The sequence below is a fragment of the Sitodiplosis mosellana genome, unplaced genomic scaffold (assembly GCF_009176505.1).
Source record: "Sitodiplosis mosellana isolate CC-2019 unplaced genomic scaffold, AAFC_SMos_1.0 Smas_scaffold_1, whole genome shotgun sequence".
Taxonomy (NCBI): domain Eukaryota; kingdom Metazoa; phylum Arthropoda; class Insecta; order Diptera; family Cecidomyiidae; genus Sitodiplosis; species Sitodiplosis mosellana.
The window spans coordinates 3,252,094-3,324,182 of NW_022595244.1; the positions used below are offsets into that span (position 1 = coordinate 3,252,094).

General features: G+C 36.6%; 1 protein-coding gene across 5 annotated transcripts; it reads right to left on the minus strand.

Annotated features, from left to right (window-relative positions):
* Positions 1-9,481: 9,481 nt before the first annotated feature.
* Positions 9,482-25,502, minus strand: LOC129566166 (uncharacterized). Of its 5 annotated transcripts, none has more exons than XM_055441867.1 (13): positions 24,510-25,502; positions 20,397-21,972; positions 19,803-19,960; positions 18,223-18,437; positions 17,595-18,124; positions 13,250-13,329; positions 12,539-12,637; positions 12,103-12,188; positions 11,818-11,988; positions 11,488-11,682; positions 11,102-11,271; positions 10,470-10,649; positions 9,482-10,074 (listed from the first exon to the last, which is right to left on the minus strand). In XM_055441867.1, exons 2-13 carry the CDS (start codon positions 21,841-21,843, stop codon positions 9,767-9,769), a joined length of 3,639 nt encoding a protein of 1,212 aa, XP_055297842.1. In that variant the 5' UTR covers positions 21,844-21,972; positions 24,510-25,502; the 3' UTR covers positions 9,482-9,766. The 5 variants fall into 5 exon arrangements, with proteins under 5 accessions (XP_055297842.1, XP_055297831.1, XP_055297820.1 ...); XM_055441856.1 differs by having other exon boundaries at positions 20,397-22,298; positions 24,510-25,409; XM_055441845.1 differs by having other exon boundaries at positions 20,397-22,480; positions 24,502-25,375.
* Positions 25,503-72,089: the final 46,587 nt, after the last annotated feature.

Consider the following 72,089-nt stretch of genomic DNA (forward strand, 5'->3'; position numbering starts at 1 on the left):
CGTGAACGAACATGAACAAGACTATAATAATATTTCTGAACATGAACCGTTCATGAACGTTCAACTGGCAGCTCTAATCTGAACGATGAGTATAGACTATTTCAATTTGCCGTTGTCAACGACAACTCGTCGTTTTCGAAAACACTTTTAGTAACGAGTGGAATTAAAGTGTTTTGAAAACAAACATACGAAAAAAGCAACTTGATTCAATGGAATACGAGTATGTGCTGTAAGGGTTTTAGCAAAGGCAATTTGGATGAATTACAATCTCAACGCCTTTGCATGGCTCTTCTACGATTTATGCATATCATCAATGGAAATTCGAAGCAAATGAAACTTTGATAGCTTGTGTTTCGTCAGCACCAAAATAACATGAGTGAATTTCATCTTGATTACACTTGTATTTGCGTCAGCATACTGGATGGGTGTTAGTTCATCCGGGATTACTAAGGAGCGCTCTCATTCAGGCACTCTACCGTATTATTTTTAGATCCTATTCATACACGTAGCAATCGCTTTTTTCTGCATGCGTTGTATGAATTTCATGTTTCTGATAATTAAATTGGAGTAAATTCATAATCTGATAAACAATGGAGTTGCAAAGCAGACATTTTCGGCTACGTTGCGATCACAATAGTGCAATCACCCAAATCCAATTTTGTTACAAGTTTTTTTTTCTCCGTCATTTTTGACTTGTGTCATCCTTTCTTCTCGAATTCAGGCGAACACAAAAGTACATCATGGTTGAATGAAAAACAATGACCTGGCGAATGGGTACGCGAACGAACAAAATGATGAGTTGAAGAATTAAAAATAAGAACTTTTGAAAGCCATCCAATGTGACAATCCTCCGTTTTTCCCGTAGATTGAATGGGACAATTACCATGCTCCGTTGCCATGCGAAACAAAAACATAAATGCAAGCCAAAGTGAATGCACCCCAAGCCAACTTTATTGTTTGTCTCGCGACCCAGCTTATTTTTTATTTGTGTATTTGTTTTCCGAACCGCCGGTAAAGTCTCCGGTATAGTGTACAAAATACAAAGTATTTTGCGACCAGGCAAACAATATCGATTTTTAATCTGTCTCCAGCACAAAACGCGAGAGAAAGCGAGAGAAAAATGGTAAATCGGGACAAAGTTTTTGTAAAGATGTTGGCTTTCCGTTGGTTTTTGATATTGTTTTCGTTTTCAATTGATTTTGTGTGTGTACGATGTGCCTCCATCAAATGCGAAGTGAATAGGATCCATTGCTTTGTTATTTATTTTTTGGTCCTGGGATTAGTTCATTACTTGCTTTCTGCGGAATTATTTTGTGAATACACAACCAAAGTCACGCACCATAAAGATTGGGATGAAACGAATCGAATCGAAAATTGTAACATCATGGACTGAATCAACAGCACATTCCCACACAGAGGGAAAAGACCAGCAAACACAAAAACTTCTCTCGTTCATTTCAGCTCATGAGTTCATAAAATGTAACAAAACCAATTCTAAACAAGTTATCTTGAAATACGATTTGTAAGTAATAAACAAGAAGGTTACCGCAAAACCCTTTTTTTGAAAGTGAGATACGAAGAAAACTTTGAACCGGGCAAATCCATGAATGAGAAAATTGAGTGCCGGATGTACGATTCTGAACAGAGCCAATATGGAACCCGCAAAAACATGTTTGAAAAGTAAATATTTTCTAAATAAATCATATCGTAATTGCATCGGTGATGCAATACATCGTTTTTATTGGGAATAGAATGCACAAGAGAATTGACTCTCCTGAAAGAAATCGAAATTTCGTCGTGGGAATTCGAAACATTTGTTTGATCAATATACCGTAAGAGGTGAACAGTACTTACTTTGGAATAGTTTTAATCTAGCATTGAATCAAACTCGATCATCTCGACAATGCTTGCGTTTTAATGTCAATTTTCGAACGAATTAAATATGATTGATGACGATGGTTGCAATTTTTATGACATGATCATCTTTTTTGATATAGTCATATCATTTGTAATGAAATTAATTTAATTTTATTCTTTTATCGTGCGTTGTCAAGATTGTGCGATTAACCAAATGCTTCCTTATTCCTCGAGTGGCGGAATTTCAACTTTGAAAAATGGAAAAAGTGAGAAAATACGGTGTCGTTTCGCTTATTTTTGCATATTCCATTTCATACCATGTGATTATGAAGATATGAGCCAAATTGTATGTAAATTGAGAAATGTCAACTGTTTCACACACATGCACACGTTCCGTTTACGACGACGACGACGACGACGACGACGACGACGACGAGAAAAAATCACAAAATTATGCCAACCATTAATCATGCTAAGAAATGTCCACGTATCAGCAGAAATCTATCCAGCGGCAGTATGTTGTAATTCCAAAATGTTCATCAATCAACATGCGACTGTATGGAAATAGCGTTTGATTCCATCGCGCTCTCTGTTTCACTCGATTTCTTTTCACAAAACACAAAGCATACGTGTTTCGTCCTAAATTGGTTTGTGTTTCTATCAGCTGGGATATTTTCATTGAAATAATTGAGCTGTCTGCATTTTCCAAACATTTTTCCCAGCGAATGGAAAACCATGTACGAAACGGGTTTACCACACGTCAGAACGTGAGCTCTTTTCCCTTTTTAAGTGGAAGAAAACAAAACACAAACGGCACATTCAATTTTCAAAATGTTTTGTTCGAAGCAACAGCAACAGCAATACGCAATTATGGATTTGGTGGGATATTGTTTTGCTGAATCGCTTTGAATTGTTTGCAACCGAATGTTGTTCTTTTCGGTTCAAATGTGTAATATTTATTTGATTTTATTTGGTCATGTGTAAAATTTCCACTCGATACAAATCCAATTTCTTTTCAAACTTACAAGCATCATTGCAACTTGTGTTTGTTTGATGTTTCTTCTCCTTTTTCTGCTTCTCACGAAACAACATTTGCTTTGCCATTGAATGTAAATGATATCGTCGGCACTATTTCCATTATGAAACAATAGTATTGCATTTCACGTGTACTCCATTGTGTTTTTCTGTTCCTTGTTTTCGAGTGGCTTCACACTTACAAAGTGTGTTGTGTGGGTATGAGAGAAAGAAAGTTGAGTTGTGTTTGTTTCATTCTCTATCGTGAATTATACTAGAAACAAAAGCATGAATAGCAGGTGCACAAAGACGTTCACATAATTTCTCATCCTTTGCACAAGACCAAAGCGTGCTACACTACAGTTGGCAAAGTTTTGTTCTTGTTGTAGATAACATGCTTTCTTTTAACATTGCTGATTTTCATTGTGCTTCGTTCGAATGGATTTGCTGTTGCGTCAATGAAATAATATGATGGAAAAAGAAAGCACTCAAGCACGGCCTGAAAATTGCTTTTACATTGCTTTGCTGTGCGAGTGTGTAATGATTTCGGCAGCACACTCAAGCGAATTACAGACTCAAATTTAGACACAAAGTCGGCTGAATGTCGACCAAGATTTTCTGCATCGTATAATCGGGACTGGGTTCTTTTTCCCTTTGCCTTCTCTCATGCTTTTTCTCAACAGATTTTCGGGGAATTTATTATAAATATAGTTTAAAAACACACATTTTACAAAGGTTAAAACATTAACTACACGTATCGTTCAGCCATTTGGAAGAAGTGACATTTCTTATTCAACTCGATGGCTCAATATTGGAAGAAATGGAACGCATTCCGTTGCTTTTTCTCTCTATTCAAAACATATCTTAGGGTGACCTTTGCGAACAGGGAAAAAAATAACACGAATGGCAAATAAAACAATTTTTCGTATACCTGAAACATTAATTTTTTATATGATCTGACATTGACATGAAAAACGACGAGTCAGGAAATGGTAGCCGCACGTTAGCTCGTATATAAAGTCGTGAATGGCCTGTAGGCCATTGCGTGAATTGCCCCTTTTATTTCTGTTATTGCTGCTGCTGCTTCCATCGTAATTCGGCATATTTTTATTCTTGCACGTTCGCAGCTGAAGTGTCATTGGCCGTTGTAGCATGATGCCGTAAAAAAGAATAAAAATATGCACGTGTAGGTACGTATATTTTGGTTATGTTCTATTTTGGATATCATTTTTCATCGCAATAACACTAAGAAGTTTTTATGGTAGATTCTTTTTCTCTCTTGCTCTGTCTCTCTGTCATGTGCCTAGGAACGCTTATGATATTATTGCCACAGACACATTTACAGATTATATGGTGTGTTCACATTGTGCTGGCCATGCTGTGATGATTAGATTTTATGCGTTAGACCGGTCGGTGTATATGCTCTGTGTCAACGGTAAACTGAATAAAAGAGCAAGCAAAGCAAAATAAAATTAAAACGAATCGGCGTCACTAGTTTCCACTGTACAATGGATTTTTACTTCCGAACGCTCCCAAAGTGTGTACTTCTTACAAGCTTGGCAGAAGGATTTTGAAGATTCTTCTCCGAGAAAAAAAAACAACAACAACAACCCATTCTTTCAATTAAGACACATACATTTTTCCCCATTATTTTTTACACACTACCTTAATTTCTATCTCATTTTCACTCGTTTCCCCACTTTTGTCCTGCCGTTCATTTATTTTTCTTGGTACATTAAATGTGCACATTTCGTCCAATTATTGTTGTTGATGTCAGAAATTCAACTTCGTACTCCCTTCAGAAACTAAAGAGTTTCCTAACCATCAATTCCATGCTTGGCTCCGGTTATTCAGAGAAATATTTCTCTATTTATCTCGGTTAAAGTCACTACAAGAAAATGCACCCGAAGCATAATTCAAATTGATTTTCGGCGAATGTGTTAAATCTATGAGTGAGATTGAGAGTGGAGTATGTTTTTTCTTCGATTTATATTTTTGAAAAGGCGAGTATGTTTTCTGATGATTCTGTTGGCGTTAAAGTAGAGTATGTTGTAGTACCGTCTAGCCTCCGCGGTCTTCATGGTTTTCGCGCAACTGATAAAAGATAACAACATTGTGTCTTCGGCAAAGTTGTAGTACTTGAGGTCTTCTATAACTAAGCTGAAGACAATTATCTCTTATCTCTTATCAGTTGCGCGCAAATCGCGCACATAAAAAAGCAAATTTTATATAGAACTTTTTTTTTCTTATCAATTTCGCGCTTTTCGCGGAACTAATAAGAGATAAGAGATAACTGTCTTCAGTGATGTTATAGAAGACCTCGAGTGCTACAACTTTGCCGAAGACGTCAAGTTGTTATCTCTTATCAGTTCCGCGGAAACGTGAAAAACCGCAAGGACCCGATAAAAACGAACATACTCGCTTTTAACCATTTTTAAGTCGACAGAAACTTGCTCTTCTCTTCCGTAACAAAGTCAATCAAACATACACTACTCTCAATCTCACCCATAGAAATATAAGTTAGTTTTCCAGAAATTGACTTACCCTTTATCTATTTATTTATACGCCCAATGAGATTTCGGTTTCAATTTAATCTTTCTTTCTCCGAAAATTTACGCCACAAATAAATGGACCAAAATGGTACGATTTCCATTTATTGATCAAGTCCACTCAATTAAAGGATATGTATTCGTGCAATTTGAGTTCGTTGAAAGTAGTGATAAATCGATACAAGCGGCCGGATTCAGCCGGTGTATCGCAAATAGATTCATGAAATGGTGTGGAGAAAAGCAGCTCTACCGCATGGAATTTATGAAAATTTATTGCGATAAACACACACGGGCACACACGCAGACACATTGTGAAACACGAAAATCGCTCATATTCATGCGTATGATTCAAGATGAACGAGCTTGTGGTTTTATTCCAACAACTGCGGGCAAATATGATAGCGTGGTCGCATGCATTCATTCAACACAAAGTCTAAATAGGCATTTTTAATGGGAAATCCGCATTTCTGTATCTAGACAGAAACTTCCGGCGTACAGAAGCTGAGGTGGTATTTCAACAACAGCGCCACTAGGCGTTTGAATAGAAAATTGTCAATTTCATACAAAATAGATTGATAAAATGGAACTAAGGCGGCGCTACTGATTCGAATAACACTTCGCCACCACACAAAATTTGAAAAACATGTTCACTATTTGCTTTGATTCAAAAGACCTGAATACCAACATATCCTAATAACATTGTATCTATTCGCATATATTTCAACCTAATTAAATTGAATGCTTCGGATGATTGATTTTCAAAGTATCCACAGCCACAGCCACTTTGTTGAATGTAATCAAAATCGAGATTCGAATTGTTGCTAATTTATTTGTCAAAACCAATGGAAAAAAAAACCATTTCCGATCCTACTTCAAAAACTCATTTTCCATTTGGAATCAAAATGTAGTACATGACCCAAGTACACACGTTACGAATAGTCGAAAATCGGCCATTGCCATCGGCAAAACACCATCGTTTTCGGCAGCAAGAACATCATCCAAACGAAGTGTATCCATATGTGAACCATCGATGGATGCGCTGCAATGGCGCCAAATAAATTCAACCCATAAACTTTAAACGAAGCTCTTGTGTGTACCCAAAAAAACAGTATATTTTTAGATGTAATCACAGATCTGGCTCGACTGTTAAATTTCAACGCAAATATATTACACATAAAACTTGGATTATTTCAGTGGGTCATATCATTTATATGTTTCGTATTTAGTTTCTTATTTAATTTTCTAGGGACGATGATATGTTAAGGGTGAAATTCTAAATAACTCGTTCCATTGTATATGATAAATGGCTTTGAAAGTTAGCTCGAATAATTTTTACTCGAATGCATTTCGTTCACATTTTCTGGTCGTGAAGATGCCATCAAAAAGTCGAGAGTGCGTTTGCTTGTGTTTGTGTGTAGTATGATTTTCATCAAAGAAAATTCAGATGGAGTTGGAAAAAAACAACCAACAACACCGAAAATTAATCATGTGTGTCTTCGTCGAGAGATTCTATCGAGCGAATTGAAAACATGAATTTGGATCAAAAAGTTAAAAGTGCCTATTGCCCATGTATACTGTCGTTTCGTGCGATGAGAATGTGCTTTGTTATCTTCGCTTTGCAGCAGCATAAAGTCTAGCACTAAATCATTTCGACAGCCAAAAAAGTGAAGGGAAAAAAACGTGTGAGCCTTGCTTGTTGTGTCAACAAATCACGAGTGTATGTGAAGTAAAAGGAACTTTCAAACGTCAGATTTGATATTAATTCAATGTCAAGAGGATGACACTCTCTCTCTCTCTCTCTATTTCTCACTCTTTTTATTTCTCTGGCACTCAACATCACATTTTTGTAAATTTCAACTGAATCTTTGATACGTTATTCATGCTTCGAAAAATTCAATATAAAACCTTGAATACTACAGCCACCGTGCTATTTTTTCACTCTCTTTCTCTCTCTCTCTGCCTGTGCACTGGGGTGTTGAAATCCCGCACGTGCAACTGTAAAGTGTACTTCATTCAACGTTGTAAACATTATGTTTCATGCGATAAAAAGAAAAATGTGCAAATATATTTCATTAACATTGTTCATATGCGTCATAATTCCTTTGTGCGCCATTGTGAAGCCTTTTCGACAAACAGCGTACCGGCACACGCACACAGAACTTGGCAGAGGTTCAGAAAATGCACTCGAGCGAATACGATTATAATGAAAGTTTCGCTTGGATGTGCCTTCGAATTTGGGTTTTTGTTGATTCGGCAATTGTGATGACGGCGGCAGTGAGCTGAGACCACCAAAAACGCAATCATTCATTCAGAACGTTTGAACGTATGTAAATTTCCAATCCTTCGGAGTGTTTCAATTAGTACCATACCGAACACGTATTAATCATGCACTTACACGGATGAGAGCACAAATTATTTTCGTTAACCTTCCTGGAACAACCGGTTTTTTTTTCATGCGTGCCTGAGTTTTTGTTGTTGCTGGCCACATACCATTGTGTTAGAGCTTTATTGCTATTTACTTGCCTTTGATTGATCTCCCACAAATAAATTACATCAAGCTATCCACAATGGCAACATGTATTGATGCATCGATAATCGAAAACATGAGAAAATCGCATGAAGAAGACTCGTATTCGATGACCATCGAAAATGTCACCAATTAATTTTATCGTCTCCGTTTCCCGACCAGCAACAACGATATAAAAACGCTATGTTCGCTTGTAGCCATCGCTTTGTAAATGGGTCTACATTAAAATTTGTTACCACAGTATTTATACGCATATTTAACTCTCGATCTGTTCTCTCAATTCGAACGTAATGCAAACCAACAATTACACCGTTTCTGGAGGAATTTCATGATACATTTTGCTTTAGAAAACAAAACCGATTAGCAAATAATTCTTTCTTAATAGAGAAATTGGAGCAAGTAAAAATCAGCCACCCAAGGAATGGTTGCGACGATGAAAATTGCGCGGAAGAAATTATCATGTACTAAATATAAAGCAGCAGTTGATGTTAACTTACTCTTATCCGGTTCATTTGTTTTCGATTGAATGGTTTTGGTAACGTCTGAAATTAAGAAGAGAATTAGGATTTTTCTCAAGCAACATCTGAATCCCGTAGGAAAAGCGTCAGCATTCAAATGGAAAACGTGCGCTCTCGTTCCCATTTGCAGTGCACACACACACACACACAAAATATCCAGGGCTAACAGCAATGACGTCGTCGATGCGATGTGATGCGAAACCGCGTAACACTCCCCCCGTTAGCTCGAACAAAGATTAACGTCGAAAATGGAAAACATTTATCACACGTTGGGTCGAAACATCCAAGCTTGTTGAGTTTGTTGCTTGTTGAAGCCAACTTTGGTATTAAAGCTCAGGCTTCTCTGTAGATACGCTATTTGTCTTTGGCATTGCTGGCAATGAGTTAAGCGGTACTCGTTTTTCTGGTAATAAGCGCAAAACTCAGAGTTTCAGTAAGTTTTGCAAACATGAGTGAACATTTTGACACAGAGAAAAAAATACTTTGTCCCGATTCGAATTTTGGGAAACGCAGATGTGTTTCATGGTGTGTCTGCCGCGTATTTCCTTGCTTCACACTACGCGATAGTAGTTGGAGAAGCATTCAAGTAGAGGAACTGCGTGAAATAGACTCTTTGGTTGAAAATGGTGCTGCACCAAAGCGCTCATAATTAATCGTATACCCACACATAAAACGTTGGCTGCTTTTACGCGATGAGCTTTTTATGCTGCAATAATCAGCGATCAAGTGATAGAGGAACCAAGCAATTCAATAAAACCAATCTGGAAAATGTGCTGTAATCCGCTGCCTTGATGGTTGTACATTTATTTGACATGTTAGCAACCTTCAAATGTACGTACTCTCATGCACGCAATCGGTATTTTGTGGATGAAAAGCAGAAAATGATGATCATGGTTGTCATGCGTTAACTGGGTTGAATTTGGATTTAATTGAGTAAGTTGCTGTGAACAGATGCTTGCTCTCACACATTCGATAACAAACACACACTCACATAGAGAGAAAACCAGCTCTTATAATTATGATTTTAATCAGAAAAGGACCTTTTTTTATTTCTTCATCAAACAACAATGTTGCCGGGTGACTTATGTACATTTGCGTCATATTACAAAATGAAATGCCATTAAAACCTATACAGATGTCATTTTTTTTGTCTTTCTTTTATAGACGCATTCTTCCTTCTTCTTTTCTCCTTAATAACTATGACACGGATTTGCAATTTCTAGTCGAACAAAAACAAAATGTGATTGAACTTAAAAATTATAAACTACAAAATCTATTATATAGAGTAGAGCTAAAACGGTTCACTTCGAGAAGAGTATTTTCAGAAGCCGTACGATTGGCGCTTCAAACACTAATGACAAGATTAATGCGACGGTATAAGCCATGACCACGTTGCCCAGGAATACGGTGAACACAAGACTGTGCTGGATATGAATTGTTCCTTTCAGGTCTAATGACATCACAATTTGAGTGATCGGATGAATCAGGTAAGCACAATAGGTGAGCCGACTTAATGGCAACATTCCTCGAAATGATAATAATCTATCAATTGGCTTGGCTAGTCCCCATTTACACGATAATACGATCCAAACAAGCGCTAATCCCCAAGCTGACACAGTTGCAACACACATTTTTCATTCCGGTTTTGAATATGGATCAATCGAATGCAGAAAAAGAGAATATTGAAAAATCGGATTAATTAAATCGGATTATATATTTCGAATGGTGTACGAAAAGGAAATTGAAATTCAAACAAAACAAAACAAAACAAATTAAATTTTAAATTTCCCCTGAATTAGCAATTCTGATGACGCAAAATATGAACGGAAAATATGTTCTATTTGAATTAATGCTTGAATTTATTCATATAATCTGTTATGGAAATCAAATTAAACTCCTTCAAATCCGAGTGAACATACAGCTGTATCATTTTTTTTCTCCTGTTCGCCCGAATAAATCAACTTGTTTTTGCGGTTTGAAAAAATAATGTTCGGTCTATCTCACCTGAATGGCCTAAGCTAACATAAAGAGCGGTCCATAGAAGATTTAGTGTACCGTTCCAAACGCCAAACACAAGCAATAACATCACGCCCAATGACATCATCCACAGCACAACATTGATGAATGGAGTTATGGCCGGCGGTGCAGATTTGTAGCGATTAAGTACATATCCAGCCATCATACCTGTGTCAAACGGGTGAGCATGAGATAGAAAGAGAGCCAGATTGAGTCGATTCATCGGCAAAATTAAACAAACAAAACACTAAAGCAATTCCATGACGATGCACATGAGGACACACATTAATTTTCATGCAGCATCTCGCACGTTTAAAATCAGTTTAATGTGTGTGTGCGAGCGAGCAAGCGCACGCATGCAGTGGTGATGTATCTGTGTTTCTCCGGGTGTATCATTAATAAAATGTGAACGCATTTCATACGAAGAAAAGTCACTTTATCATCAAGCAACCCACACACACACACAAACCATGCGATCAAGCATTGATAGTTGACAAGGTTTTTCACTGTGTTTGCATAGCAAACAAAACGGTGTGAACGGAAAATGGGAGAGAAAGGATGAGAAAGGGAGTAGGAATTGAGAGAGGTAATAAAAGAACAATTTGAGAAATCAAACTAACCCATCACATATGGTCCCAATCGCGTCCATGGCTTCTCGTACAAGTACCCAAAGCTTTCCAAAGGTTCCGACGTTCTATGCTCGTAATTGAAATTTAATGAGACCAGCGCCGACACAACCCATGAGGTGAGCAGAAATGTTACGATTATGGCAACAGCTGTTCGTCCATGGCTGCATATTTGTCAATGTGGAATGACGCAGAAAGAGTACACATACGTATTTGAAGCATTTGTATGTAAATTAAACATTTTGTTAAAGCATTTGGTATTAATTTTGTATATGCATGTACTAAAATAAAAATATAAGATGTATGGCCTTGCGCATCTTCATGAGGCGGGCATGTAAACAAATGAATTAATTATTGAGGGTATTCAAAGTGTCTCTCACCGCTTCGATAGAATGAGTATGATGATGGCCCAAATGTAGAATTGCATATCATCGGCTAAATACCATGACCATAGCATGCACAGTTGCGAGAACGGGAACCAGATTTGAATGTACAAAATGTTTCGCCACCAATAATTCGGACACGTGATATGATCGGGCAATCCGGGTGTGAACACTGATTTATTATACACATACCTGTCGAAAACATCATCAATGATTCACACAAAAATTAGATACAAACACTTTTGGCACCGGCCCTCACATCCAATGTGTGATATATTGATTACGTTTGGCACATGCTGCCCAAAAACCAAAATACATAAAACTTACTTTAGTGTAACCGCATTGATGATAATCACCATAAAATAAACCGGCGTTAACCGAATATATCGATAAATGACTAACAAAAAACTTTGCTTCGTTCCCGAAATGAAGCCGCCCGCATTCGAACTTTTCGTTGAGCTTTTGGTACGCAAGAACAGGAGTGTCACCAGAAAACCACTGTCAAAGTAAATAAACACAGTAACCAAGATGACAATGTGTGTATGTGTGCAAAGTAAAAAACAAAGTGTGAGTGTGATGAAAAGTTTTTGCCATATGGCAAAGACAACTTGCCTGATGAAGAAGAACGTATCAACGGTGTATGATGCATTCCCTAAAATCTGGTACCAAAACGTTTTCTCGGACAACTGTTTGCTATACTTTAGTCACAAATCATTTATGCATGGGGGAATTCCGATCGATGTGGTCACCGTCAACAAAATAATAAGGAAGGAAATACATTGACAATGACATTAAAATGATAGAGAAAAATCGTCAACCGCCAAAAACGTTTCCCACACACAAAAATATATGTCATTTGACAGCTGCCATTTCCTGCGAGTAGTATTACAAAATTTCAATTCGAATACAATGCATATGGATGGCATCCGTCAAATGTCCTACATTTTATACGCGAGTGACATACTATTTTCGCGAGATATTCATGCGGATAAATATTTTGCTGTTGTTGCAGCGCATTTGTGTGTATTGTAATTTTTTCTGTGCTCACCCGATTTTCTGTAACAGCGAAAAGCTGCAAATAAGTGTGCACCAATATGGTCCACATCATCGAAAATACCCGCAATCCATGGACACAACCGATCGACTCCTATAATGTGGTGAAAGACCAATAAAAATAAAACGGTTCGATAAAAATCGATGGATTTCAATAAAAATTGCTTTGGGCCAAATACGCCGTAGTAATCGGGAATCCGAAGGATTTTCACTTTTTTTATGACGTCATCATAATATTTGTGCTAGGCACAAAAAAAATTCCAACTGTGTATTGTTATATTCGCACAATTGCTGACGCTCACCCACTCTCTTTCCAAATATGAACGAACAAGGCTCAAAATCGAATTGTTCTGCAAGAATCCGAACTGGATAAGTTGTTCTACATTCAATAGTCATCGAAGAGGAAATCAATGGTCTCATGAAATGTGATCTATGTGTATTTGGAAATTGTAATATCTGAACATGATATTGATATCGCGTCGTGCACAATGGATGCGAACAAGGGAAAAAAGAAACCACATCCAATAGAAATATCTCCATTTTAAATATTCGATTTGCATGCTATGTGTAAACACACATGTGTTTGCATTCCAATTGTTTTCATTTTATTCCAATCTCGTACGAGCAAGTGCCTGCTTTTGTTTACTGTGTAGTAAATTTCCGCCCTCTTTCTTCCATCTTCAAATAATTGGTAGTTTAAAATTACCTGCGGGAGCTCTTTCGTTGACAGAATTGTCTTCGCATTTGTTGACAATCCGAAGCTCAACAGCAATCGTTGTGGTATACCTTCATATTGAGTAAACAGAGAAGAAAAGACCAAATTTAAACATAACATGCATATAAATGAGTATTAAAAAAAATTGTGCGTATGACATAGCAACTGAATATCGTACATATACACACTTCTTCTGTTTCGTATTGTGATTTTTATTTAACGTCGCCCGAAATTCTCTCTCGTTTTCGTTTACATTTCATTGTTTAAGAGGACAAATTCGTACGGTGCCGACGACGAAAATGAAAATATGCAAGACGACACTCAATAAAATATTCAACTTTTTTCGTTTCTGCCGAAATGGTCTTTACAACGCAGAAAATCGGTTGACAAAGCCAAAAGCATGATTTTTGCCGAAATATAGAATGCGCGCGACTTCGGATGAAAATTCGAAATTTTCAATAACCAAACAACAGCCGAACTGAATAAACTTGATGATACAATGTCTCCAATGGATTTGAAAACTTTGTTTGCACGTTTGAACTCGTCGCACAATTTCTGTTTTTCACACAAACGAAAAAAAAGCACACACACAAATGTTTGAGTATTTGTTTTCGCACGCTTCGTGCATAATAGAAAAGTGAGTACTTTTGCGAAAGTAAACTGTTAATCCCATTCGACGAAAAGAGCAATCGGGAAACATCAAAATCTTATACATCCAAGTCTGAATCAATAGTTTGTCGTATTTGTGGCTCGATTATTATGAGCAACGTCTCTTTCGAAAATACCAACTTTGGAATTGTTGCCCACCGTACTGTAATCGTTTACAAAATTTTGATGTGTATCTTTTTTTTCGTTCGCATTTCGCCGGGGAGTGTTTCATGTCATCACTTTTACGTGATGGAAAATATCGATTTTTATCTTCATTGATGTTGTTCGCATTGACATCGATTTGGAGCATCTCATCGGAACTCAACACATTTTGGTAGTTGCCATTGGCATACTACATTTTCTCTCGCTCTTTGTTTTTTCCCACCCTCTCCACCAGTTATTTTATGCGTAGCACACATTTATGTGTATACGCGAGTTGCTGGCAACAGACACAATTGAATAACAACACCAATTTTCTATATCATATTAACCCACTGTTAAATTGCATTTCGTCCCATATTTCCATCATGCTAATGCTATTGAATGCCATGAACAATGTGGAAATTTTTTCTCCTTCTTTCTACCCGAAATCTCATCATCGTTGAAGTCAACGCATGAAAATATAATGTTTGCTAAAGTTTAGCATGGGAAAGTACAAGGAATTAAAGTTTCGACGTGAAATATTTCAAAAATTTCGGGCTCTATTAGCAAAAGCGTTAAATAAAATAGTTAAACGTTTCATTTTGCATGTAAAACATTGGATTTTCGTATTTCGAAATTGCCGTAAGCGTTGAAGTGGAATATTCAATATCCTTAGCTTCAGATTTGCGCATATTTTTGAGCTTGATTGAATGCTTTTCAACGATTTTAATAGTTATGAATTTTGAAAGCATCATGGAAGCAGAATTTTATGAGTAATTCTCCTTCGGCGGCTAACAGCTCTTGTTCTAAAGACACATTAAATGGGTTTAACGAAGAGAATAATAAGAAAGAAGTTGTTGTCGAAAGAAGAGAAAAGTTGATGTTCAACGGTCAAAATGTCACTGAAAAATGTTGTTGTTCTTGTTGTTGTTGTTGTTTTCTGCACCAATAGCATTTCTTTGCCCAAGGTGGTTTATTCGAATGAAAAAAAATTAAAAACAAATAAATAAATCTATGGGTGAGATTGAGAGTGGAGTATGTTTTTTCTTCGATTTATATTTTTGAAAAGGCGAGTATGTTTTCTGATGATTCTGTTGGCGTTAAAGTAGAGTATGTTGTAGTACCCTCTAGCCTCCGCGGTCTTCATGGTTTTCACGCAACTGATAAAAGATAACAACATGGTGTCTTCAGCAAAGTTGTAGTACTTGAGGTCTTCTATAACTAAGCTGAAGACAGTTATCTCTTATCTCTTATCAGTTGCGCGCAAATCGCGCACATAAAAAAGCAAATTTTATATAGAACTTTTTTTTTCTTATCATTTTTCGCGCTTTTCGCGGAACTGATAAGAGATAAGAGATAACTGTCTTCAGCGATGTTATAGAAGACCTCGAGTGCTACAATTTTGCCGAAGACACCAAGTTGTTATCTCTTATCAGTTCCACGGAAACCGTGAAAAACCGCGAGGACCCGCTAAAAACGAACATACTCGCTTTTAACCATTTTTAAGTCGACAGAAACTTGCTCTTCTCTTTCGTAACAAAGTCAATCAAACATACACTACTCTCAATCTCACCCATAGAAATATATGATTACAAGTTTTAATCGGTTTGGATTTTAAAAAGTTCTCTGAGATTTTTTTTTTAAATTGTCTTTGGTTGTATTGAAATCAATTAAATCAAATTTTTCATTGTATTTGAAAATCGGTTTTCTCATTAAAACAAGAACCTTGAATCAATTCGCATGCTGGAACGTTGTTCGGCGCTATTAGAGAGAGTGCTAAAATCTCAGAATCTTTCATTAACCCTTTAATAAAGTAAAGCATCTGGTAAACCGTGATAAGCCCTCGCTTGCATGTATGTAATTGTTTAAACTTCGATGAAGATTGTGTGCTTTGGTTTGTTGGATCAGGTGGTACACCGGCTCTAATGGTCGGCACGATTAATAGTTAAATTGGATTAAAACTTATTCAAAATTAGTGTGGATAAATTGCCGACAAATATTTTGTGAATTAAATTGAAAATGAGCTTTTGTGTTGGATGGGTGGGTCATTGTGCGCCATGGGAAAATGGCGAATGTGTATGGAAAGTAATAGACAACGGGTTTGATTTCAACAAGAAGAATGGTTGGGGGATATGATTCTCTTATGGCACGGAATGTGGTAATTTTTCAAATCGCTTCCAACAAACCCATTAAATATCCATTGCGACTGGAATGAATCGATCCAAATTGGTTTTACGTACACTGGAGACTAATATTATGTATGTGTGTGTGTGTGTGTGTGTGCCATTGTCTACGTTCAAACATTTATTCGCCTATTGCTCTCCATGCATTTTCGATGAAGTGGATACTCGTGTGGCACTTTATCGCATGGCTACGACAACGAATCAATGCTTCGGCATTTTTGCCATTCGCATTCAGTAATCGTTCTCATGAATGCTTTTGCATGCATCGATGGCGATAGCACTTCTCGTATTGCGCTTATATACGTCATCGGATTAGAAAAAAGACGAAACGAACACATGCACACACAAAATAGTACACATACGAATATTCGTAGCAGCTCAATTTAGAAGTGACTGTATAAAACAGCAATTTATTTTGCGCGTGAACACTTTTATGGCATTTTTATCTTTTGCTCCCGAGGTTTGGTTCATATCCAATCCCAACGATTCAATTCTCATGTGCCGCTTTTTTCTGTTGTTATTTTCATCTAAAAATTGCTCTCTCTTTCTCTTCCGTACGCTCTTGCTAGCGGATAATTCCAGCCACTTTAGTTCTGGGTCTTTTCACAAAAATAATCATAATTTCATGGTGCGGCTGTTGACACTATATTTTCCTATATTTCGAATTGGCGCGCTGTGTAGTTCCGATTTGAAATGTTAAATTACATTGATGTGCCCTTCGAAATTGGAGGCGCTCGCATCGCCTTAAATGACTTTGACGTTCAACAGCCGCCGCACGCATAATTTGAATAACAAAATTTTATTGCATTGCTGTAATCAAAAGGCGAAAGGTTGCCAATAGGAAGAGGAACAAGGATAAAAAGGGAATAAATTTTATCGAATCGAGAGAGGGTGAGTGAGGGTGAGTGAGGGAGAGTGAGAGAGTAAAAAGGGATATGCCACTACTGACACAATTAATAAAACGTGGCGCTTCAAATAAAATTGAATTGTTATGTAGATTCCAACATATGACCTATAGTCCTATACCTTCTATTATCTGTGTTGACAAAGACAGTTCATATCGGTTGGTTGGTTGGTTGGTGGATCGGTTCATATTTGTGAATGCTTGAAAGACCAAAGTTTAAAACATTCCGTTCAAAACTATTGCAAACTTCATCAAATTACCACTCGAGTGTATGCGAGCCAAAAATGAAATTGGTTTGAAAATTCATTTTCGAGCTAGTTTCGTAAAGTTTTTCAGTTCGGCCGAATCGTATGCCAGATAAATGGAACATGTGTATGTACGTGTATGTGCTTTGTCTAATTTTATTTCATTTTATTTTTTCATTATTATTGGACCTATTATTCCCATAGAATTCGCTTACTCAAATGGTTGGATTCGTTTGTAGCCATCGCTTTTGTAGCATATGTCGATGATCCATTTCGGCTGTGCTGTACTCGCTTCAAATGGTTGTTATCGTTCGCATCATCGTTATTACCAGCATGATGGTTATTGTTGATGTTATTGGCATTGTTATTGTTCAATCGATAGAAGGCCGCCCGATTATTGTTTGCCAGATGGTTTCCATTGTTATGTTCAATCGAAATGGGATGCAATTCAAATGTGCATCCATTCATAATGTTTTTTGCGTGAATTTTGTCCATTTTTAATGCTGGTTTGGTGCTTTCCAAGTCGATCGTCGCATTTTCGTATGAATAAATGCGTTGACCATTCGATTTTGGTGGTTTTGTTGTTGCCGTTGTGTTGGTCGTCGTCATTGCCGTTTTGTGAATTGGATGAATGGCTTGTCGTGATGGTGAAACATTTTCGTCGTTTATTTCGTGTGTCTTTGCCAATGAATTTTCGTAAATTGTTGCCCAAATCGTTAGCCCGACGAATATTATGCAAATTCCACTAAAATGAAGAACCAATACAAAATTCATAGCATAAATTCACAATCACCCCATACTGTGTGTGTTCCCATTTCGAACAGTGTTCAAAAATCAACTTACGCCACCAAATAGAATTGTCGATCCTGCCATGTGTTGTAATCGCCGGGTACACGTCGCACGGACACCACATTGACTTCGGCCCAATCCCGTTTGTTCGTTGCGTTCATGGAATTTTCAGTGAATTTCCGTGCCGATGTATCCATATCGAGAATCAGTTTAACATCGTCGTTCGTACAAATCCGTGGTAAACATTGACCCACCCGCAAAATATGCTTCTGTAAATTAGAAAATCATTTGAAATTCCACAAATTGCCAATGAATTTCGAAACCATATATACATAGTTGTTCACAATGGGATGCAAATTCGGTGCGCAGGTCAACATTTAATTCCCATCAATTATAATTTCACATGCTTCACATTTTACAGGTGTTTTTCCAGGCCTGGCTTTTCGCCAAATTTATGTGCATCAATGTTGCAAGGTTTAACTCATTCAGGTAGCCATTGTATATTTGTAAGCGTTTCCAAAATGCTCAATTTTCACATTGCACCGAGTGAAATAAAGTGAAAAACATCCATGCATTGTTATGTTGCTCAACGATATTGACTCGATATCGAAAACAAATTACCATTAAAACGAATTTAATGTAGGGCCAAAAAAGTATAGATATTACGTATAACTTGCACTAGAACAACCGATACTCAGAGCTAATTGTGACAGCATATGGTAAAATTAAGTGGTAAAACTACCCGTGTGCAAATGAAGTGATTGACAGTCACTCAGTTGTATATAGCTGCAAATAAATAAAACTGGCTAAGTTGATTGAATTCAAAAATGTTGAATAGAAACAATCACTTTTAGTTATTCTTTCAGCCAGTCGTCTAATTTCGGACTTTTTGGCTACTAGATGACTATAACTGAAGTTGACTACAGTCGAATATTTTGTTCGAGATAATCACTTTTAGTCAGTAATAGTCAGCCAAAAAGTCCGAAATTAGGCGGCTGGCTAGTCAGTCACAAATTTTTCACACGGGTAAGTTGATGCGAATTGCGCTATGATTACGTTGTAAAGAGTGAATAGAAAAATAAAAAAACATCACTTGTTCGCGGCTCAAGCATTGAATCTGTTGTGCACGGTGTGTGTATTTCACGCACTCCATCCACGCATTCGTTATTACTTCATTCGTTGGCAAAAATCGAAATTTGCACACGATCAACGCTCGACGATGCAGAAAATATTTGCTTATTAAAATGATTGCGCATAAGTGCACTCAGTCGCTCGGTCAATCGGCCGGCCGACCGACAATTTGCATTGTGTTATTTTGGAACCGTGTTTACCAATTGCAACCGCACTGTATAGAATAAAATTGATTTTGTAAACTAGAGGAAACAGATTTGTGCAAGTCTTTTTTCCGTTCAACAACTATGTCATTAAGCGAATCGGACATGTTGTGATCGCCAAAAAACACGCAAATATTTCGATGGTAGTTCTATGTCAACGGTACATTAATAGAAAACCGGTTGCCGGTGTCAACGTTTTGCCATTCATTATGTTGATTAAATGTATGGTATTTCATGGTTTTTCGCACTGCATTCGAACATGAACTGGATCAAATTAAACGGCCGCACATGTATACATACCTCAATCATTGGTTCAGGGCTATGAATTAGCGTTGTTACAACGAAGAAGCTCAATTCCATTTCGTCAATTTGTTCGAATTCACATTCCAGTATCGAGCCCAGCCAATGATTATTGTCGAACAGAAATTGACCACGATACCGACCAGACGCATCACTTGCTACATCATCCAGATGAAAGAAGAGAGAGAGAGAGATAGAGAGAGAGAGAGAGAGAGAGAGAGAGAGAGAGAGAGAGAGATATGGGGAAAAAGAGAGTTTTTTTTATTTTGATTAACGACTGTAGTCATTAGTATACGAATAATGCGTTTTATCTCTTTAATTCGAGCTACTTGCAAATTAAATAGATCAGCTGAATTGTATTAAAAACATTTCGGATGATATTACTTCCTCGTGATTCATCATTCAAAGCGGAAAAAACAAAACGGATTCGGAAAAATTGGGGAAAGCCAAAGAACAATGAATAATTGCAGCAACATTAATTCCGAATTCCAATCCCAATCCATAGATTCATAGTAACGTTTGAACGTCGAACACGAACTCATTTATTGGCGCAAAAAAAAATGAAGAAAATGAATGAAATCAATGGATTTTTACCTCTTGTCGCCCATATTTTGCCCTTAGCCAACGCATCCAAATACACATACATATCGCTGCTGCACCTTGGGCTCAACACCTTTCGCAATTCGTCCGCATCCCATTCGTACTGATCGTATAAATTGCTAATATAACGGAAACTTTTCGAATTGATAAATTGCTTTTCGTTTCTGGGTGACACCGATGGCGATTTATTCAATCGAATTTCCAGCAATGGTTGCGGTTGTAGTGGTGGTGGTGCGGTGGCGGTGGCGACTAGACGCTTCATTGACTTTGATTTATTTGATTTGGAAATTTTCAAAATATTATGTGTGGCAACGGGAGACGAGGTGATTGATTCGATGGCCGGTGATTCTTTTGTCCAACTACGAGACTGTATTTTCGTCGGTGATTTGTGGTTATTATTGCCATCGAAGTCATCGTCGTCGTCGTCGTCCTCATCGTCGAGCGTTAGCTCTTCGAATTTGTTCGCATCACTTGGCCATTCCAGTTGATCATTGACATTCACATCGATTTGCTCGAAGCCCGGTTCATCTAAATTGAAGTCATCCAAATCAGTTTCCAAATATCGGCTTCGTTCATTGAATTTCAAGTGATGCGAATCCTCGAGCGAGAATGAATCAACATTGTCGGCATCATCATCGCTTCGATTCTTAATATCATCCGTCGTCAATTTGCCCGCGTAATCAGAGGCTAATGTTTTATTCACTTCTGTTACACCATCACTTTCGTCTTTGACACGGAAAACAGCATCGGATGTAGCATTGACATTAGCACGTACAATTTTCATGGGCACAGAAGTAATTTCATCACTTTTGCGTGAATCATCATTATTATCAGTATAAATAGCAGTGGTAACAGCGGCCGTAGCAGCCACCGTCGTGGTTTCCCCGCCGCTGATCCGCTCCACTGGTTGATTGTGTTTATTCGACTGAGCATTTCTCATTTCATCGCTGGTTATCGTTGCTGCAGTTACCGTTGCCGGCGATAATACCGTCGTCGTCGCACCAGCATTACTTTCGATCGCATTCCATGTCTTTTTATTTTCATTCATAAATTTATCATGGTAAGTAAGTGGTGTTGTTGAGTGCACATCGTTATGCTGTTGAATAACTTGTGCATGATTATGTCTTTTCTCGTTTGGATTTGGTTGCAGGTCGTGCATTGACAACATTGAGTGCATCGTTGATAACAGCTGCTTTGGATTCTCGGCATTTTGTTGCACCAGATATTCGCTCTGTCTTTGTTGCACGCTACTGCTTTGGCTCTGCGGTCGCTCCTCCACTTGTTTTTGCACTTCTTTCTGGTCGTTTGGTTTGCTCGTCGATTCTTCGTCTATCGTCGAACTTGTGTTGTGCAATGTGTGTTGCATAAATTCAGCTCCATCATGCAATGCACTTATTGATTTTGTTTCAACAACGCTTTGCACCGTTACCATCTTGGACATTGGATATGTATTGGCCAGCGTACTCGTGTGAAATTGTTGTGTAGAAGAAACCGCCACTGGATCGTCAGTATCTTCCAGTGCCGTGGCTAGTATCGCCGTCGTAGTCGTTGTTGTCGCATACTGGTTATTCTTGTTTGAATAAACAATTTTAACATTAGAAAGTATTAATATAATTGCGATTACATAGCCGAGGATATATATTTGCTTTGCCATCATGTAGCCGTGTTGAATTTTGCGTTTCGTTTGTTTTCGTCGTGCACACACATTAAAAAAAAAATTGTTCGATCTGAGTTGCGGTTGGTTTTGCTGCTGTTTTTCGCTTCTTTTTCTTAATTTTGGCTGTTGCTAAGTATGATTTCGACTTTTGTTCAGTCCATTAGCAGAAGAAAGTCACTTCGTTTTATGCAAACACTTTATTTTGACTATGACATTCTTAGATCTTTGCCGTTTTTATGCTGGGACAACCAGGTTTTGTGAATTTATTACTATTAGTTTCATTGTTCAAAAATTGAACACCAAAAGTGAATTAATATTTGTTTTTTTTTTCTCAATTATTTTGAACGGAATAATTTATGGCTCACAGCCGCTGCTTGGTCGGAATTGAAAACGACACACACACACACATACATCGAATGCGCTTTAATTGGGTGAGAATTTTGTTTGACTAGTTATCGCTATTGCATTAAATTCAACAAGAGCTGCACTCGACAGAAACTGTTTGAAGCTTTTGCGTTGGTTCGTTCCAAAATGAATTTGTTCGTTTCGTTTTGATACAACGAAATTGGATTCTGTTACAAATTGTTCGTGCTTCGTCCGGAAAACCACAAACAACACTCAATTCGGAATTTATAAATTGTGGCTCTTTTTAAACGTGTGAACTTGTGGCGCTGCTTTTCCATGCCATTCGTTTTTTCGTCACTGTTCGCCTCTTAATGATTTTATGGTTTCAGTTGTTAATTTATTTATTATGGCGCACACCAGACGAAAAATAAGTTATTTATGAAATTAAAGAGAGAGAAAAATACCACATACTGAATTTGTAGTTGGTGCAATAATAATTGGCTGATAGAGAGCTACTACATCATTGGGTTTTATATTTCAGAAATTCGATACAAACAAGTCATGAATCATCATAATATGCTATGGCGCAATGTTCACATTTTGTAAAATTCTTTTACCACTCTATTTTTAGGCCCAGTGCACATAGATTCGGTGGAAAATGAAGGAAACGATAATAAGTGTTCATTTCATCGATCGACGTTCTTAATCTCAACATCGCTAAAAATATCAAATATTGCGCACTACACCATCGAAACAAGATTGACATTCCAGCTAATTGAAAATGCTGCTGCTGCTAAAATCGCGGTGAACGAAATTAGAGTGAACGGGCAATAGACTGTGTAATTTGTGGTCAATAATTTTTGGATTAATTATTATGTGGTGCTTTTATCCCACTGACAGCCGCGCAACATCAACAAGGGACACTTTGCCAATAAATGACGAATGCGAAATATCTCAACGACCAAACAAATCAATTATTTTGGCTTGAAGCGTCAACAGCCGCTGAGAAGGTTTTCAAAACAAAAATAACCCAAATTGAGTATAAATCACCGTGGTGTTGATTATACACACGCGTCGACGCTCATCAAGCCAATGCAAATGTTGTGCCGTAATTGCAAAATAAATGAAAAAAATCTAGCCGATAAATTATTATCGCATGGAATGAACGGCGACAGATGGAAAAACCGCAGCAAAAGCGAAATGAATTTGGTTTTTGATGTTTTATCTGTCGTCTAGTCATCAATGGGATTTGAAATGGGTGTTAATAAACTATTAATTACAAAGAGCCGAAAAAGACAGAGAATGTGCATATTTTTCAGTCATCTCAATTTCATATTTCATGTTCAAAGTCTATATTAGTAGACATTAACAGTCGCGTTTGTTTTTTTTCCGCGCTTTTGCTTTGAACAAGTATTAAATGACGTGAAACCCGAAATGCCATTGCAGTCAAAGGCCCAAAGGTATAGGCAATGAAATTTCCCTTGATTTATTACTCAATAAAGAGTTGAGTATCGCACTGCATATGGAACGTAATTACAAAGAACATCGCGCAAAAATTTGAGAAGCGAATGACAAAAAAAGTTCCATTAAAAAGCAAATCTGTGTGCGACACATTTTATTGGCTGTTCATTGCATGTTTTGCAAGAGTAAAAATCAATTAAATTTCCAATTTTCCAAAAACTCGTAAAAGTCACTTGTAAATTTGATTCATTTTCGGCTCCAAAGTACATAGTCACATCAGCGAATTTCTTCATTCCACGTGGATCACCATTAAACATTTAATTGCCAAACAAAATGCTATTCTGAGATGGCTCATAAACCGTAGAAATGAGTTTTTAGGTGTGAAATGTGCTCAACATTCACGCATTCAAATGTGCATATCGATTTTTTGCTTGTGCGGGTTTCATTTCGTTTCTTTCGTTTGGACAGAAGATAATGGCATTCCTTCAGTTTTGGTATGGCTTCACTTAAGGGCAGTTTTCAAACAACTATTTTTAGTGTGAAGGTAATGGGTCTGTGTGTCGTCTCTAATGCACCCTTGAAAACATCGAGCAACGCCAACAGCATCAAAAGTTCAAGTTTATTTGAAAAAATCACTATCTCACCAGCTATGGAGAAAAATGTAATCCAAATGAATACGCAGCGTGCAAATGATATCCACTTAGAAAGTGTACAACAAAAGAACAATAAAAACACAATCCAATATTTCAAACACTATCTCCTTGACACACAAAATCTGTTCGCTCTATCACAACAAGAGAATAGAAAAACTTTCGCTGCACTTCTTTAAATTACACTTGAAATACAGCGCTCGAATTAAGATAATTGTCCATCCGAAAACTTATTCAAAAGATTCACCATATGAAAATAAACCAAAAAACCACTCGCACGAAAACTATTCAAATGATGGAAAAGTTTTTCGTCGGAAGTAACAGCACACTCGAAAGCAACATACTCGTACACACGAAACATTCGACTCTAAAGTTTTTATATATTTTGCTGTGTACTTTTTATTTTACATTTGGCACAATATTTCCGCAACTTGTTTTGTAATTTTCTTCTTTTTTTTTCGAAAAAAAAAATCTTTTTTGTGTTTGTTTGGTTGTCACTGCTTTCAATACGTTGGCGTTATATATCCATCTGCCTGTTAACGTTGATGCTTAAATCGCGTCCAAATGCTCTCACTGGAATTGCGGTTGAACGAGAGAGAAAAACCAAAACGCACAATAAAAACCAGCTGAAAATGGCTCTCGTCTGCACTCAACGCTGCAGCGCAAAAACCGAAGAGAGTAAAAAAAACGCGTGCGGAGAAAATAAATAAAATATTTGAAACAGTCAAACCGAAATGCACTCCGTCGTCGTCGGTTGCCACGAAGCGAATTAAATTTGAAATTTATTGAATAATTTTTCTGCTCAACATTTTCGTTTTGGCCATTTGGCCATCCATACCCACCACTGAACCAGTGAGTGCATTGCAAATGCAAGCGAATGAAGCGAAATACAACAGAAGAAAAAATGTGAAAAATAAGTGTATTTGTGTAGTTTGCTTGTTAGTTACACTAATTTGTTATGTATTAATTTCTTATTACGACGTCGACGACGAAAAATGCAACACAGCCGTTTTTATATACGTTTGCCCCGCTGATTCGTGTATTGCCTTTCGTTGTGTTTGTGTTCGTGGCGCGCATTCGAAACAGAAATGAAAAAGAAAGAGGGAAAAGTTTGTGTTAATTGATAAACAATTATGACAGCAATGAGCAGCCATGCGGAGGGAGAACGCACAAGCTCAAAAGACTTTTTTCTTCTTCTGCTGCTGTGATTGCTGCCGCAGATGCTGCTGCTCTTATCGAGATTATTTGATTGTTAAAAATAGTGGCTGTCGATATCAAATGTCACATTCTATTTTTTGGTTTCTTTTCTTTTGCAACCGTTAAAAAATGAACTTTTCGTCCAGTTGATTGGCACATGTTCGGCAGTCGATCAACTTTCGTTAGATTGTATGTACTCAGCAGTCAGCCCGACTGGTTTTCCAACTGAAAATGGTGCGAAAGAAACCGAATGTTTCGCCAGTTTTAGCACTATAAATTGCATTTTTATTGCTAAAGACAAACCGCTTGGAAAAGAGAGTCTTTTTTCGCAATCGACTGGTTGCCTGGTTGGCGCGTCGATTGCATCCAAATCTAACGATGTTCATAAATTAATGCTGAGTCATTGCAAAATGGCATCGACAAGTGAATTTTGTGTTGTTAATTTTCGTTTCTGGTGATGTCGAGCCATGTCTCTTTCGCTCGCTGCACACAAGTCGTGCAATTTTACAATTCAGAAAATCGCGAATGAATGAAAATCCAAAATCGACAGAGATGTGACAATATTGATTGGTTTGCCAATTGAAAATAGATAAACAGAAAGCTGCAGCGATTGCATGTAGACATTTTATCGTGATGTGTTTGCTGTTGCATTTTCATTTGTCTTTAGCACAGCCAATAAATGAAGCGCAAACATAAAAGAGCACAAATTCCCAGAATAATTCGCTCGTTCGAAATGTGTGACAGCTGCTGTCGCAGCAGCAGCAGCAACAGTCATGGATTTGTTACCCAATTATCTAAAGCCAAGTCTCTGGCTTCTTGTTTACGGCATTACAAACAGATCAGACGAGAAGAATCCAAGTACAATTTCACCGAATGCTGTTCGATTCGGGTAAATCAGTGCTACCAATACGCACTTGGTATATGTGTCACATTCGAATTTGCTCGAACCAAATGTCTTCGACGCCAATATATTCCCATGAATATGCAAAAAGTTAAGAAAGAAAATGAAACAAGACCAACCAAGCAACCAGTTCATGTAATCAACGGCATTATCTCTGTAAAATAGAAGTTTCATTCAAATCGATTAGATGCATTCGATTCAGTTATGTAAATGTTCGAATTTTGCTGCATTTTATCGCTGCTGTTGCAGGCAGACACACTGTGCCAATGTACGTTTCAAAGTGATTGCGATTATTAACGCTGACATATAATACGTGCAGCAATCGCTGTGCTGCACGAATCCTTCTTTGATTGCAACAGAGAGCAAAACGACATGCACAAAGCCATCCGACTGATGTGTTTAATCCAATGCTCTTGCATTCATGTCTCCATTAGATGACGATTTTTTTTTTCAATAAAAGAACCAAAGGAAAAATGGCAGCCATGGTAATGATCGATGATTTCGTTCAATTGTAACCGCATTTTTGTTCTGATTCGAACAGAGCTGCAGTGAAATTGCGCCTCATTCTTGGAATAAATTGGGGAAATAAAAACGTGAATTGCACATAATATCATCGATTCCCCTACACACACACACACATTCCCCATCTGATTTTATTGCCATCGAACAAAAAGGAAGCGAAATTGAAAGAATTTCCGTTCAGAGAGATCTTCGCATTCAATTCAATCGTTTTACACTACATATATAGTTTTATTCGCATATGTTTCTATTCACATCGAGTCACCAGCTGTAATCAGGCTTGAATTTACCCATTTGAAGCGCTGAAAATTTTAAGCTTGGCATTTTCTCGACGGTCGCTCGACAGAAATCCGCTGTGTACACATAAATGTTCTTGAGTGACGTGCCTCCGTTCACTCATGCATTTGTCATTTTGCATGAATGTTAATTAAAATAAGCAATTAATCACATTATGTAAACATGATTTAATTTCAAATGGCGTTCTATCATTGCTCAAAAAATACACGTACACACACAAGTAACAATATAAGTAGCATGTCATGTTGTGCCACGAGGCATACACACGCGCGTACACACACTCTTTCCTTGTTCAAACAAACCAAACGATGGTGATATATCACTTTATAAAGTGATCCAAATGAACCCATATGGAACGGTGTGATTGCATGATGAGCAAACTCGGCCTTCTTTTCTGCAAATGATGCAAACAAGCTCAGTTGCGTGCATTTAATGGCTGACGCGTTCGGTGTTTGTCAACATTTCTCGTGCCATCCTTTGCGATGGACAGTTTCAGTGGAAGATCTGACAAACTGGAGAATCAACGATAACGAAGCGTAACGAATTACACACGGACCATTGTCAAGGTGAAAACCGGAGCTTAGACTAAAAGAAAGGTCTTTCTCGTGCAATTGCGACAATAATTCACTTCCATTTGATTTGTTTCCCTTTGATATTGCAATATGCAACACAAATTCCATCGGAATGCTACTTTCACACCAAATTCAAAATCATAATTCATTTGATTGATATTTCGTTGAAAATTTTTTTTTTTGGTCTTCACTTACATTTTACTTTTATTTACTCAGAATCAAAACAACTAATGGAATTAAACGCTTGAATTTGTAGAGGAAGATAATTCATTGTGTTAATTCGATTCGATGGAGTTTGAAGCGTGATTAAAATGTATGCACACTGTTGCAGAGATGACTTTAGCGCACTCAAGTGCGCTTCAGCGCACCCGAGTATTTTTGTTGTTTTTTCGTTCTACTTTAGCTTTTTTGCCAGGATTTTTTTTAAATAATATTTTGTGTAACATAACGAAGAAGATTTTACATTTTCTGCTCCCGGTATTCGCATTGTGTGGTCATATGCACCTAGTAATTACTCACATTGGCTCAATTTTGCAATATTACGCAATTTCTACTTCTGGGGATTTTTTCTTCATATTTTACTAATATAAATGTGGTTTTTCAAAAACTGTTCTTTGTTATGTTACACAAAATATTGATATTTTGTTTTATCAAAGTTTTTTTTGACCAAAATGGTAAAGTATAACGAAGAAAAAAACAACAAAAATACCCGGGTGCGCTAAAGCCATCTCTGCACTGTTGATGAAATCAGCTCAATAGAGGTATCGTACAATGTAAATGATGGAAAAATACCGCATTAAATGCGTCTCGTTAGTGTACATACACGCGTCCGATATGTGCCCGCCAGCAAACGATAAAAATCTTTGTCTCATCGATGAGATCGCAGCCGCGCATACACACACACACTCCAAACGCAAGAGCGCCAACAACAAAGTGCATTTTTTCAACACCGTCAATCGCTTACTGTTTACATTGTACATGTAATTGAAACTATTTGCACAACTAAGATCCAGCACGCAAGTCAAAACGCCATATGTACGAGTGAACGAACTGCATATTTGCCAAAAAAAATATGCTTTTCAGTGCATTGCAAATGGAAATCCATGCAATCCGGTATTTTTTGATTGCATGTCAAACATTCTAAAGTTTGTTTGTGTGTTAGCCTGGTGGTTTCGATTTTATTGTATCAAACGGCTGAGCGTTTGGCGCGCAAAAACGAATTGAGCGGTCAAAACAAATTACAATTATTGCAATAATCCACGTTCTGATTAGTACCGGACTCGTTTTTCTTATCACATTCAGAACTCGGTAAAAAAAATTATGCGTTTTTTTTCGGTTTAATGAAGAAAAAAAATTCCGCTTGAAATTCCATCGGGTTATTTAAATTTGAAATTTAATTGGAAAATATTGAATGGTACAGACAAATTAATCTGCTTCCATTGGTGCGCAGAGGGCACCATCAAACAAAGCTTCGGTTTACCACATGCTGATTGCCTAGCTTTGGGATGTTTAAATTAAATTTGGTCGCTTCGAAAAATACCTTCGTTTACTTACCAAATCCGCTTTGCTCAAACTAATTTTTCCGCTGACATTTGGGCCACTTTATTTTAATGAGCGCACCAAATTAATTGAAATTTATTTCAGTTCTGTACTGCGCAATGAATCATTAATAAAGCTGGATTGTGGCGACAGTACAAACAAAAACGCAACCGCAACGAGTCTCTTGCGCTCTTTCGCTGACCGCACTCACTTGATGGTGGGAAAATGATTTAGGGAAATTAATTACATTTTTGAGTAGGTTGAAATTTAACTGTTGAATTCAACAAGTTTCATACTACAAGGAAATAGAAATGAACCAAGTTGCGATTGTTATCATATGCCTTTTGGTGATTGTTCCCAATTTCATGTTTAAAATGTTTTTTTTAAACGGTGTTGATTTTTAGGTGGTATAAGAAGATTTTCAGTATCATAACATGCGTTCAAACGTTTGAATCACAAAAATGAAGGAAATAAACCAAAGTAACCGTGATTTTATTTGATGTACAATTTCAATGAAATGAAACGAATATTTTATCAATAAATTGTGACTGTATTCTCGTCAAATAAGTCGAGTGCGATACAGAGAATCATAGTTGTTTCCTGTTAACCCAGCTCATGTGCATGACACATTTTACCATGCAAGTTGCATATTCTATGGATTTACATCGCTGTCATCGATATTATCATCTGAGTTGGTTCAAAATTCCTAGTAATAAAGTTACAAAGTGGAAACGATCGATATTGTTCCTCTTTCGAATTTTGAGAATGGAAAAATATAATGCAATTGGATACGTATCTTTTATACCCTAGATACTTTCAAACAACAATCGATAAAAGACCACGAACTTTTAATTCGATTCTTTCTTTCGTTGACATGCAGACAAATCTGATACAAAATGAGGCCAAAAATCACGGCAAATGCAACTTTTATTTCGCGCGAGTTGCAAAAGTAAATTCTAAGTCGTAATTCGATGCCAAAAGATGTTTGTCTTGGAATTTGATTTAAGGTCAAAATTGAAAACTTTGATGAAAGTTTTTTTCCTTCCCGCGGATCGTGAATTAATGAAAAATAATACTCCCGTGGCGAGGCTTGATTTATTTATCCAACAATATGCGTTGCGTTTGTAAAAACAAAGACGGAATTTATTTTGTTTTAAGATCAACAAGTCAAACAGCCGAACGAACAGGCGGATAATGGAAATCCCTCGATGGGTGATTGCATTTTTTGTTCGGCATTACGTCATCGGCTTCCAAAATGTCAAAAGTAAATACACAATTCAATTACTTACGCACAAAAAAAAAGAATATTTTTTCGATAAATTTTTTTTCTTCTTTGAAACAAAGTATCGATTCGGTTCGAAGATTTTTAAATCCGATTATCCTCACGGATTTGTTAAAGGAACACATTTCCTATTGAATTACGCTTTTTGTACACAGAACTTTTTAATTTGTCTCAAAAGGTCAATTGCATTAATAATTTCATTTAACCACGTAACGAGTTGAAAGGAAAGGCTACCAAAGAACTTGGATCCAATTTGCATATTGAAATAAAATAGTAAATTTTAGTTTCATTTATTATAATTTATTGATATTACCAAAAGACATACAAAGATATTAGTTATAACATTTAATTTGATGGTGATTATTGTGGAACAGGATTCTTCGAAAGCTGATTTAAAATGACTCATTCAGTCTTTGAAATTCTTCAGTCGTTGAAGTTTTCTTCAGCCCACTTGTTTGATATGTCTTCTTAAAATAAAATATTGTAAATAATTTGCATTGGTATTGTTCACTTTTTTAGTAATTTTTATGCAAATGTCACAGAACGCGACTTAATAAAATGAATCAAAATCGTTAAATAAGACATTGTTGCATATTAAAACCATTGTGTCAAGTAAGTTCTTTGTGAAAAGAACTTCTCTAACGGTTGATTTAAACTGTGTTGAAGCTTTGACGATGCGATCATATAGTATGAGTGTGATAATGGCATTTTCGTTTGATATCGGTATTCACATTTATGGTCAATAGAATATTCAACGTCGCACAAAATAGCGCTAATAATTTTATGGATGTTGATAATGCTGAATGCCAAATGATACATAAAAAATCTAACAAAGACTATTGGACGAAAGAGATCAAGAGAACTAAAGCATCTCCATGATGTTTAAACAGCGAATGCTCAATGACTCACGGCTATTTTGGGAGTGTAATTTCGGATTTGTTGAAAGCATATTTAAATATTTTATGAATGAGTCCAATGAAATTTCATTTCTAATATGTTGGACAAAGTATGTTCGATGTCATTTCTGTGGGGCATTATTTTGTGTACTTTATGGTGTACGTGATGGTAATAATTTCAGCATATTGCATATTTTGTCGTTAAAATCGTATGGTGGCCAGAGCCTGTCCGTGCGCTCTTTGCGCCCTGGTGCAAAATTGTCAGGGCGCCCTTTTCTTAGGATGAAATGAAATAGACTCAAAATTGTTTCAAAACGAGTAACTTTCTTGTTAGAAAAGTTCTGTACGCTATTGTGTGTATCGTTCATATTATGAACTTCATATATGAAAGGCACGAAAAAAAAATCCAACGAAATTAGCCTTATGTAATACTGAAAATTTGCATTTTAGATTTATTGAAAACATTATACATTACTGCGAGCAAACTACAAAATTTTTTTGTCATTTCAAAAATATAGCGCTTGAATACACATGTTTACTGAGAATTACATGGAAAAGGGTGCTCAAAATAACTGAATACATTTTGTAGTCGGTTGAATAAATACTGAAATCTTATTGTTTAATATTTTTAAACTGGTAAAAAGCGCTTTAAATACAAGTGGCACTTCAATATATATATAAGCTGATCAAATGCTTTTGGTGCATTCGGCGCTCTCGACGCCTGAATTTTTCTACGTATTTTTGGAAAATTTAAGCAATTGAACGCCAGTTTGCACAAGTTTCCGCTCTCGCGCGTTTTCGGCGCCCCAGCGCCGTGGTGCAACGCACCACTTGCGCCCTATCTGGGACAGGCCCTGATGGTGGCCAAGTCACAAAAGCTATTGTAACTCATGGCCACAATTAAATGGAAATGGGAATGATGTCACAAGTTACGAATTATTAAAAACTAGTGCAACCATCCACATGGGCTGTGGTGACTCTCAATCTGTATGCTGCGTGAGAGAGTGCTTTGAATTTTACAACATGATCGTTACACGAATATATGTATCCAAATGTGAACGTCTCACATCGGATGGGACTGAATTAATTATGACGTTGTTACGATCTTTTGCATGAAAACCACCAACATTCAAATGATATGAGTGCACTCATTTGTGTACTTTCTGAATTGCCGCTGAAACGAATGAAGAAAAAAGAGTCAACTTTTATCGGACTGTGTACACAGTTGAGCGCTTGGAATTGATATTAAGTTAGATGGCAAGGGAACAAAAAGTCGAAGTATGCAAAGCGAGTGAATGACAATGTGCTACTGTTTATGATCCACAATGAATCGTATTGATTATTTTATAGACCCATTCCCGAGGGCAATCGCATGTATGCGAGAATCCAATCCAAGACAAGACATTGTAAGAAGCTCGAACGAAAGAAACGGAGCGTCTCATTAAATTTTTATTGCCTGTGTGAATGAAATGGAGATTGCTACTGAAAATCCAAAAGCAGGCATGATTTATTTGCATTTTATAGTTCAATTAACGGCAATCCAGAGTCTCTTTGTCTTACTATTGGATTCACGCTCGCGCGCGCGCACCCTCGAATTACAGTAGCTAGTTGTGTGCACAATTTTTCAGACACAAATTCTAATCGACACTGAAATAAAGCAACACAAACAGCTCGGAAACAAGCGGGCAAAATTACGATAATGATGCACGGAAATCTTACAATTAAATTTTTCACTTTGAATCCATTGTAGTCACTGCGGTAATGTTGCCAGTGCAGTAACAAGAACAGCAGCAGCAGCAGCACCACACGAATATTTACAGACACGAATGATATTATTCCCGTGTGTCTTGGTTTTGTTTGTGTACACCGTGTATTCGTTGAGAATCGCACATTACCTGGTTCGGTATTCGGTTCCCGTTGATAACAACGCATGGTGTTATACAATCAACGAAAAGTTCAATTCGTGTGTGCATGGCAAAACGGGCAAAGAACGGATCTCATGCATACCGAACAGATGTTCTAACACTGCAAATTAATCAAAACACATGCTGCTCATGGAAAAAAGGAATGAAAATAAACGAAATAGACACAATATTAGCTGTGTCTGTGTGTATGCACTGGAAATTTAATATCAGCACGTAGACTTAGTTTGTTCTCATTTCTTTTCCTGGCTCCATTCAAAACCATGCTCAGTTTCAAAAATTATGTTTTTGGTTGGATTAGATTGGGCGCATTGCCACAACTGGTACAACAACAAATTTTCCCACCGAATTCAATTCAAGCACCGAAATTACGTCGAACATATATTTAAATGTGGCTCTTGTTTGCAAATATTACAAATTAACGATTGCTGTAAATAATGAGAAGTCGACGCTCATTCGTTTGAGCCATGGTAACTTCTTTCTATATAACACCTATTCGAATGAAATGAAATATTATGTTCTTGTTGGATCGGATCAACGTTTTGATAGTTCTTAAAATATGTTAGATGGGTAAACCAAAAATCGTCCTAAAACAAATAAAAATCGTACTAAATTTTCACAAAAATCGTACTAAAAAATCACACAAACTACGTGGAAAGTTACAAAAATCGTAAAATCGATGGAAAAGTAACCCCATTTTTTGAAGGAGATTCACATTTATACATCATTTAGTTGATGATACATTTTTCCATAAATCAGATGCCAAAGCATATAAATGCACTCGAGACTCTCATTGACAAGAAACCAACATTTTATCAACCTAATCAACACGTGAGTGTATTCTACTCAAATATGTCGAGTGCAATACTGAACATCAACATTGCAGTCTGACATCGCCGACAATTTGCATTTATATCCAAAATCATAGTTGTCCCTCGTTAAACGAAATCATCAACTCAAGTACATGCGAGTTGCATATTTTATGGATTTACATGGTTGTCGACGATATTTTGATGCATTTTTAAGCTTGTGCAATATTGTTGTTTATCGTATGGGAAATACTAGTTCATAGCAGTGGGGTTGAAATGTAAGAAGGATCAATATTTTCCTTTTTTCAAATGTTAAGCATGGAAAAATATAATGCAATTGGATACGTGTTTTTATGCCCTGTTTTTTTTTGTTGACAATATAGCATCAATATACTTTGGAACAACAAACGTGAAAAATCGATAAAAGTCCACAAACTTTTGGTTTGGCTTCTTTCTTTCGTTACTATGTAGAAAAATCGGATATAAGATGGGGCTTAAAAGCACAGCTATTGCCAATATGTTCTTGCGAGAATGGCAAATTTAAGTTCAAATACCGAAATTCGGTGCCAAAAGATATCCGTCGGTTCCGAATTTCATTTACACATAACTTTTTCAATGATTCTACAAACTAACTACGATATCACCATTTCAGATTTTAATTGAAATCGAATGCTGGGAGTTTAAACCAATAATTAAATTGAATAGAAAAAATCACAGTTTGTTATTGAATTGTTGTAACCACTAAATTAGAAATAGAAAATTATTCGTTTTCACATGAATATCTAAAGTTGAACAATACCCAGAAAAACAGTCTTTCGATATGAATCCAAATTGTGGACAATTTTTTTTAGATCAATCATTTATGTTATGGCTCTTTATAAGTTAGTATTATTTGCCACGAGTTTTTTGGCCAGGGACGAAAGAATTTTGGTGATGTTTGGGATGACAATAAGCCATATTATGATGACAATTTTATAGATGTTGCCGAAAATTCTATTGGTTGGCACCTGAAGAATGAACACAATAAGAAGTAGTAGCAATAGTAAGATTAACTTCAAAGATGAACTTGTTGAGGAAAATTACCTGATCATTTTCAAATATTGGCATTTGCCCAAAACCGATTGTTAGTAATGAGCCAATGACATAGTAAATGGAATCACCAAGATCACAGTCTTCGAACTGGCTGATGAGCACGGTAGGAACAAGTATGAATACTGTTAATACTGGGAGAATCGCGATGATGGTCAATTTAATCACTTTCAAGAACCAACTACGTGATGTGACATCATTTGCATCAATATATCCGTTGATTATTTCAAGTAGCTATAATTGAGAATAGAGAAATGACACGTGTTCAGCATAGGGCGGCTGGTGACAGTACATTTCGTCACATTTTGAATTGCCGCGCTGTTTAGTTCCAATTTGAAATTGAAAATTACATTGATGTGCCCTTTGAAATTGGGGGCGCTCGCATCGTTCAATTTAAGTTAATTTTTAATAGCCTCTATTTGGTGTTCAGTTTAGAGTGCTATCACACGTCACAATTCGAATTAAAATGAAAATGTTTACAATTGTTGTGCTTACTTTCTTTTCGCAATACCATCGTAAATGTTTAGAAAATTGATTATATATGGGTATTCCAAGAAATGCATACATTACAATGATGCAACGCTCGGTTTTGGTTTCAAGTACATCACCATATCCTGAATTATTAATAAAAAAATTAAAAAGTGGTATTTGAATGAGGAAAACAATAACGATTTAACGATTTTTTAAAACAAATTTGAGAGAAACAAAAAATTACCTATGGTTGTGACTAGGGTGACGGCAAAAAATAACGACTGATAGATTGTCCACGTACCTTTGACATAATGGAAAGAGATTTTGTGTCTTTGGGTAAAATAACACAACTTTTAAGACATTTTGTCAATACATCTTACTTACTGTTCACATATTTGAAAATACATCCGCCCAATACTAAATAAAAAGCGACAAATAAAATCCAATGCCATACAGCCAGCTTCATTTTTATTTCTGATAAATTGATTTTTAGCACATTGAACACACTGCTTTAAGTCGGATTTAAGGGGAATCCAACAGAATGATTTCGATTCAATTTTCAGAATAGACTAAATTTGTGATCCGATCAATCTCGAATCCAATGGCAAACTACTTGAAATCCATTAGCAATTTCGTCATGTTTACTTAAGCAGACGCTAAAATTTAAAATCGAAAAAAATGTAATTATTTTTTTATTGGCATCATCAAGCTTTTTATCATGTGTGACATAAAAGTTAAAGTTTGGAAAAAATGTCCACCTTAAAATTCATCAATATTGCGCAACGACAAGGCAAAGCTTTTTATGAAGGTACGTCTTTTGAATGGAAAAAGTAAGACTCCATCGATTGTATAGTTTTTTATGAAAGTTTATTTTGCTTTGAATCAAAGTGAACAAAACATGTGTCACAACGTTAAGCAAATAAAGGAGTAAGTACTCACTGAAAAGTGAATTAGTACGATTGACATGCATCAATGGTAATTTATCAAATTATCACCATTACTATTGGAAATATCGGCCAGTTTTTTCCATTTATCTCAGGAATGGGTGGTTTTTTCGCTTGAAAATCGCCCTCTGGGTCGCTACCTCACATGAAATTTTCCGCCCGATCGATTGAGACTGGTCTGAATTATCCCCGATTTCCCACAGTAGCGCTTTTTCGAGAGTTTTCCATAGTTATATTGCACAGCAGAGCAGATACAATACATACATTATGTACAAAAAGTACCCGGAATACATCATTTTAGCCGCTTCAGGTATAGGTATCGTGTAAAGTATTTCTTTCCTGAGTTGGTACAACCTTAACAAACATCCAAGCCAATTTTGAACTCAATATGTCAATTAGTATAGCTGGGGCATTGTTGTAAGTAATACCTCCAAAGGTACCAATGGCGATTCTCTGCAAAATCATCGTCTTTTAAGGTAGTGTCTTTTTTATACAGATATCGAGTTGGAATTTTTTCCTTGAGTTGCTACAACCTTAACAAACATCCATGCCAAATTTGAGTTTAATATGTCAAGTAATTTAGTTGTTACAGCGTTATGAGTGATACCTCCAAAAGGTGCCAAAAATTGGGCTCTTCGAGTCTTTTGATTTTTCACCTCCAACACTGCGCGTGTATCTTTTTTTATTCTTCATTGTTGTGTAGATTTAAGTCATTTTGCATTTGTTAGGAAATCAGAGTGTGTGCGTCAAGCATCATTCGTTCATGGGCACATCTTGTCCTCTCGCTCACACTCATGACCTATTGTATTGTAATATTCAGCACGAACACTCGATTCAGTTGTGTATGTCTGTAAGCCGCACACCAAAACGTACATCTCATTTTGCACTTTCTTTCGGCTCGCAGACATGGACGACAACGGTAGTGTATTGAGTTCTTTCTTCAGTCATGCAAATATTATTTAAGCAATTTGTTACGGAAGCGATTTCATATGAATTTTACATTGCATTTTGTAAGTATGCGTGTCAGCATTGCATAGATTTAGGTAATGAGAGTGTTTAAAAACGAACCGAATTCAGAGTCATTTTTATCGTTAGCAAATAGACATCTCAGCGAAGCAGCAGAAATAGTTTTTCCGAATATTGAAATTAGCCAGTTCAAGTTGAACAGCCGATCTGATATTCGCTTTGCAATTTAGGCAAGTGCCAGCTGGATTCGTACGACAAGTTGCTCGAAAAATCACAGCAAAATTACAGCGAACAGTTTCGCAACAAGAATTCATCGATTCGTTTTCAAATTGAATTCATTTTTTTTTAGTTATAATTTTCAATTAGTTTTATTCGCGCATCGTATCTTTGAAATCGCTTCCACTCCACTTTCAACAAATTCAAATAAAAAGCAAATCAACAAAAAGATAAATTCGTGTGTTTTCTCTTCAGCTCGCGCTTTACTCGGCAATTCTGCCACATTCATACTCAATTAAACATGAAGTAGATAGTCCAATTATGATATATAGGGAAATTAGAGCCACAGAAAAACACATTTATGAACAGATACAAGCTGAGAAACTTGAACAATTCGAAATTTGTGTCTTTTTTTGATTTTCAGGGCGTCATTCATCAATGGATGTAGTTTTTCTATGTTAAATATATACCAAAATGAAGAAAAAAGAATGCCCAACCACTTTGCTGAAAACACCAATGCTATATAATGCTGTATTTTTGCTCAAACATAGTTGAAAACAAGATATTTTTATGACAATTTTGCAAAAAATCGCCATTGGTACCTTTGGAGGTATTACTTACAACACTGCCCCAGCTATACTAATTGAAATATTGAGTTCAAATTTGGCTTGGATGTTTGTTAAGGTTGTATCAACTCAGGAAAAAATACTTTACACGGTACCTATACCTGAAGCGGCTAAAATGATGTATTCCGGGTAATTTTTGTACATAATGTATAATATTACTACTTTCGCCAATAGTAATGGTGGTAATTTGATAAATTACCATTGGTGTATGTCAATCGTACTAATTCCGTTCTCTGTGAGTACTCGAAAAACAATTAATATTTTATAAACAGCAATCTACTAGGGCTTATTTGCCGACCAACGATTTCAAATTTATCACTGAATCAACATTTTTATTTGTGTTGTTATATAGCGTAGAAAAACCTCAACATAAGTATTAATACGTGTTTTGTACATCATCGTTGAAAAGAACTGACATTTAAGACAAAAAATAAGTCGTTTGTGTTCCATGTTGAAAAAAACAAAGCCTTTTTTACGCACTCAATATTAATGATTTCCTTCGTAAACACAATATTTCCACAAAAGAATAAAAAACACTGTTTCTTTTTCAAAATTTCACTTCATACTGACTCATTGTTCTCAGTTCAATCTCTCTCCCTCGTTGTTCAGTTTTTTTTAAGTTCATTTCATTCACTCCATATAATGTCCAACTATTTTATTAAAGATTCCTTAGACATAGGTCATAATTGCATCAACGACATTTTGATAACAAAACCAATAAATGAAAATAGACAATAACGTCTTTTGAAAACTTATCCAAAGCCAATGACTGTTTACATATTCCTTGACAAATAATCGGAGTAATGGTTTGGGGAATTGGGAAATTGTGATATACAATGCCATCTAATTAGTGTAATGAAAATCCTGCATCGAATAAATGAACATTCAATGCCCTCACACAAGTACTATATGTTTTTAGATTTTATATTTTTTGGTATTGACATGGTATGATACTACATATATTGGAGTAGTGAAGTTTATTCTCTCCATTTCATTGAGACTTTGTTAAAACTTGGCAAATGCTGATTTTTTCCGATGCAATATGTGACATCACAATAATTTTTAGATTAAAAATTCTATTCAAAGTTTTATTCCAATAAAATTTCATAAAGTCGTAAATGTCGAATCGATTGATTAAATTTCTTACGAAAACAATAGTCATGGTTGTTTATCATAGCTATATCCCTAACGTAACATTCCTGTGGTAAGAAAATGATGTTTTCTTTCCAAAGGCGCACTTCATACTAATCTTCAGAGATCTCCACCAATTCCTGCGCATTGAAAATTTAACCATTTTTCTCAATAATTTTCCTAATAATTCTATCTTTTTTACATGTGCTAGTAAAAAGCTAGCTCAAAAAACTATAGTTTTTCATCTTGAGAAGTCTAATGAATTTTGTCAGTTGCATTCATGGCATCATTGCAACGAAGTAAAAACGAAAAAATTAACTATCGCAAAGAAGAAACTGTTTTTGATCAAAGGGATTTAATTTAAAAAATAATCAATCTGTCTCCTTTGAGGTCGTAGATGAAAGACAGCAAAATATCAATTTAATACCAATATTGAAAGCCAAAGAACTATCATCATATTCCATCATCGAAGACCAGCGCAATGTGATGGATTGAAGAAAATACGCCTTTTTCGGATACACCACACTGCAGCAATTAAATTTATGCAACAACCCTAACGCATAAGTATGTATGATACTATGGAATCGTGTTAAATTGTATCGAAATATTGTGATTATTTTCCCACTATTCATACTGTATAGTTGGAAGCAGAACAAAAGCGGATTTTGGATTTTAAACTCTCTAATCGAATACGTGTTTAATGTGTAAATATTTGAAGAGTTATGGTTAAGTTTCGTTGTTCCTATAAACGGGTTTCACAAACTAAATAACAAATTCTAAAACATTTCCTTTTATAATTCTTCTTTTTGTATTTTAACATTTAAATTATTTATGGAGAAAAAAGGAAACTTTGCCGTCACAAACTTCGAACATACTCCCTTTAAACAGGCATTTATGTGTATAATTCAACACACTTTAATTCAAAGTTTGGATTGGAACATTTTACTTGATATATTTTCTCCGAAAATTGTTCCACGAAACAGTTCCAGAAAGTAATTTATCCGAAAACCACGGATTAAGGAGGTTCTCATCACTTTCCACTTATTCAAATTTAGTGTTGCCTATAGAATTATTGAAAAACCCCAACTCAAAATGAAACCATTGGAAACAAATCAGCAAGTGTTCATGTTGTTGTATGTGTTCCCTGTGGATCGATCGATTGACAGTTGGAAGAAAATAGTCTACAACATTTTCACCTTGGCCGTTTTCATAATAATTCTGGGAACATTAGCATCAACCTCCGTACTTTTTCGAAAGTATGTGTCCATCGACTTGGAAGCCGTTCTGTATGTACTCTTACAAATCTTTGCCAAGTTTGGTATGACAAATGCAATCATTGTTATACTCGTGTCGCGACACAATATCGCTGATATTTTCGAGAAGTTGCAAGAAATGTGTGATAAAAGTAAGAATTTTACGTGGTAGGGTAGTATCCTATTTTTTGTTGTTTTTAAACAAATCTGCCTATCTTTTTGCATTGCCTCTGCACATTTCCTATGGATATATACTATGCACAATGCACAGTGACAATGCAAAAAGATAGGCAGATTTGTTTACAAAAAAAAAAAAAAAAACAAAACAAAAATCTCCATATATATGATTTCTGTACTGTAGATGCGATGAAAAAACGCAACGCATAGAATTAAACCGCTGAGCCAGCCAGAATGTTTTCAGGTAGCTAGCTGACATTAGCCAAATGCATTGTCTGATTTTGCGATTTTAATGCAAATATTACAATTTGTGATTTATCTCTCTTCAAAAGCTAATCAAATCGGTGTATAGTTACTACATGATCTTCAAGACCTTGGCATCTAAATAAATATGTTGACGTTCCACAGAACTGTTATTGATTTCAATACGTTTCGAACTGTATTCTAAACAGTTTATTAATTTAAACATTTTTATCGACACAAATAAATAGTCGTAGACTATACCTTTGACCTATTATTATTTGATGTTAAAAAAATTTTTTCACTTCATCTAATTGTAATTGTACCTGATGTGAAAATGTGAAAATGTGAAAATGTTAATAGTGAATCACTAAAACCGTAGAAAACACTCACAATATTATTGGTAATTATGATATAAGTAGATGAAATTGAGTTCAATTGTTTGGAAGTTGAAATGGGGAAAAGTTTTTTGGGGGCTGATGAAATTGAAAATCGAATTAGACTCCGTACACATGTTTAGAATGAATCGAAAATTATTTGAATGAAAGGAGCTAGTGAAATCGGCTTAAAATTGGGGGAGTAGAAACCAGTTGTATAACTTTGGATAGAGTAGCTTGGATGATATTTTTTGAAGGTTGAAACTCTAATTTAAAAACAGACGGAATATCGTAAGGTGTTATTGATCTTTAAATGGTTATTGTTTTCGTAACAGTTGTAATAATTCTCAACACCTATTGCTTGTTAATTTAATGAAAAAGAAGAGGAAAACTGTAATAAATCACCTTTATGGAACTATTTAAATAAATGCACATTTTTCAAAAGCAAAATGTTTCTCGTGATTTTATTCTGAAAATAAAGTGGAAGAAGGAACTCAAACCATATTTAAACAGATGAAGCGAATCTACAACGACAACTATTTCAAAGAAATGAAAATGTTTTGCCATATGAATGAAACTGTATCTATGATGAATAAAGTTGAGATTTCTCCGACATACAACGATTGAATACGTTCTTTCAATTTTGAATAATGTTTAATCCATGGATCACGCAGGCACTTCGTTCTCAGTATGAAAATGATTATTTTTATAGGCAATAAAATAATAATATGAATCGATACTCGTTTCTAATGCAATACCGCAATACCGTTAGAAGTGTATACTTTCAATATTTTCATTGAGTACCAAAATGCCGTTTAATTGTGTTTATTGAAATGATTGTTAGTGTCTGAATTAATTGGAATTTATTCCTCGTGCAGAATGTGAGCGCTTCGTTTGCTGGAATATTGACGCCTTTCGGACACATAACAGAATGAAAAGTGTGCGTGACTCATCTAACAATAATTTCTTTCGCCGATTTCATTTGGAATGTACTAAATTGAAACGTAGCATTTTCTATAGACAGTCCAGAGGCCCACTTTTCCATTTCTTCAAGCTCTAAATATTCTCACCATGACTTAAATAACAATCAAAAGCATATTCTTAATTAGAAGGTAAATTGGTTTAAACTTCAGGTAGCGTTCGTACGAGTATGAATTAACAGCGGTAATAAACATGATGGACGGAATAATACACTTCGGCGTAGATTTTCATTAGGATTCTTGTTTTTAAAAAAGGAAGCAGCTGCAAAATTCTAAATCGCATTGACTTAATGCATATCCAATGCCCGCCCCGCCGTACTGATGATTTTATTCGCTCAATTTTATTGCCATTTTATACGATGCAATGAAGTTTATATATGCTGACATGAATATTCATGGATATAGACAGAGCCGATGAAAGCATCATGTCCATTTAAAATGGAATGTTTTATGCGGCGAACGGCCAATTTGTGTCCGAACATAAATTGCTTAATTCGAGAATTTGTTTGTTTAGTCGCAAAAATTGTTGAATATAACCAGTGTGCCATTTGGCACCAATTGAATTGGTCGCGGATTTATTGTCGGTCGTTTGAACTGACGAGAGGTGAAATCCAACTAAAAACGTCTCCTCGTACCTAGAATGACGAGAGATGGAGAGAGGGAGAGGGAGAAGGTAGGGAGAAAGAGACACAGTGAAATGCATCGCTATTTTGGAATTCAGCTCATCGATCAATGTTCATCAAAAAATGCTATTCCATCAGTTTGTACGGTATTATTAAATCAATTACGGTACGGTTGCAATTTTGCCGCAATATATTTTGTGCCAATCTATTCCCAAAATACCATCCGCGATAGAACAAGAACCGAGCGCACATATCTACATCGCGGAATGGAAAAAGGTTAGTAAAACCAATGCGAACGAACCGCCGAAGCAATTGAATGAAAACGACGACCAGCCAATAATTTATTGGCCAATTGTGCTTGGTTCATGCCTTCAATCGCGCACTGATAGAGTGCATTCATTTCGCGAATTTTTTTCTTCTCCTTCCTCGCAAACACTCGAATGCTGGGGTCCGCGTCGATGGGCAAGAGGTGATTTGTGTGCTTGTGTCATCATGGTATCAATTTGAACGAAAAATTGCTGTTTAAGCGGTAGATTTGTGTTTAGTTGCAACAAATCGTGTGTCGATACATTCAATACATTCACGATAACACACAGATGGTTTATGGGGCCTCTTTTTTTCGACGGTTTGATTCGATAGCCAATTGTAATAGCGCAATCACGAAAACATTGATTCAAACAATTTTTTATTTAAAAAGAGGAATTGATTTTTCTCGATTGAAGTCACCATATGTTAGTGTAGTTAGATCGTATTTAGCACAATGTTGTACGCGAACATCTCACGAACTCATCTGTGGTCATTTACCTCGATGGAGAATTACGTTCAAATCAATCTTCGAAACAAATTCTTCTTTCTTGTCACAGGCTCATTGGAAAAATTTAATTCCATTTATGTTGGATGAGATGAAACTTTGGAAAAAAAATCCCCAATCGTAGCAAAAAAGTGGAACGATTGAAGTAAAAAGTCAGCGATGAATCATCATACAATTTTATGGTGATTCAATGACGTACTTTCAAATCGGTACAATATGAAATTCCGAAAAACCATGCCAACGCTTTTTATTACTATGAACTCTTCCTCATTATTTCCCTAAATTGCTCATTTTTGACATTTTAACGCCTAAAATTTGACATTCATCAAATTTTTTTTTTCATTTGTTACCGAATTAAACAAAGAAAAGTTCTCTAAATTGAATCAAAACGCTGAAGAACTTGACCAACCATAGCGAATAATACATTTCGATCGGGAACAGTTCAAACCGGCCAAAATCCGTTTTGAACCAATAGTTTCCATGTGAGGAAAATAGTGAGAAAGTGTTACAGTAATTGACACCTTAGTTCAATGGAAATTTCCATTTATATCCGAAGGGAAGAATAGTCTATAGTTTATGCTTGTGACCTTTTGCATTTGGCTTGTTAATATATATATCGTATGTTATACGAAAATTCACAAAGTGAATGAAATTCTTATCTGCCGAATAGAACAAAAATTCTATTTAGCCAAGAAAAAAAGGTCGAAAATGTGAAACTCGTTTGAAACAGTTCTCATATCAAGTTTCTATATTCTTTCAAAATGACACCATAGAAGTGTCGACCAAACCGAACCGAAAACAAAATTGGGTGACTAGCTGGCAATTTTCTATATATTATTAAGCTTTTATAGTCTATGAAAGGAGAAAAAAAATTGTCAGTTGCTGGTGATTTTAATCGTATGAAAATAGCATAGTCGGTGATAATCAGGTCGGTAGCACTATTTCTGAAATGTCACCTTTCCTTTTTGCTGTATGTTGTGTGCAGTTTGCAACACACAGAGAGAAAAAGAAAAATCGACCCAACAGAATGCGGTATGAATTTAAATGTCAAAAGGTTGGCAATTTCTATGTCGACGTAATTGTTCAAGAACAGCAAAAATTGAAATGAGTGAAGCGCGTCGAAGTGAGCCAAGCAATTATTGCTGGTGGTGAATGAGCAGACGTAGAATGAAGAGAGAGAAAGAGAGAGAAAGAGAGAGAGAGAGAGAGAGAGAGAGAGAGAGAGGGAACGAGAACGAAAAACAAAAGTCATTGGAAAATAAAATGTTAATGAAATTAACGACACAATAACAGCGCTTATGATGGTAATAAGCTCAATGTCTGTGTGTCTATGTCAAAGAAATATATATATATATATGTACTTTATGCATGTTCGCAATGGTGAACATGAGTAAAAAAAAACGCTCGTTTTACCATGCGCTGGTATTGGCTTAGCATCCGCAGCGAAAACTGCATTTATTATTTCACATCGTGGTGGATTGGCACCGAATGAAACAATTATTTCAACTGAACAAGCTTCGTTCTTCGAGTTGATTTCGATGAATCGAACGTCACGTCACGCTCCATTCACATAGTCGTTGCTTTTTTCCCTTTTTTGCTTGTTAAATTCCACAGGCTGCATTTGAATTGTTTGCTTTAGACTCAATAGCCATTTCCGATGTGATAGTCTCCTTTGGTCGTGCAAGAATAGAAGAAAAAAGTGCGACGTGCGTTCGAAACGTAAATCGTCGAGCTATGCTTCGATTGAAATGTAAAGTGCCTAATGAAAAGTAAATTCTGCCCAATTAAGAAATACTCTGCATTTCCATTAGAACCCTTTTCATTGTTGTTTATTTCTCTCTGTGTACAGTGTACACACTCAATTTCAAGTCAAATAGTTTACATTTTCGATTTGAATAAACAAAATTAAATCCTTAAACATGCGGACAATGTATTCAAAATTGATGTTCGATTCTTTCCTTCTAACAAAAATTCGACACAAGAATTTAATTTCACGTTTTCAAACGGGTTTTTTGTCGGTTGAAGATGAACCTATGCAAAAAAAACCAACCTCATTATTATCAAATCCATTTCGATTGGTTGTTTTGTTGTGGTTTTCATGCGAACTCGGTGTGTTTCTCAAACATAAAGACATATAAAATGCATAAAATAGAAATGTTCGTGATAAAAATCACCGTCTGACATACATTTCAGAATCGAAGTCGAATGATATCGCCATTGCATCACTTGGACACAAGCAAAAAAGAAGAAAAAAAGAATCAATACTCAATCCAATACACGCACGTATGCAAATTCTTAATAAACATTGCGCCTCGAGACAACTAACGATATATATACTTTTCCACGATTTCTCATCAATTGTAGAAAATAACCTGTAGCCCGGGCACATCAGCCGTGTGCATTTTAAGTGAGTGCGCAAAATTCCATTCGGATCGAGAAAAAAAAGAGTTTCAATATTCAGAACATGTACAAATCAAACGAAACGACGCAGTGCAGAAAATGAAGAAGAAGAATTAAGGAGGGAATCATCAAATTGAAATGTTCGCTGCAGAATGTATAATTAAGTGTAGCAAAAGTTATAATGATATCACGTTGGATTTTATGTAATATTCTATACTGCGATTGCAAATGTAGATATGTCATTCTGTAGTGACAGAATGCAGGAAAATTGAGCACAAAAAAACAACAACCAAAGCTCATGCCATAAAATAGGTGGAAGAACCAACTCGTGATGCCGTCTATTATAATGTGTATGCGTTTTACATGACATCGGACGAGCACGAGCGAGATCTAGCAATTATGTTTCGTGCGAAAGATGTAAATCGCGCGATTTAGAAATGCAAACTCGCTTTGTTTGCCTTGTGTGTTGTCGTGCTCAAATGGATAAATAATGAAGTGAGTAATAAATTTTACTGAAAATAAAAGAATAGTTTGTGTTTCGTTTTTTTTCCTGGTTCTGACAAAAACTTCGGCAGAAAAAGGAAGAGCACAGGAAATTCATCAAAAGGATCTTCTTTTGTTTGCACTTTTTTGCTCGGCCACTTTTCATGTTCTTAATTGAAAAAAGATTGAAATATGTTAATTCACATAACAATTTCACTTTGAGCCCATAGGCCGATTATAATCGAAGACCGTATTGTGCGAAGTGAATATATTAAAAGAACACCAGAAATTGTGACTCAATATTAAGAATCTTATGCATCTTCTTCACATCTCCATTTTTTGGCTCACTCGGTCCCGTTTTTTCTGCACGCTCTTTTTATGGTTGTTGTTTATGGGCGGTTTTTTTAGAATTGAAATACGAACGCTTCTAAAAAAGCGCCAATTTTTTGTCACTCCTAAAAACGAAGCATTCGTTGTTGTTAATACTTGAGTCGCATCGGGCTTAGGTGACGGACACAATAAAATTTTGCATTTAGAATGAAGCACACCGCAACTTCCTTGTTGGTTGCCGAAGAAGAAAAAAGTTCTCTTTGAACACAGATATGATAAGAAAACAACCGTGACGCAAGAATATTCCATAAAAAGAATAAAATAAAAATGTGAATAAATTTATGATACCATTCGTCTTTTATGAAACAAACAACACTTCACAAGCGCGCAAGGGAGCAAGCGAGGCTCGTTCGTTAAAAAGTTAGAACAAAAATGTCACGCGATTTTCATATTGTGAACTTTATCTTCATCAATTTTATTATCAATGAAAATGCGTAATCTGTGCACCATCTGTTAACCGTATGCTTGCGTCACTCCAATATAATTCGCTCATACTTTTAATATCAACCTTTTGGTGAGTGCACGAGTTTTTTCCCTGTATGCCAAAGCCAAAATAATAATAAATATTATTATCTTAAGATAATGGAAGCCAACTTCACTTGCTGGTGATTATACGAATGAAATCTTAAGTGATTTTCATAATTAATTCCGTAAACAGGCTTTAATTTAACGGACCGCATCTTTTTTCGGTCTTTCTTTCTTCTGTTCCGAAAAAAAGGAACAACAACAAAGCAACGAAGTGGTGATATATGGTAGTTAAACTTCTAAGCCGAATCTCGAATTGTGCATTTCGTGTTCACAACCGAAGGGTATTCCTTTTTTGCCGTAGGCAGCAAAAGTCACAGCATGCACACAGCATAAGCGACGACTTGATAATGAATAATAAATTATGTGGCTTGGTAACTTTTAACCTCAAATATTCTATTCTAATGGCAGCGCACGCTCGTGCCGTTTTCCGTTCACTCGAAAATGAACAGTTACGCTTCATATTGCAGCGACGCAGAGAGAAAAATATGAATTATAGAAGAAAAAGCCAGAGAAAAACAAAAAAATATGATGAAACAACGTGCAGCTCTCGGAAATGAGCACAAAATCGCACATTCGTTTGTGTGAAATCGTTCGGCATTTATATTGCTGAATAAAAACCCTCCCAAAAAAAACAACAAAACACAAAGTCACAACTATTTTGTATGACAAACGAACGGTCTAAATGTGAGATGCTTCTGAAACAAATGCTCGTTATGTTGCTGCTAACTCGTTTTCGATGCCATCGCCTTTCTTTTGTTTGAACTATGCTGCCTCATGATTTACAATCACTTTTATGTGATTCTTCTAACATTTACCTACATTTTTGTGTTCGGATGAACATCATTGTTGTCACAGTGAATTCATATATGAAATTTATCATAAAAAAAAACTTTTGATTTTTTTTCTGCCATTTTTATGGTTGAAAGCATCAAATTTTTTTGTTGGGGCCTTAATTAAGATGCCAAACTTATTGCTTAAGAGTGCGAATATGATTTTTATCAGCTTGTCAGATATAAAATAATAATAAAAGGGGATAATCCTACGTAAATATTGGTATTAACAGTTAATACGGATGATTCATGATCTTCGTCCGATGGAGTCCGTCGCTCATACTGTAAGAAATGGTACGAATACAATTTCATTAGAATTTTATGATTATGATTCTGAATATAAAATCAATAGAACAAGTTGTCCAATCGACTTAAAGTAGACGTGTGTGTGTGTCTTTCATAAGTCAATCAAATCATCATTTGATTCAAACGAAGAACATTAATTCAAATTGTGTGATAAAGGTAATAAATTATTCATCGTAAGCCCATGATTGGGTGAAACATTCTCGGCGATTTCTCTGGAAATAAAGAGAAAGAAACTGAATGAAAATGACGCCATTGCTAGAGACGTTCGCATAGCACAACTATGTATAAAAGCCCATTAAAATGACGAAATTGACGAAGCATTTAAGCGAAATGCCGTTAGATTCTTCTGCGTGTTATGCATCTCGGTAAAAGCGTCTGTCGTAATATGCATTGCGCATCGTGCACACACACAGCAGCCGAATGAACAAAAAGTATCACATTTTCTGCACAAACAAAACAAATTAAAGTGTTGAATCGTCAACTTTATTAAATAACTGAATACGGAAAAGGCATAATTATGGTTGCGGTTTGAATTTAAGCAAAAGTGCGACAACCGTGGACCAATAAAGAAAAGTGTCGCAACGCACGCGACACATAACTGTCTACCGCCGCTGATGCCTAGTAATTACTCGCTTCACAAAATGCCGAATGTTTTTAAGCAAATTTTAATTGGGAAAAATAGTCGGTGGGACTCAGTCTATGTAAACTGTACTTAATACAAACACAGCACAAGTGCTGCTTCTTTTTCGAATTTCTTGGTAGTGAACGTGTCGAAAATCGAAATTGAACCAACATCTAAAGTGATGCTTCTTCTTGTCCGATTGAACCGTGGCATTAATGGACGAACGCAACCTAGCATAATGCCAGCAGCATTTTGTAGATCCATTTCTAGATTCATTTCCATAGATTTAGTCCATCGCGATTAGATATTCAGTTCGGTATCGTTTTTTTTTTCTCTTCTTCCACGATTGAAATTATATAAGCGCGGTGAGATGCTTTTATCATTGTGCTTCCAATTACTTAATTGCATAAACAAACAATTTCGCTGTCATAAATTCGTGTTTTTTTTCTCGTATTTCACTCAACCCACTCAGTGATTAATTCACGATAAAATATGATTCAATGTTTGAATTTTGCAAAGCGAAGAGAATAATGCATCCCAAATGAGGGAAAATAAAACAAACACAATTCATTTAGCAGCGAAATATTCATTGTGCAAACGAACGAGCGAGTAAAGGAGTGAGAGACAGAGAAGCAGAAAGAATATGAAGTTGCTGAAGAATTGGGTTAATTACGCTTTAAAGCAATTTGTTCACGAATTTATTTCTGTTAGAACAGTTAATTCATGCCCGCCTCCATTCACCACCGCCGTTCTTTTTCGGTTTGTTATCATATTTGGTCGAATTGGATGAACAGCAGCAGCAGCAGCAGCAGCAATAAGACGGAAGGCAATAATCAGCACTAAACTGAAGAGAACGAATACAAAATGTGAAATAATTGGTGAATATGTGCAATGCGCCGTGTACGCACTTGATGAAAGCAAACGAACGAACGAAAGAAAAAAAAACTCTTTATAACTGAAGCGATATGAATGAGTTTTCTCTTACGATGATGATGACGGAACCGAAGAACTTTGTTTTGGATTAGAAAACCGAAGAGAGAAAACGCCTAACAATCGATTTCGTACATCGCATTTTCATTCTTAATTGTTTCACTGGTTGTGCGGATGATTTTGGACTTTCTTTGCATCGCTTTCGCATACATACACCACATTTCGGATAATGAGCAACGAACAGAAATGACGTTTCACACAGACACAAACACACTGTATGCATTTTCAGCGAAACAGTTGTAAAAGTGTAAAATTAGGAGTTAACGGATTATGATTTAATCGTAGATTGAATCGGATGCTCTCCCTCTCTCTCTCTCTCTCTCTCTCTCTCTCTCTCTCTCTCTCTCTCTCCCAACAAACCGGAGGTAGAACAAAACAGAAAAAGCGAAAGAATTAACGGGGAGCTGAAGTGTTCTAGGTGTGTGCGTGTGCTCCGTTTGTCGTGACAGTAATGTGGCTTCTGCAATGGTTTGATCACAAAAATCGTCCCATTGATCAACGAGATGCTTGATTTTCAGCGAAACCAATTTTCTTTATCGTCGTCGTCGTCATCTTTGCTGCAGATTGATTTTCTGTTCAATGGCCATAAATACAGCAAGGTCATGTTCCGTGAATGAAAGAAGGAAAAAACAGCAGCAACGACAATAGCAAGTAAAATCGTCAATTGTCATTACAATCGAATAAAATCAAGTACATAATAACAACAATCCAATCAAAAACTCGATTTCGTGCAACGATTTCGCTGCGGAATGTAATTGATACTATAAGAGTGCATAAAGCTTTGTCGTCTGCACAGTTTTGTTCTCTCTTTTTTTCTTCGCTTCACATAAATAACTCAATCATTACAGGTTCAAAACGATTTGTTTGTTTTGCTCATTCGCCATGTGGTTCGCATTGCGTCGCATCTTTCTTTTTCTTTCCCTTTTTCTGTCTCGCTCTCTTTCACTCCACATCTCTCTTTCTCTCACGTTGTCTCATTTCTATCATCATCGCAGACATAAAGTCGATTATATAACTAACTCTGCAACGAAAGCCATCCAATTAAAATTAATTTTGTTGCGATTTGTATGGGATTTCATTGGAATCACTGACGCTCCAATAAAATATTTCATTCGTTTTTTGCTGCTACTGCTGCTCCTACTGCTCCAACTGCTCGCAAAAAATAACATCACTGTCAAAATGAATAGGCTCCTGTGCACAATCTGCAAATCTTGTTGTAGATTGCGATCGTACAGCGATAGCCAACAGAAAGAAATCATAAATGATTTTGTGATGAAATATAAAAAGTTGTTGATAACAGCATTCATTTTCTATGTCTTCCGCAATATGCTTATACATCTCGTTCTATATTTTGTGCGATGGTAAATAAAAAACAACCTTTTTTTCCCAAGAAACGATCTCAGCGAGAGAGTGAGAGCAAGCCACTTGGCGAGTTCGTTAAGAAATAAAGACGAAAAAAAGAACGAAGATATGAATTCGTGTTATTTTTATGTGGCTGATTTATGCACACTTTTAAAATGCTTGTTGCTGAAGCCAGAACCTCGCAACTTCAACTTGCCTAATTAATTTTGAAAAAGATTCACATTGCTTTTGGTTGTATATTTCGTCTCGAACAAAATGGAAAACGCTTTTGGTTTGTATATTCTTCATTCTCTCCCAAAACGCCATTGTTGCATTGTTGTGTTGAACAGTGTAAAATTCAAGATCAAGTTAAAATTGTGATAAATTGGCTTATTCACACCAAATGTGCAGAGCGCAACCATGCTCTCTCAGTACACTTTGACTTATTTTAGCTGATGCAATGCGCCATTTGATTTTGCCCGCTGAATTGTCGACAGTTTGCCAATCGCACTTCATCCCAGACCATGCCCGAACAAAAATGCCCATAAAATATCTAGATGAACATTTTGCTCGAGAGTTATTTGCAAATTCTTGTGATTGCTTTTCTGCTCCCCTTCGATATAGTATGCACAAACGAACATGTGCTTCACATAGGAAAAAAAGCAATCCACAGAAGCGGATAGAGCAAGGTGTGTAGGCCACAGAGTATTAAGCCGCGCGGTGTTTATTTAAATCTTAGCAAGTTCTTTCCATTTTTATCTCCCTCTCTCTCTCTTTCTCTCTCTCTCTCTCTCTCTCTCTCTCTCTCTCTCTCTCTCTCTCGAATACTTTGTGTTTGCGCGCTATCATTTAATTAATGAAACTGCTTTTTTTTATCACAATTTTGGCTTGCAAAAGGCATAACAATTGCATTTTATGGGTGCACATTTGTATGCGTTGCACCAAAGTGAATGAATGTGTCAGGCCGTTTGGCCAAAGCCGAGAGAAAACTCATGTTTTTTGTGCATAATTTATTTTGTATGCAATGGAAAGACAAAAAAAAATAAGGAAAAAGAATTAGTTAGAGAGCTATGTCGGTGCGTTTTTTTTTCTCTGCTGCCTACGGATGGAACCCATGGCGCGATAAACACCAACATAATAGAATTAATCACAGAAGAATATAATTAAGCGTCAAAAAAAATAGAAAACAACCACAAGAGAAGATCTAAGCAGGAAAAAAAATGTTTGCTAAGCTGATAAATTTATATTTATTTGTGGTGGAACAAGGGAGACAGAAGAAAACGCCAATAACACAGATAAATTGATACTTTTTTTCGCCATAGTTTTGTTTTGTTTTGAACAGCTTAGTTTGTTTGTTTTTTTTCCTCTGTTTCACGTGTAGCGTTTAATTACATTGCATCGCTGATAAACGGTTTGCATAAATTCACTGCCATTGAAACGGGTCGTTGCGCAAATATGCGAGTAAAAAATAACCGAGAGAGTCCGAAAATAAAGAACAAACAACAGAAACAGCAAGCAATGACGACAGTAGTGGCAGTGGCAGCAGCAGCTACACACCGCAACTGAGAGAGTCAGAGCATTTGAATCGGTTTGTCGTTGTTGTAATTGCCATTGCTAAGGCCAAAATGATGTTGGAAGCGTCGGTCGGTACGGATGATAACCGAACTACTGCAATGCAGCTCGAGTGTATTTGCACATTCAAGGGGAGAAATGAACATTTCTCTGTTTTGGTTACATCACGATAAGAATCGCGTTGGGTTTTTGAGTCGTGTTTATTTTGTTATTGTGTGCCATTGGATTCCGATGGGAGCCGAGAGACGTAGAGATGGAGAGGCGACGAAAAAAGATTCGAATGCACCGTTTTAATGAGTATTCGTCATGTGAGATTGACTGAAAATTCGTTAATTACATCGATTCGAACAAAATTACAACACATTTTTTGTGTGCTCTGTGCGCTGTGTCGATTTCGCCCGCAAATCGATACAAGATAAATATTTTGGAATAAATCGGAGGAACACCGAGCCATGCGCGATGAGCGAGTGCATGAAATTTGTGTTTTTTTTACCGTTGTCGCGTCTATAAATCGAATCGCTGTGCAGCAACGGTGGCTAGTTGAACTTGCCAAACGGATACCGTGCATTTGCATTTCACGTTTCATTTGTTTAAGATCAGGGAACTTGATCAGGGATCATCGCGATAACGTCGAACAAGCCGTCTGGTATTCCGGACAAAGATTAGCAAATTTTCTCGTTGAATTAGCAAAACTGTCGATGCATGGGAAGTCTTGATTGTTGTTGGGTGATTTACCAGCTAATTCAATTGACCCAAATTACTAAATTGATTTTTTACCAGACATTTTTTTGGGGGGCAAACGATCGATTGCTCGAACTTTCGAAGTTGAAATCGAACGAAAAACTTCCCGAAAGTCAAAACGTACGCACGTACGTGTCCACACTCGATCGAGAAAGTGATCAATTTTTTTCCGATTTGTTGAGCGTTCGATTGACTTCGATAAAAATGACGATTCAAATCGATAGAAATTGCATCATAATCAATCGAATAGTGTAGAAAAGCTCCTCCAATCGAATTAATGGTGAAAATGGAAAGTTTTACACGAATGCCACACATTTTTTCTAGTGTGTTTGATGGTGATGATGACCTGCGGTCAAGTTGCTCACTTTTTCCGTATTGTCATCCAATTAATGTTGCTCCGATTTTCATTTTCACTTTGCCAAAAAAAAATCTAATCACATCACAACAGCAATCCGATTTGTCATCGTTTTCACTTTTGCTCGATAAATTCTATTGTACGCTTGCATTTTTTTTCAAGGCACATCACATACGATCATGCGAACACTGAGACAAAAACTGTGTCAATTTGTGAAATTCTAAACGCCACACGCTTGTTTTTCGTCGGTTAATTCTTCATTGTGTACTCATTTTTTATCAGTGGTGATCGTCGCAAACGACAATGACAAACCGACTCATTCATGAACCATTGTGCATATTCGCACAGTGAAAAGAAAGGGACATTTGGATATCATGTTTTTTGTGTGTGTGCGTGCATTGTTGTCGTCGTTTTGTTGACGACGAAAAAAGACCATGTAAGAATCGGTCGCGGTTGGAGTTCATGTGCAAGTTCAACAATGAAAACTCGTTTGTTTGTTTGGCTTGCTTAAAAAAATGGACGATCGCCCTATTTCGTGCACAGATTTACGGTCTTTTGTTATTTTTAACATCTGATATGCGGAAAGTGTTCTTGTAAAATGCTTCCATATCTGCGTGCTTCTCTTTCCTCAATGGTTTTGAGAGAAAAATTGAAAGTTTCCGAGAAAATTATCAGCAAATCTACCAATGGCCGAAGCAGGAGCAACAGAACAGAAGTAAATAAATAGATAAGATTTATCAAATTCATGATGTGTTTATTCGAGCCGGCGGTACGTGGAAATCATTGACCGAAGAAGAATTTCGAGTCGAGGAAAAGAATGTTCCGACAAATATTGAGGTCATCTCGTTAAATATACAAATTACAATTAGTACACATTTGCCTACGCCGCAAGCTATGCACATTAATTTGAAAATTTCACCCAATTCTCGTTTCACTTCACATTTTTTTGTTTGATTAAGTTTATCACGGCGATTTAGTAAAACAGGTGGAAAAGCAAGGAAAGTGACGGTCTAGAAACATTTTGCCTACTTTTCTGATCGAGTTAAATGCCCATCACACATTTTTCTGACCGTGAAAGCATATTGGCGCTGTCCGATCACATGAAGGTGTTTTTAGCTAATTTATTTATATTTATTCATAGTTTTCATCATTTGATTGCTGCAATGGGCTCAACGAAAAGCAACAAATTTAATTGAAGTGTGAAACTACTTTTGATTCATTGAAAAAAAGGTAAACCGAAATCGTGCGAAAACTGGATCAGCAGCACACATTCAATTTATTTACGGTCAACATTCCAAAACACATTAGCAAATCACAAAATCTTTGATTCTATTTTCTCTTCTTCCTTCTTCGTTCTGGCATAGAACCCGTAATTTGATTGCGAGTTTGAGTATTCATATCATTAATGTTCTATCTACTGACTAGATTAACGCAAGATGAAATGCCATAAAATGTCACTTTTGAATTGGATTGCCTTGTAATCGCCCAAATGAAACGTTTGAGAAAGAAAAAAAATTCTAACTGTTTATCGAAATGTCAGATAAACATTCCAATGAGCATAAATCGAATTCGAAATTAGACGCTCAAGATCCGTTTATGATAATTATAGTAATATTTATGACGAGACGCTTACCACATTCGTTACATGAGAGATGGGAAAAACTTGATTTTCAATTTGTTTGTTAATAGAGATTGTCAGCCGAGCCGAAACCGGCAATCATTTCATTAGTTCAGTTAGAAGTCGATTCAGTTCACTGTGTCATTACGAATTCGAATCAATAACCAGCTTCAATCACTTCGAAAACATCCTATTACTGGAATTGACTGGCGCACGTCAATCGGTCATTGAGTCAATGTGTTGTTCTTTCATCTGATCGGACGTTTCTTTTAAGCATTTCACCAAGATAAGATGGAATAAGGAAAGAAAAAACCAAACGCATGAAATGAAGTACACGAAATTTTTGAATGCAGATAAAACCATCGAAACAATTAAAGTGTATGTTCCATTTTCACTTCCGTACAGAAGATACCGTTTTGTTGTAGGAAAGGAAATTACTTTCCATTCACGACGACGACGACAATAACAACCGAAGAGGAAAAAACAAATCATTTCAAGTGAATTTATCATCATCAGAAACCATAAGGTTCTGTGATCAAGCAAGCAGCACATACACGCAACCAATTTTATCGATGGGTGTTAGAGAAAGAATATGGTGAGTGTGTCGCGCGCGCACGATTTATAGCCCAGTGTTCACAATTAGACGAATGGAACGCAATGGGCGAGAATTCATTCACTTCTTCTTATCCGAGCCAGCGATCGAATCAAGTCCATGCCCTAAGTATCATTAGCATCCATTTAATCTTTATGGGTGTCAGTTGGAGCGAAATGTGTGTGTGCACGACTATGACACATAAAACTCTCTCACACCCGAAAAGAAAGTTTCAAAGAAATGTCATTATCAGTTGTGTGCGTCGCTCGTATCGTGGTTCTGACAAATTGCGTACTCGGTCGGTCGCTTTAGCAGATGCAATTAAAGAATAACTTCTTTTTTTCTGTCGCTGGGCTTTTGAAAGTGTAGCGCCTGGCGCACACAATCACTGTGTGCCACAACAAGAAATTGCCACCAATTTATTCACCATCGAGATGCCGTTGTGCCATCATTTGCCAGTTTTTCCATTGTTATTCATTTATGTTCGAGTTGATGTTCATTTTTTTTCGCTGTACTTTTCAATTTTCTTCCGAGTTAGTGCGTGTCTGTTTGGCATTCTCCCGAACTTAATAAAGAACAATCATTTTGCCATATTTTTCAGCAGTCAGATTTTTTCTTGATGATACCACACACACAGAGATCGTGGCTCTTCCGTTCATTTTATGCACATTGAATACAAAATCTATGACGCGCGCGCGCGTACGCTCACTTGGCGAAATAGATCGACGCGAACAAATAGATTCGAAGCAATGAATCAAATTAGAAATGTGTGTGCGTTGTTATTTTGAATAAAACGAAAAAAAGAAATAAGTGTGTCATTACACCGAAATTTGTGGCTTATCAAATTATGTCTATCTACAGAAGTGACACCGAGATATGCCTTTTATGAGGCCGCACGGCGCTAATTTCGTTTCGTATTTCATTCGGCCGAAATGTTTATATTGTGTGTGCGTTTATTTTTATGGTCATTTTCGCTTGTTTACAACTTTCAACGCTGCTCGTCTTCCACTCCGCTGCCTTTTTTTGGTTTCGCTCGCCACCGAATTTCAATGCAAATCGGTTCTGAAAATGATACGTGGAATAGTTCTCATTATTGTGTGTGTGTCCGACATAACGATTGATGTACATCATTTAATTTTTGGAACAGAGCATTTCGAGGGGGAAAAATTCACCGAAAGAAATGACTTCACCTGTGTGTTTGTTCACATAATTCGAATAAAATGAAACTAATTGCACGGAATGGACATAAAATTTGCTACAAACAAATCCGCAATATGCAAAACTTGGCCATTATCGTGTTTCACATTGCATGCGCTCACTCGGTCCAATTCTCATCGTAAATGTATGAGAGCGCGCACTCCAGAGCCACCGATATCAATGGATTTAAATCAAAAATCCATGGTCATTTATCATTTGCCGACGAAAAGAACGTTATTCATTGAAACACCGTAGCAAAGCGGAAAAGTTGTATGCTATTGAAATGAAGGCATGCTGTGCGATAGGTAAGTCGCATACGGTGAATCTTACAAATCGTTGAAAACAATAACATCTGAAATCAATCAATAAAAATGCTCCATTGTTGGAGCCAGCTCCATCGATCAAATTTGTGCTCAGAATTGCGGCGGTCAATGCAATTTGGGTTTTATTTTGTTTTGCCTAGTAGAACATCCATGTTTAGCGAGAGATTGAGAGAAGAATGCCCTTATCTGTTGGCCAACATCAAGCGGAATCGTCTGCGTTTGGTCAGATGTGGCCTAAGCTTCGACTGCAAATATTAATAAACAGAGGCAAAGAAGCAACACAAACAGACAGCCAAATTTAAATAGGAATCCAATTAGAATTTTCCGCTAGATCTTATTGTCTACTTTTCGTCGTCGCCGTAATCACACTGCCTTTGTTTGTATTCAATTGTGTATGTGTATACTTATGTTTCGGTGTGCGGTTTCTGTTGCGCGTTTGATTGACGAGGAGAAGAATGAGCCCGAGTTGCTGCTCACGAAACATTTAAACAAGTTCCAAGAGAAATTCTTTGATCACATGAATTTGAATATTAGCAATAAAAACGGTAAAATGTATCAAGCATTGTATTGTTTTGAGTGAGATAGAGACGCGGGACGGAGGGACAGAGTGCCGGGGAGACAGAGAGTCAAAATGAGACAATTGCAAACAGTGCTGATGCTGGTGCCCTTTCTGTTGTTGAACATGTTCGACTTTGCTTTGATTGTCACTTCATCAATTTTAATGCAAGCCAATCATCGGTTCGGTTTGGTGATCGGTGTCATGACGAACAGTCGATTCATTTTGCCCATAATGATGAAGGAGGGGGGATTCGTTGGGAAAATGCATCCGTTGAGATTCACTGTGCAATCTTATGCAAAAATGGCTCGAAATATCATTTCGTCTTGCGAACAAAGTTTTTTTTTTCCGAAGCTGCACAAGTTTAAGTAAATGCCAATTGTAAGCGATGCATCGTTAGCAACGTGCTTCTTGTGATCGAACACCGAAAATCTCTTCCGCAAACAAACACAGAGAGATGATCAACAGGAAAAAAAACAGAGTCAAATGCACAATGCACACGCTCACATTTCTCGACTACCTTAACCTTTTTTGTTGTCTAACATGAGATGCTTTGCATACCATCTCTCGGTGCTGCTGCTGCTATTGCTCTTGGGCTTCATATCGATTGTTCATCATATTCGTGCCATTCTGTATGAGAAACACTTGGTGCCATGATGCTGTTGCCAGACATTGAAATTTGATTATGTTATTTATTCCATTAGCCATGGTTTCTCGTCTCCCATATGCAATTTCTCTCGCTTGTTCGTTCGATCGCTACCTCTCTCTCTCTCTCTCTCCTTCTCGTCCACATACAATGTATTCCGTCGTACACCGACCGACCACATTTATTTATTCAACGCACGATTTTCATGTTTTAGAATTTCGCGCGCACATTCACCGTAGTTTCGCATTTAGATACTTCTTGGGCGATTTCTCTCCAAACCGTGTACTTCTAAATCATACATTTTTGAATCGTTTCAACGTTTTAATTGATGATTGACAACTTTGAAATTTGCATGCCCACTTTTCTACATGCATATATGCGCGATAGCTCCACATCAATCACATTCCGAATCGGCTTCGAAAATTTAATTGTGAAAGCGACAAGAATAAACACAAAGCATTTCTCTTTTTTCGATATTTTTGGGAAAAACGATTCATCGGATTCTTTCGTTTGCTGTTTGTTTTTTGCCAATATCATTTTTTTTCGTTTTCGAAAGTTATCATGTGTCATTAGGGATTCGCTAAATTGTGAATTTTTCTCTTTTCAAGTTTGTTTTTCAGTACTTGCGAAATGGTAAATGTTCTTCTGGTGACGTGTCCCAGATAAGCCAGTTCCGCCATACACACAAAAATGCAGAGGCAAACAAAGGGAAGAAAAACAAATGAGCGCTCATATAAAATTGAATTGAAATGTTGTGTTTACATTTTGGTTTTGCGGTGTGTGTGCGTACGTATTGCGCATACCTAGCGGTAGCAAAGCGATAAGGAACGGGAAGACAAATGACACAACAAACAAATTGTCATCATGAAATTCGCCGCGAAACCGATATATATTCATACAGCGTTGCATTAGCATTAACTGTAATTGATGTGTTGTGTGGCTACACATTAAACGGCTTCGATGTGTGTCTCTCTTCCAGATACCTGAAAATGTAACAGTTTATTAACCCAAATTTACTAATTGAAAGAGTCACACGAGACTACCAAATTTAATATCATTCCAATCGGTGAGCCAATCAACGATCGACAAGTATATCATTATTATTACGTGCAAAGTGTGGAAAAATTGCTCGTTCATTTGTCGTGTGAGTGCAAAATGTTGAGCATCAATTCAACCAGTTATCGGATTCAATGTGGCTTTTTTTCTGTTTCAGACATTGGCTTGAATCGTTAACTCATTTGACTACTGTCCATTGATTGTGTTGGCGATTGAAAGCTGTCGCCCCAAAATTGCGGTCAATGATCACACGGCATTACCAAGACTCTTTTTTTTCCATCGATTTGGTTTTTATTCTTTCACTAAGAGCTGTTTTTCTATTCTAACCAAGTGGTAAGATCGATTCCAATAATCACTATCTCGTTTAGTTTAAGTAATGATTTAACAGTTCGGAAAAAGAGATTGATTCGATTGTTGCGGAACAATCATCGCCCAAAACCTGTTTCAAATTCGAATAATAAATAATAAGCGCTTTTCATTTTTCCCAATTTCATTGTCGCATTTGATTGAATTAACATTGTTCGGGCTTTTCCATGGCTTGCTTTCGACCACGTACCATTTCGTTTTGGAATTACGTCAATACTTAAAATATTGTAGCGGATTCTGATCGCTGAATTACTTATTAATAATTTCTTCTTTTCTCCACACATTTGAACCGTGCAAGAAAACAAGATTTTTCCATCATATTTTTCTTTAATGCGATCACATTTCAATGATGTACAAATCCGTTACACTTGCACAGGTACATACACAGTTCAAAATGAACTTTTTGGCTCATTTTTATGAAGGAGCGCGTGTGTTTCACAATCGACAGAACGAAAAGAGTAACCGACTGTTCGCGCGTTCATTCACAGAGGTGCCGATCGGCTTAATAGAAAATACAACACTCAAAGAGAAAAGAGATCATAACTGCGAGCAGAAAGTAGTCGAAATAAAGGGAAAAAAAGAGAAGAATATGCATTAATGAATGAATGAATGGAATCGAGGTGAACAAAAAAAAACGACTAAAAGAGTTGAAATCAACAAAAGAGAACGAGACATATAGCAAAACTGTTATTCTTTTTTCTCACATCTCTCCCGATTCTCCTTTAGCTCGCGTACGCACGAGATTACATCAGCGAGAATGCAGTTACGTCGCACGGTCCAAAAATGATCAACGGACACAAATGATTGAATAATAAATTCATTTAGTGTATTTTGATCGCACACACAATCGCCGCTGCTGCCACCACCACCACACCGCGATTTATTGCTTTGAATAAAGACGTTTCGGATTCATTCTTTTGGTGTGTTTTTCCGTGTTCTTCTTTTGGTCCACATTTCAACAGCCAGTGAAATGTCCATTGGGATTGGAATGTTGTTAGCTCGGACAAAGCGACCAATGAAACACTGATGAATAGCGTGGATTACGTGAAACGGTGGATTAGCATGAAATCGAACACGGATCAACAGACGACTTTTATGCGCTGGTTTGATGATCGGACGCATTCAAATCAATTGGTGGCGGCGGCGACGGTTCATTTTCTCCATTGAATCCGAGTTCTGCTCTGTGGTGTTGATCAGAGCAAAAAGGCCCCTTTTTTGCATTGTGAACGTTGATCGGGCGCTTCATCAAATTGAAAATGTTCTATTGTATGTTGATTGCTCGATTAAATTGAAAACTTGAAGAAAAAAACCATCAATTGGTTTGTACGTAGCCTATGGCATTCAAGTGTTTGACCTTCTGATTCCAGCTAGGCAAATTGGAATCACCGATTCCACCGACACGAAACCAAAATCGACCGCAATATGTTTCAATTTGGAGCACACATTAGCATGTAGCGTAAATTGGAATTTGTCCATATCAAGCACAAACACTCTCAATCGGCAATACTTCACGCGATTCTTTCTCCATCTCACTCTGGTCTCCTTCACCGCCAGCACTTAGAATATACATTGTGTTTTTAAATACATGCATAGATAGTGTATCGCCTGCAAAGCCAAAAACCATTCTCACATTATCTAACGTAACAAGCATCTCCAATGTTTTTGGCGGCGTTTTGTTTTCCATCGAAAATTATTCGATCAAAATGTTGCAACATTTTAATTGGTTTTCTTTTAGCTCAAGCTTGCCCCATAGAAGCTGTTAATTTTGATAAAAAAGAAGAATTATTACCGCTTTCTTTCTAACTGACAAATCGAATTAACCGGTCAACATTGTGATCTCTTCGCTTGGCGCTTATCCGCCTGGTTGCTCATTTGCTGCGCTACTCACCGTTGCGACGGTTATTGATGAGATCGATTTTAACCATCGTTTTAACAACCATCAGATCAAGATCGAGCAAAAGTGGAGAGAGAGAGAGAGAGAGACACTGTGAAAAAAAACCAACAGAAAAAATGAAAACATACAAAATAAAAACCGTTTGTTGAAAATGTGGAATTTTCGCCCATGTTTAACATTCACACAGCGGAAGAATGAAGAAAGAATCTGCGGTGTGCCCGCTGTTTATTTGGTTTAGTGTGCAAACATAGCTGGATATACGATCTCTTTTGTCTGGCTGTTTACCACGGCTGAGCACATACAATGGCCGAAAAAAGAAGAACGTTTCATGTGTTTTTGTTCGAGTTCAGACGGTTGCTGATCAACGGCTTAATTTCAAATCACTTTGCGGCCGATATTCTCTCAGCATTCGATCATGTGTGCTGTTAGTTTGCTCGAACTTTGTTTACACACGAGAAAAACCCTATAACTATGCGATTGCGATCAATACTCGGTCGTTATACATTTTTGTGGTTCAAGTTCAAAACAACGCGCATTCCAAATGCTGTGCTCGTTGTTTTTCGTCTCCTCGCGATTTAAATTTGATTTGTCATCTATTTGCACGATCTCGTTGACGCATTTCGCTTGTTGTGCTGTTTCGAAGAACTTTCTGTGCTTCTGTTTTGCCCGAAAACAAAATACCGTTTTTCTCTTCAACCAATTCTTTCTCTTGTTCGATTGGCAAAATGTGAACACAATGTTAAAATACTTTTTTTTATAGATTATGAATTCATGTTATCTATTTCAATGTAATCTTGACAACGGCTTTGTTGGTTCTTGCAATAACAAAATGCATTCCGTGTTGAAGAGAAAAAAAAATCAGCGGTTGAGAGCAGATTTGTAATGCAGGCACGAACAAAATGCATTCTCTGTGTGTGTGATACTAACAATAAAGCCAGTCAAGCGGTTTACTATGCATGTGCATAGACTCTCAGGAGTGATCGGTACGGTGGATTTCATATTGTGCTATCGTCGTGTCGTTTGGACGCGTGAGTTCGACATTGCCAATACAGAATTTGTTCTTATTGAATAAATCGTGATTTCGTTATTTTGTGAACTTATGAAACATTTAAATATTGTTCAAGTCGCACCAAATTCAAGTCGGCTGCTTGGCATTTTGAAATCAGTTTGCACGTCGTTTTAGTGCTAGCAAGCACAACTTTATTCTCCCAAGTCATTTTTCCGTCTGACATGAGATCTAAAATCCAGCCGATTTATTTACGGAATCGCATTTCTGCCACTGAAAGTGGCTCACTGTGAATGGTTGGTGAAAAAAACGAGGCTCTTTTCTTGTTCGTCCAGAGAAAAGAGTTCTTGGTCCATAATGAGCTTAGCTCCCAGAATGAAATCAATCACACTTTTAGGCCGCATTTATAACGTTTATTTGATAAAGCCCAGTTCAATTTATTTATAATTCATTTAAGAAAAAAAATGATCGAAAAAAATACCGATCCAAAGCGGAGTGTTTCAATTAATCACATTTTCCACTTAAAATTCAACACGAAGAAAAATCCAGTTAAAGATAACTTCGTCCCAAAGCGTAATACATTTGAGCACTTCATTGCTTCAGATAATTCTTCCGAGAACAAGAAAAAGAAAAAAAACCAAAATTACTTAATGCTCGCAACTTACATAACAAATATGGTTCCATGCGTAAATTTTTACTGTTTACGGTTTTCGTTTGTTGGTCATGGGATTTTTTTCCTCTTCTTAGCTATCGGATTCCCCTTTCGGTCGATTCGTTCAATAAAAAAGATCCACACACAGAGAGATGTGCCACAATTTTTAAAGAGACAAACGCAATCCGAACGCGTCCGTGTTCTTTTTACATAATATTTCACTTGATTTTTTTTTGATGGAACAATTTAAAAGTCAAATTCACACAAAACCACCGTTAGCCTTTAAAACCAATATCGATGTTTGATTTACTGTGTCAGCCGAGTCATTTCACATGGATTCTGCGGCGCATACTCTTTTCCGTTCTTTCTGGTGTATTATCGATGAATTTACATAAAATGTTTTTTGCGCTTCAGTCGACTGTGTCGATTAATTAATTAAGAAACAAAAGTTATATTTCTCCAAACGAAGATGCTGCGCATTGTTTTTTTTTCGGCTTGCTACCTGAAAAAATGACACAATTCCAACTAATTGAAGATTAGTCAAAAAAAAATATACGAAGAAAGAGAAATAAAATATAGCCAAAAACCAAGTGAGAACCGACCAAGCGAAACACTGACACTATCCCAGTGACATACAGAGAGATGGAAAGAACGAGCGGATAGCGTTGGTGGATCGCATCGCCCAGAATATTAACGGGTTTTGCATTTTTCATAAATGCGGCAATTTGTCGTGCGGGATTCTGTAAACAAATTTCAGGTTAATCGCCTTTGGTTTCAATATCAAATGATGACATCTGCTGTGTTTGCAGATTCTCTCTCTTTTTCTCTCTCTTTCATACAAACAAACAGATGCAAACAAACAATGGGTATATCGTTACGCTGTCCATTATCATTTTAATTGGCTTAAACAAACTCCAAAACCAAGGCCAATAAACTAAATATATCTAACTGTGTTTAATATCCAACGAAAAAATTTCGCCAAAAAGAAATGACCATGCATCGAAATGCGATGATCATCTTAATACCGATTTATTATTTTAATATCTTGGTTTTAATTCAGTCCATATCATAAACACATCTGTTCGCTTCAAGAGTAAAGAATAGCAATCGATGGGTGCTATTATAACACATTTCAAGAACTGTTAATCACTCAATGCGAACAATAATTCATTAAAAAGTCGATCCAAATAAATGCTCCATTGAAAATGCGCATACACACAAATGTGGTAACAAATCGATCATATCAAATGATCGCAAAATATTCCATTAATCGATTCAAACGGGTTACGGGCCGCGCGATCCATGGTATCGTAACATTTGACCAGCCATTGAGCGAGAATGAATTGAAGAAGAATGAAATCAAAATGGTTACCGTTTAGCCCGTATCATTTGAAGAACAAGCGTTTTATGTATAAAGGTTATTGATACTTGTCATTTTATTGGTGGCGGCGCCGTCGCAAGTGAAAGAATGAAAAGAAGAAAGGTAAATCGTTTCGTTGATGCGAGATTTATGATGATGTTCTCGACGTTTTAAGCCGAAATGTGCTTCAATTGAGTCAATGAAGTGCCCATGCATTACAATAGCTATTGAGCTGCACCTGAACGGCATTTCCATTTCGCATCGATTTTTTTCAACAAAAACGAACTGAATGGTGTTCGAGCACAATGCGAATCGGGTTATTGACACTAGATTCGCCATAAGGAAGGCGTATTATTGTAGCGCCCATTTTCACCAAAAGAAAAAGAAAAAAAAGAGCTCCATTGTTGAAGCCAAGCATTCAAAATATTATTTCACATATAATACTGTAATCGGGCAATAGCTTCTATCGTGAGGTCTATTGTATTTGTTATGTCAAGTTCATCTTCGCTGCCAACGTCTTCAATTCTTTCGCTTTTTATTCCATGGCTTCAATTTTTTCTTCTGCCATGGCCAATGATTTTGATTTCGTTTTGATGGTTGGATGCTGTTGTCGTTGACGAGATCGAAGCGCACGATTCACGACACTTCATGTTTTTTTGTTCTTGCATTGAAGAAAGTTAATCTCTTTCTGATAAAATGAAAATCGAAACGACCACAATGTCGTAATTCCAGTGATTACCTCATTTGCGTGAGCATTATTTTCTCATTAGATGCGATGCAGAATGGTTTTTATTCGTCGATGCATTTGGCCCAATCAGTTTCGCTCTCAGCGAAAACTTTGTTTTCAATCAGAAGGAGTCGAGCGAATAATTGCGAACGGCAACTGACTTGCTTGCGTGCTGTAGAGATGAACAGTTTGGTTTTTTTTTTGATAGTTTGATGTTGTCTAGCGGAAAAATGTGTAGCAAATGATTGTTGTTTCGGTGTGGATGTGAAGCGCAACAGAATCTCAGGAAATTGAAAAATGCATTTTCTAAATTGAATAGACATGCGACACACGAACCAGATGGCCGACACACAAACAGCGCACACAGTACATTGTGTGCAGTTGTAAGCAGCAGGCCAATGACTCTGTACCATATCTATGTGGTGTTCTAGCATTTGTCTGTGAGCCACGAGAAGACAATCAATTGAATGCAGAGTTCTCGTTCGTCATGGACAATTACCATTTTATTCAATCTTATTAACTGTATACGCGATATGAGCCAACGATTTTCGACAAAGTGCACTCAGAAACAACAGCACCAGTCCAGAGTGCCTGCGTATACAAACTCACATCCGAGCCCATTGTAAGATCCAGCCTAACTGTACCAAAGACAACAACAGAAATAAAAAGATTGTTCGATGTATCGAAGCGCAAAAAAGGCCGTAATGCACGTCACAGTGACAATGAATTCGATTTCAGTTGGAAAATATATATATTCAATTTCAACATTTAAAAAAGAGAGAGAGAGAGAGAGAGAGAAGAAAACACGAATGCGAAAATTCATCACGGAATTCTCAGAGTGAGCAGAATGTGATATGCAGCAAATCGGTGTGACGAGTTTTTGTGTTTTGGACCAAAATTGAACATACGATATCAGATCATTTGATTTGTGCTCTTTGGTTTCAATTACATGAAGAATCACATTCCAGTCGAATGGTCACGTAGCAAATGCAATGGCTTCTGAAGAATTTTGATGTTTGTCGCCGTGGTTGCCGAGTGAGGAGCTGAAGGAGTCATCGTACGCGAATTTACGCCATTAAAATTCATCTTTTTGATTGATGCAAGATGAATAATAAAAATGCAGCGCTTGCATCCACTAAATCCAATTTTATAACCATAAATATCTATGTGTTTTCATCTTGTTCATTGCTACGTTGAGGTTTTTTTTGTTCTTTTTTCTTTGGTTGTATTCTGCGAAACGAATTCCCTCTAGATCTAGGATTGGACATGGAAAAGCACCGTATTCAATCTCTAATTATAGAGTTTCGATATCAAATAATTGCCGTTCTTCTATGTGTGTTCGTGAGAGAGTGCGAGCGAGTGACTATTTACCTTTATTATGCATGATGCTTGTCTTCTTGATGTGCGACTCGGTTACCTTTGACTTTGCGTTTTGTACAAATAGGCATAACATGTGCGCGCTGAATTATTGTTAGCTACAGATAAAAGATAAACAACAATTAATTTACCAGTCATTCACTTCCTCATATGCATCGATCATGAGATGCACACGCACCACGGTTAGACTTGCGCACATCATAATTTATGCCTTAGTTGATGGTACTGATTCCATTGTATTTTGCGCTAATGCATCAATACATCACACATACACATAATGCGCACACGTTGCACATCCGACCGACGATATGAACTGAAGAAATCGCAAACAACCTCTAGCTCATCTCTAATTCTATTCTCGAAGAAGAAAAAAACTCAAATGCAGCATCTCTCTTCATCTTCTTAGCATCTTATTTACGACTTTTTATAACGTTATTATTGTTTATTTTCGTTGTAAAAAGATCATTTGAGAATTCACAAAGAGAAGAAAAAATAACATTTTATCTGTTGTTAAGTGCAAGAGTGTGTGTGTTCTGTGTTAGTAACTGTGCACGCATAAATAGGCACTGGCGATGTGTTCGTTTTTTTCTCTTCTCTATTTTCGTTGATAGCTAACTTTGAAATATTATGGTTATTCTATTTGAATATATGTTTAAGTTCTGTGAACGCGCGGCAAAGAGATGGGTTGCGAGCTTTATGTTTTTCTTTCATTTTCCGTTGGATCATCCGGGATTTCATTTTCTTGCTGGGTTTGCGTGCTCTGCGCACTAGCTGCATTTCAGACGAAACAATTAGAAAATTGTTTGATTTGATGCACAAGCCGCAATGGGAAAATCATCAAAATATAACGTTAGTTACGATGAACGAAAGAATAACAAGCGAAGAACTCGCCGATTTACAGATTCATAAAATTTTTATACAGCCTTTTAATTAAGGTAACGTAACGTTACATGAAAAAAAAAACGTACCCATAGCATCTGCATCTGTCTGACAATAAAATGAAAATGTAAGCAAATGAATGGTAAAATGTTGGTTACAGTAAAAAGAAACAAAAACAAATCAGAAGACACGATAAACTTTAACAATTTGAACTGTACAGCAAGAATGGACGAGTCAACTTTTGCAATTTCACACAATGAATGGTTGTATGTTTTCCTCGGGGCGGACATCAAATATTTATTTTATTATCAATTAAATGGAGACTACGTGGACATTAATCACAATTGTCATACCGATCAGAAGTTGTTAAACGAAAAAAGCGGTATGAGCCATATAAAAAACATGCCGGCAAATATATGTAGTATGTGATGCGTTGGGCCAACGAAAATTGCACCAATTAAGAAGCAATAAATCATAAATGGCAATTTAAATTGCATCACTTGTATCGCATTGCATCCTTGCAGCGAAATTTGCGCATTTTTCACCGTTTTTTTTTTGTCATGGCCCGTGCATTTCAATAAAAAACCATACATATCAAAAGTGTATGTCAATTATTTTATTTACACTTTTTCCACATCCGTTTCAATTGAATTCGCAAAAAATGAAGGGAGAGAGAGAGAGAGAGAAAAAAAAATCGCGATAAAAATCAATATCACAATGGAAAAGGATTGAATGCGCACACGATGGCAATTTCAATTCAAATTTCTACAACCAAATATGGCATTGACATATTACCTTACACACCACAGCGATCCGCACTTGTGCTCACTCCACCATTCCTCTGATTCAGTTGTCAGCACAATCACATTAGTCGCACGAGAGAGAAAAAAATCACAAACAACATCGAATGGATACAACATGAGCTTGTGACTCTCTCTGGTTGTTACTTTTTCTGTTTGACAAACCATATTTCTTCTTTTTTTCATTCGCAAAACCTTAAAAGAGTATATTTGATTGAACAAACAATTTATTAACTACAGCAAGAATTACTGTAATTGACGTTGAAACCATAGCGTTCTTTCAATTTAGAACGAAATGCGATCAGAAACGATTCTCTCTTTCCGTCACTCTCTCTCGCTCTCCATCTCTCTTTCTCTTTTTCTCCCGCTTTTTCCGTATTTCACGTTGTGCGAAGAACGAAAAAACTAAATGCGAAATTTCAGAAAATCAAATTAATTCAGTTCTTAGCGCCCCATATTCGATTTGTACATTTTTACACATGCACGTCGATCGCAAAAGAAGTGAATTTTAAATGGTATTGTTGGACGTCGATTGAGGGCAAAATATGGTAACTTGATCGAATCGGAATATAGAATAATGTTGTAGGCACAAAATAACAGCACACACAAAAAAAATCAAATTGATATAAAACAATTTTTTTTGTGTTAGTCTTGTTCGTATTCTAAAGTTGTAGAACGCGAAAAAAGTTGAAATTCTTCTTTGTTTTCGATTCGTCTTTCGTCAGTTTGCAATGTGATGTGCGTTTTTTTTCGTCTTTTATTTATGGAAATAGACATATTGAGTACTCGAATGAGTGTGTTGAATTATTGAGTGAGATGAGAGCGAGCGAGAGAGAATCGGGTCCACGACGAGGTGGTGACTTTCACAAATCAGTGCAAATTATGTGGGAACGGTTCGTCGTTTATCATCTGCTGCTCTTTCAATATACGGAAAATGATGGCAGAACAAAAATTGACATTGGTTTATTGTTTTTTTTCTTCTCCTCTTGCTACAGAAAAAACCCGGTTGAAATTGGGGATATGATGATGATAAACGTAACTGCATCCATGAAATTATTATTTATTAAAATGTGTGAACGAGGCGAACCGAATATACTGAAACGGAAAAGAAAATTTGTGATGGAAATCTATGCCACGTTTATGTTCGGTGTTTGACCTTCGTACTCTCCGAAAATTTTCATCTAGCCGCTGTATCAACGGTGGAACGGTGAGCTCACTTACCGCTCCGCAAATTGATTTAAATTCATATATCGTTGTTGGCGCAACGAACACGATAAGATGCATTTGAGCGAAGACAACGAAAAACTACGAACGAAACCAAATATTAAATCTGCATTTTGAATGCAACGCGCCAACTCATGGCATGGCCCGTTTCTCATCTGGTTCTATGGCTGCTATCATTCGAATGAATATTTTTGCTCTTGCATTTAGATCAACGAGTGGGCTGAATAAGTATGCTAGTATTTGCGTTAGTTACGTGTAGTTTAGACGTGTGTTCATCTTGCCGATTGAAAAATGCTCTTTCTTTCTTCATAAAGACATCAAGTTGGAATAATTAGATTTTACCGTATTATAACTTCTTCGCTAATAAATAAGCCCGTGTGTAAACATTGTAATTTTATGCCTTTTTTTTCTCTTCTACTTCATTTTATCATTGCGTTCCGATTATACAATCAGCTATTTTCTTTGCGTCACACTCTCGCATTGCATTTGCGCTTTGCTGAGATTTATGTCTCCGTTGCATATGCACACACATCTAATGCGCTCATATTTTTAGCCCATGCGCAAGCCAGTTAGTTGTAATTTGCAATGTGAACTTGTAAAAAAAATGGTACGCACACTTAATATTCCACTTTTCGAACAGAGAGGAAGATAGCAACAGCAGCAGCTGAAGTAGAAAAAAGGCAAAACAATTTTCATAACAAACAAATGGTTGTTTGCGTAATTAAAAATTGCGGGCACACACTAGAACATCAAGATGCAAAGCATCGATCTTTTCCCGTACGTTTTTCGTTTTTGAATAAACGTGCGGTTATTTGGTTCGTTTTGCGTGTGCCTACTTTCAAATGAACATCGCAAGAATGTGTATTGTGTTTTATCACATTTCGTTTCTTTGGCAATTTTTCTTT

Bases quoted from the DNA above. Each gene is read 5' to 3' on its own strand.
- LOC129566166 (XM_055441856.1), bottom strand. From the start codon at position 22,059: ATGATGGCAAAGCAAATATATATCCTCGGCTATGTAATCGCAATTATA. The intron at 13,330-17,594 runs GTAAGCGAATTC...CTCAATATGAAG, and splicing joins AAACGAATCCAACCATTTGA to GTATACCACAACGATTGCTG. The intron at 11,272-11,487 runs GTGAGAGACACT...ACAAATATGCAG, and splicing joins ATACTCATTCTATCGAAGCG to CCATGGACGAACAGCTGTTG.